A 72,089-nucleotide genomic window follows, 5' to 3' on the forward strand; every position below is an offset into this window, starting at 1 on the left:
CTGAGAAGGGAAACACTGAGATTAAAGAGGAGTAAGGTGATAGTTGCAAGTAAAAAGGTGGGCAGGTGGTAACTGATTGTGGGCAGGTTAAGGCTGGTGGGACAGTGCCCTATTCATACTAATAAACCAGCATCTATTGTCATAGCTGACACTTCACTCCATACCTGAGTTTCAGGGAGAGTAATGACCTGCTGCTAAAGCAAAGAAAGGCAAATGGAAAGGGCATTGGATTGGCTTGCCAGGGCCTGATTTCAGTTCTGAACATCAATTTATAGATTTTGAGGACCTAAATGAAATTTTCAATAGGAACCTATGAAGCTGTGTTAAATGCTAAATCAAATATGATTCATCTTGCTCAGAACTGTCTACAACAGTGTCCATTAAATTTAGGGTCCCAAGTGTTGTTGGATTGCAACCCGCATCATTCCCGACCAGCTACCAATGCTCATAGACTATAGGAGTTGTAGTCCATCAATATCTGGAGACCCAAAGTTGAACACTGGTTTACACTAACCGGCAGTGGCTCCCTATGGTTTCAGATAAGTGTATTTCCTAGCAATACCTGGAGATGTCAGGGGTTGAACCTGGAATCTTTTCCATATCACTGAGCTATGCCCTGCTCCTCATACCTGAACTCACTGTGATGTACAAAGACCAAATATCTTGCTCAGGGCTAGATGAGGTCCATTGTTTTCTAGCTCCTTCAATGTTGAACGCTACTTCTATTTCTGTTTGTAAAGGTCATCAGGACACAATGTCTCTCATTCAAAGCTTGTAGAAAATAATTGAAGCTTCTGGCTGTTATCAAAGGGCTTTGGAAGATTTTTAGCACAATGATCTGGTATGCTGTCCTTTGCTAAGAACAGAACCCTCATCAGTTTCTGATTGATCCACAGTGAGTCAGCAATCAATCATATTGGCTCAAGAAAACAACCACCTCTTTTTGTAAAAGCTGATTAGAAATAAGGTGTTTTTCACAAAAGCACTTCATTGAGTTGGAAATGCATCCATTGTAAATGGTGTTTACACAGGATAGAAATGCTGTTTTTAATTCACATGTGCATTCTCTTTCCAGGCACATATAAGGCACAAACTGATTTAAATATCTTTTGTAAAAGTAGGTTTAAGGCACAAGTTTGTAATCTGATGGAGACATTTTCCCCCAGTTTATTGTTATTGTTATTTTTTTGCAGTTCATACTGATACACACACACACACACACACACACACACACACACAATGTTGCCTGGCAACTGCTTTTAAATTTACCTTTTACCTCTCCTGGTTGGAAAATACTACAATGCTAAGTTACTGTAACAAAACAATCCTTCAAAGTAGGAAATACACATAAGCACTGGACAACATAGACATTTAAACCCATTTTAATAGGAATATATGATGCTTTGCTTCACCTATAAAGTGTGTGTGTGTGTGTGTGTGTGTGTGTCTTACATATATAGGGCCCTTGGGTCTTCATGGGAGCTGGAGCTTCTGAAGTCTCCAGCTGTTAGATGTCTTCCTCTTGCTGACCTTTTATCCTTGTCCCTGTAAATTTTGCACTTGCTTACATTCTCAAAGCATGGAAGAAACCACACAGAAAATGCATTGCAAAACCAGAGAAGCTGCCTGATTTGCTGCAAAAGCAAATAATTTGACAACTCCCACTCAAATGTCTCAGATCAGCGATGGCTCATTTTTCTTAATTTCCATCTGTAATGGCCACAGATGTCTCTGACTGACAGTGAAGGAGAAGGAGAAGGAGAAGGAGAATTCATCTAGATGATCTGCCACTGAGGTACCTCTTTGGCTCTCCCCAGGACAAGAAAAAGAGAAGAGTGAAAGAAATGTGTATAATGATTGTTTTGTTTTGTTTTGTCTTCTGTAACCTTTACATTGTCTTCTCTGAGCTGTGATACATACAGCCTGGCAGTGAGGAGGACTTCATCTCTATAAATCTGAACTGGGATTGAACCAGAGGTGTCTGGTGCCCATTGAGACTGATTGGGCAAGAGACAGGGACACCAACAGTGGGTGGAGACAGAGCCAATGACAGGTTGGATGTAAGAAGGCAGACAGGTGGTGACTGGCTGAGGGTAGACCAGTTGGTGGAGCAATGTCCCATTCCTCCTGATAGACTAGCCTTTGCTGGACTGAAATCTATTGATTATGCAACATGGAGGTGAAGATGGACAATGCATTGTGGAAGTCACTGGTAACGTTAAAAACAACAGACACATACACTAGTTAGCTGTTTCTGTGACAAGGCTCAATTTGAAGTTGAGTCTCCTGAAATTAGTTATTTTTTAAAAGAATGTATTTATTTGAAAAATATCAGGGGAAGAATGCTTCAATTCATTCATTAGCATAATAATAAAAAATAAACAATTCAGGAAAGAAAAATAAACATTCGTTATAAGTATTTCAGAAAGTGCTACAAATAGCATCATTTATGTAGGAACTGCTCTTTGAAAACCAGAGTAATGCCAGTTGTAATATTGTTGAAGTTTTCCATTCATTGTCCGGTTAAATTGCCTCCAAAACAACTTTGGTATTTCAATAGCATGTAATAGAAAATGAAATGGGTTGTCTTAGGGGCTAGGAGGTGCACACTAGATGTCTCCTGAAAGATTTCCCCAGGGCCATGACTTTCCATTAGAAGTGTGCTACCACAAAGTAAACAGGAGTGGGCAAATCAGTCCATTTCAATTTCCAGTTTTTTTCCTGTCTTAAGTTCAGTTCTTCAAATGTCTATATCAGTTTGAGAATTACTTTTTTTTTAAAAATGAAAATTCCTCCGTGTTTTAACATGACTAGCTGCTAATACACACATTTCTTCTATGCAGTTTCCACTAAAATACTGATTTTTTGTAATGCATTTTCCCCACAACATAAAGCATTTTGTATGGTGTTTTCTGTTTAGGCATAGTTGCCTTTAAATGCAAACTGAACTTAATGTCTTCCCCATTTTTGTTCTCAGGTGAGGAGGACCTCAGAGGAAGGCACCAGCAGCCCACAAGAAAAACTTTGGGTTCTTCTAACCCACAACAGAATGGCTCAACTGAACAATAATATGTAGAGATGCTGTGGCTCAGAAGTAGAGCATCTACTTTACATGCAGAAGGTCCTGGGTTTCTCCAGGAACTTCTGTGAGAGAGCCTCACCTGGAACTCAGAGGGACCAATGACTCAGTATAAGGCAGCTTCCTATGTTCAACGGAGGAATGTACAGAAACAAGCATTCCCAGAGCAAAGTAAATGGATATTTCTCTCTCTCTCTCTGTCAATGTTGTTAATATGTTGGAAGTTACCTACAGGCAGTGGGAGGAGCTGGAACCAGTAATGGGTGGCATGAAAGCATGGTACTTCTTTCTTACTACTGAGTGGACCAGCTGCCAGACTTAGAGGTTCAGGCCATGCAAATTCTAGCTGGACCACAGAATTCTGCATGAGCTGCAATGGCAGATGATAAATTAAGAGCATGTAAAGCATGTAGCAGGGGATACATTAAGAACAGACCTCCAATCCTCTTTCCAGTTGCTCTAGCAATGAAAGGAGATGGGCAAAGGCCAATTATTCCAGGAGAAGCTGAGCTTGAATGATGAACAGGAGAAAGGTGGGGGGGGGGGGGGAAATCAAAGCAAAGGAAGATGCAGGCTCAAATTAATACCTAATAGTGGTTGTTCTAATCTCTTGAAAGCTGTCACTGGAATGCTGCCGCCAAGCTAGATTTTAAATTAAACCTCTTTAAGTGGCTCACTCTCTTTGTCTAGTGAAACATTATTAGTTTCTGTCACCTGGTGACTCTAGTTCCTTCTTCGTGTAAAACTAGTGGGGGGTGTATGACCTTTTCAATTCAGCCCTGGCTGACTTCCTACTTACGCTGCAGTAATTTCTCAGCATCTCAATCAAACCAAGGTAGTTGTCTCTCCTTGCAAAATAGTTGCACGCAGCCTAGAAAGGGGAGGGGAGGGGGAAGCAGAGAAAGACATATAAAGTCATAGGGATGGAGGAGAAATTTGTTCAGTCTGCATTTTAAGGAGCACCAACCTAATTCACCAGTCCTGAACTTCTGTTCTGATTGGAATGTGGCAGTCAGTCAGACCACACAATTCCCCACATTTTGCATTGCAGTTTCAGTTCAAAAATGTGTATTTTATGGGGAAATGTGTACAATCAAGTGTATTTGGGGGGAGGGGTATATACAAAATGTGTGTGCGCGCGCACACAATTGTTGTACAATTTTTCTGTGGGGTTGGGGATTTTTGCTTTTGTTTAAATCTGCAAAAAGGTAAAGAATAAAGAATTGGATGGGGCAGATTGTGTGCATGTGAAACTGACACAGGAAACTGAGTTTGCTGGTATGAGTTGCATGTCTTGTTGTTCTTCAGGATTCAGGGTCTTTCTCATATTCAAAATTCAGCATCCTTCTCAAAGTCTCTAGAAATTAAATATTCCCAATGGGTAGAAAGGATACCTCATGTCTTTAGCATATATGCATATAAATACATACACATAATCACTGATCTAGAATAAACACATTTTAGTTTTTCCATTACTATGGTGTGTGTGTGTGTGTGTGTGTGTGTGTGTGTGTGTGTGTGTGTGTGATGACTGAGCTACACCGCTGGGTTCTTAACAGCAGTGTTAGTGCCACAGGGGCGGCTCCAGTTGCATTTATGCTTCAGCTGGGGGATGGGTGAATTAGGGAGCTGCCTTATACTGAGACAGACCATTGTTCCATCCAGCTGAGTCTTGTCTGCTCTCAATGGTAGCAGCTCTCTGGGGTTTCAGGCAGATGACATTCCTAGCTCTACCAAGAGATGTCAGGGATTGAACCTAGTGCCTTTTGCATGTGAATCAGATACCCTAGCATTGGAATGGGAGAGGTATACTCACCTCATCACCAATGCAGCAGCATCCTTGATAAGTCAGTGATCAGCTGGGCATAGCAGAGCTGCCTTGGCAAGGCCTGGTAGGTCCAAGGGTCACAGCAGCACAAAGCAGCAAAAGGAGAGTGAAGAGGTTGTAGCATACTTCAGTGACATCATCCTCTACACTTGTACAGGTCCAATGTGACTCCTCTCCTTGCTTGGGTTGTGGAGATTATTGAAAGGTGCTTGGAAACCTCTGGGGGTACAGGTACTGTTCTTGAGACAAGAACCAGCTTCCAAAACCCTGCTCTTCATCATTCACCACCTCTCCCCAACCACTGTCTTCACACATACACCCAAAGTGAGCTGATATGTAGGAACTGTTACTGGGTTTCCTTACCCAATTATTATTTATGATTCATTTACTTTATTTATTATATTCATATCCCACTGTTTCTCCCAAAGGATCCCAGGGTGGCAAACAGCAAGGAAATAATAATAATAATAATAATAATAATAATAATAATAATAATAATGCAGATGCAGATGGGTCGCTGGGTTAGGAAGAGATACAAAGATCACTGCAAGTTCTCACCTCTCCTTCCTTAATTCGTGTGAATTAAGGGGCAGCACCGAAAACCAGAGAATCACAGAATTAGGGATGAGGCAGAAATCCTAATTTGCATGTCTTGAAACAACTAGTGTAGCTACTCTTCAAAATCCACACTTCTCTGAATGGTGTGATGCAATTCTCTACATGTGTACAAAAATGCATAGATTATGAGGAAACTGTGCATCAAAGTGCATGCATTAGTGAACATAAAAATTACTTGCAGAAAAATGCATATTAAGCAAAACTGCATGAAAAAATGTGTATATCAGGAGAAATGTGCACCAAAATGCTGGTGAATGTTCAACACTTTCTGGTCAAACAAAATTATGACCGTAACAGCTGTTAGCCTCATCTAGAAAAATCACTGCTGCATTTTATTTTCTGTAACGGCTATCTCCTTATCTGCTTTATCTTGAATCTGATTGAATAAAGTCATCCAGATGAGAAGACTGGGAGGGTGACTAAGCATCTGACTTGCCCAGATCAGTTTTACTCACCACTTAAACCACTCACCTATGCTATGAGTTTTTACGGAGTGGCAGTGGGAGATATACCAATTTGGCTCCTCATCCAAGCATCCCAGAGACTTTGCTAAGAGTGCTTCCCTGCTCCCTGATTAATTTCTGTAGTGCTTGTCCCTCCTGCTTGGGGAGTAATGAATGAGGTGGTGGAAGCAGTGACTATTTTATTAAGCACACTTCCCCCACCCACCCACCCCCTGTAAGCATCTCTCAGTTTGTTACAGAAAACATGAAGGCATATTTAGTGATCTTGGGAATTTAAGCTATAACTGGGATAGTCTTAGGCATGCAAAATTGGTGTGGGAAGGGGGTCACCATCAACTATCAGCTTGGCCTCGATAGTCCAGGTGGTTAGTCCAGTTGGCTGATAATGCCAAGATTGCAGGTTTAAACCCCATATGGAATGGCTGCATATTCCTGCATTGCAGGGGGTTGGACTTGATGATCCTGAAGGTTCCTTCCAATTCTGCAAACCTATGAGTCAATGATGGTATAAAATAAGGGTGGTCCTCCATCTATTGCTTGACTTTGATTCCAATCACCTCTACCCAAAAAGATCTAAAGATGGATGTGTAGAGCCATTTCCACCAGCTCAGTTGGTACAGCAGTAGACTCATAATCTCAGAGTCGTGGGTTCAAGGCAAAATATTCTTGCATTGCAGGGGGTTGGGCTAAATGACCCTTGTGGCCCCTTCCATCTCTATGATTCTATTATTCTGTGATTCTGTTCTTATAAAATGCAATTCTTTAAATGCATTTTTAAAATTAAAACAGTCATTATATGAGGGGGATTTTTTTTGTCTCAGTGAGCCATTGTTCTAAGCAGGATGCAAGAGCCATTGGTTGCACCCTGGTGGTTATGGCACTGAAGCTTTGAGCTGAATATTCACTTTTTTCCTCCTGTTATAATCTTGTCCATCTACAGTAGCTAGCTGTCTGGGTAGGAGAGTGAGTGAGAAGTGCCTTGGAGGTGATAGTGTCATGATTTATGGAGTTGACAGATGGAAAAAGCAATACAGTTGGAGGGCGGGGGAATCAAATGCCTCATTTGCTAAACATTAGATTAGAGTCATCAGGAGTAATGGAGGTGAATGCAGTTTGGTCAAGGGCTTGCTCCTCACTGCATGATGAGTGTCTCTTGGAAATGGCTCTCATGCTATGTAGCATGACAGCATATTTTAGCCAGAGCACAATAAGGAAATGCTACAGACTTCAGGAACCACACGCAGCCAACTGTGTAAAGCTCATTTCTCAGCAGATGAAAACGGAACATTTGCCAACGATATGGAATGAATATCATATTGTGTGTTTGGACAGTCAACAAAATGATCATTTTAATATTTATAATAACTCAGAGCCTGCCTGAGCAGGAGCCAGAAAAGTAGCCACAGGCTGTTGGTATGAGCATGTAGATGTCAGATTCACATATTTAGAGCTGGCTTGACCTGGTGGACAGCTTGGAGCTTTGCCTTGGGCCACTTCTGTTGCTGCTGCTCTTCCACTCTGCAGTGAGGGAGGGGGTGCTTACAGAGTTGGAGGGGAGGAAAGATTTATCAGCAGAGCATTGTCTATGGCATTCCAAGGAAGCACTTGCATGTTTTCTTCATAATCTTCCTCTACACAGAATGTGTACATTTTCTTTGTGGAACAAAGTTTCTTTTCTGATATATTAAAGTCATCAGAATGTTTGTATGTCTGTGTGTGTGTGTGTAAGAGAGGGAGGGAGGGAGGGAGGGAGGGAGGGAGGGAGGGAGGGAGGGAGAGAGAGAACAAGCAAACAAATGGACAAACCACTTTCCAAAATATGTAGTAGATTCTCAACAGCATCTTTGGGATTAATTGGGATCTTGTATGCATAGCATCATTTTATCCACTGCACCTCCTGGTAGGACTAGGAGAGACTCCTACATGACACTCCGGAAACCGCTGCTACTCAGAGTAGACAATAACGAGAGAAATGGACCATGTCTGACTCAGTATGAGGCAATTGCCTAGGTTCCTGTCAGATGTGTTGGACTATGGCTCAGTGGCTAAGTGTCTGCTTTGCATGTGGATTCAGCCCCTAGGTTCAATCCCAAGCATCTTTAAGTAGGGCTGAGAGAGGCTTCCCATCTGAAACTCAGCCAGTGTAGTCATTACTGAGCTACATGGGTCAATGCTATTGACTATAAGACAGCTTCCTATGTTTTTATTAGTTTATTTTTGGCAACCTTACAACAGTGTCTCATGGATTATGCAGGTCAGATCCTTAATCCTCCCATGGCTGGACTGTGGATAGCAGTCTTTGACCAATCCCAGATCAGCCCAGGATACACAGCCCTATTTGTCCAGAAGGATCTAATCATCAGCTTGAGTGTATAGTATAGAGGCAGTCCAGGGCTTGGAAGTCTTTCACTGAGAAAATGTCACCTGCAGTTCACTACTTTGCCACATGGGGAAGCAGCACACAGGAACGCTGGGTGATTATCATATATCTGAGTTACAAATTCCTTTCAGAGCCATCCTTGCCTTATGTAATTTGTGGTGAGGTATTTTCATATCACAGCATATTTCCCTGCTAGATTTTCAGCAAAAACTTTGAACTGATTTGATTATATATATATATATATATATATATATATATATATATATATATATAAAATAATAGGGCAGAGTGCAATATATATATATATATATATATATATATATATATATATATATATTTGCTTTCGTAGATTTTCACGGGTACAGGAATGCAGGTTTTGGTGTCCTCGGGTATCTTCCCTCTCTCTTCCAACACATGAAAGAAACAGGACACGAAATTAATTTTGCAGATTCCAAATTGCTCTCTAACATGGAACATCACCACAAGAGAATAATCATGGAAGCCATCGAGATAGAGAAACACCCTCACAACATGAACAAGCGTGACGACACATCCCGCTTGCCAGACATCTGGAAATTAGCCCTCCCCACAAAAACTGACACCAGATCCAGAGGCACACAGAACGCCATCACCAATCAACCACACCAGACCCAAACCCAGACCCTCTCCACAGATAAATTACAGACACCATCCAGTAGCCAAACCATGGTGGCACCTCCGGATACTGCACCCCCCTGCAATCCCTACACAGATCTGGCTGGCACAGGCCACAAAACCACAGCTCGCCCCTATACACGAAGCCAAGCCAGAGCACAACTAAATGTAGTACACCCATCTTCTCAGAAAAACTCTTCACAAAGTTCAAGAGGTCAAGACACAAAGGCTTTAGCAACTAATCCACACCTAATGACCCACCTAAGTGGTACTCAGGATATCACTCAAGAAATCACTCAAGATATCCCTCAAGCAATTAAGGAACAAAAGAAGAAAAGGCACACTAGCCTGGGAACTTCCTCTCTGCCCAAAACATTGGAGGCCACACCTCCTCAACAGTATTTATAGGAACTCAAACACTGAGATCCTGCTCTGTTCCAGTAACAAGAAGCCGAAAGCACCAGCCTGAAGATGACGAGTGAGACCTCGTCGAAACGTCGCCTAGACACCCCAACTTTTACACGGGAAGATACCCGAGGACACCAAAACCTGCATATATATATATATATATATATATTGCACTCTGCCCTATTATTTATTCAGCAGAGTGAGTAAGGTACCTAAAGAAGTGGATTTTAGTTGCTGTGAAATGACACACGTGTGTGTGTTTCTACTGCCAAAGAGGAGGAAAGGTGCTTGTGGGATTTTTCATCTGAAGCATCGAAATAATTATTTGCTATGTATTTGAGTGTGTGCAAATGGAAACAGGTCACCATTTTCTGCTTCATCTCAGGCAGCAAAACATCTTGGGCTGGACCTGGACCTTTGGAGCTTTCACCAATCAGAAATGCTTGTAAGAGGCTAATTGAAAGCTCATTAAGCCTGGTGTGCTTTGAAACCTGTGCCCTTCTGCACTCTGTAAAGTTCAAGCATGCAAGTGAACTGGCAGGTAGGTAACTGCATGCCTTCTGCAGGACTGTGAGATTAGCCATCTGTCATTTCATGCTTGCCAAATGCCAGCTGCAGGAGCAGACTTGGGTTCAAAGCCCTTATCATTGCCCTGCTGTCATGAATGCTGCTGTTTCCACAGTTCAGGTCCAGTGTCAAGACCCCGGCATTAGCCATAAATGCAAGCAATAAACTCTAGGCCATTTCAGGAGAGATATTATTTCTGTTTGCTATGTTTTCAGTATACTTATGTTGGGTGCCCGGTAAGGTCAAGATTCTTTGTGCTTTTGCTCAGTTTCACATGCTTGAAATTGAGTCACTACTCTGCTTGTTATTTTCAATTCAAGAAAGAAACTCCCATGAAGACAGAGTTAATACAACATGGGTACTTTGAGGTACTGTGCATTGCTCCTGAGCATATAGGAGTCTCCATTTGCCCCAACAGACAAAGGGTGACACATATACTTATCCCTATCTATTTATATCAGTGGGTGGTATCCAACTTACTCATTCTGTCAGTGCAAGGATATATGTTTTCACAAAGCTACACCCCTCTGCTGTCGCTAAATCTATTATGGGGTTTCACCAATCCTCCAAAGCAGATTTGGTGATGGTGTGGGATGTGCAGGATTCAGTTGACAATTTAAATAATTCTTCAGTAGGCCTGCAGGACAGAAGTGATCCAATAAACATTTTGGATTGAGGTGCAGAGGTGGTGCCATTCTTGGAGAGCTTCAAACATTTGAGGCCCCCCCTCCCCCATTGTGATTGTGTTGCTCACAATGCCTTGTGCCTTCAAAGTGGTCTGCTCTGAGGCTTTTAGTGATGCGAGAAGCATTACACATTCCACTTGCAAAATGTTTTGTGCCAGTACAACATTGTTGTGCAAGAGAAAGAATAAGCAGATTTCTGGTAACTGTGTTACATAATAGATAATGTGAACTGTCATCTGGGCAACTGTTGCATAGGATTCCTCTGCTGCACAGTGTTAAAACTCACCCATCTGCTAGCACAAGAACCCTCGTGCTAGCAGACAGAGAACATGGGATGAAGCCAAAAATTTCTCCCCAGTTATCTCTTTGCACTTCAGAGAAAAGGAATGTATCTCAGTGGTAGACAATCTGCCTGAAGAAGGTCCCAGATTTCATTGCCCAGCATTTCCAGGTAGGGCTGGTAGAAACCCTTCTCTGAAACCCTTGAGAGCTTCTGCCAGTTAGTGTATGCAATACTGAGCTAGATTGACTGACGTTCTGACTTAGTTAGAAAGCAGCAATTCATGTTCCTTCCTGCAGCCTAGGTGACACACTTCAAGCCAGGACCTCAAAGGAAAAAAGCACTTGCAAAGGAAAGAGTATGCTGATGGCGTAGGAGGTAAAGTGGTGGATTGTGGTTGTTGGCAGCTTCAATTCAATACAGACACACATCCTGGTGCTTTATCCCCAATGAAATTAGATTGCTCCTTGATATATAGGGCAAGTGCTGTTATCTGTCTCGGTGGAGAATTCTTTTAGACCTCAAGAGAAGCAAAGATGAAAAAAGCAGCCCTCATATTGCAATTTATAAACTAATGACTTACAAGCAAGATTGTGACAAATCACTGGGATGACTCGCAGCCCCATAATTGTAGGAATGCCTCTCTCATTCCTTTCCCACTCACTCTAATGCCACTGCTTTGGAGCAAGTATTTCATAGCTTGCAGCAGTGACATTATTTGCTGAATTAGTGTGACACACTCCAAGTATGGAGGGTCTCTCCACCCAAGGATTGCCAACCTCTCATATTTAATAGAGTTCAGAAGATAAACCACTTCACCGTTTCTCTTTCTCTCTCTCTCTCTCTCTCTCTCATTGCAGGACCTTCGAAAAAGGTATTAGGTCAGAAAAGGTGCTTTGAGAAATGCCTGTCTAACAATTTCACAAGGAGCTCTCTTTATGCAATGGCTTTTAGTCTTATCACTGTTATAATTCTAGTATAAACTGTGGTGTGATAACAGAGACTGATCACATTGTCCACACACCCAGAAGGAAGACAGAAGAGACATTGCAGTATTCCATGGATATTCCATCAATGCAATGGTTTTTTGCTCGCACAACAGAACATTCTCCTTCCTGCACCCCCTAAAACTGTTTTAATTGTTCCCTGTACTCTCCAGAACATATGAGGGGCAAGCAGGCAGTGAGGGAGAGTTCTCTGTCACAAGCAGAAACCCTGGCACTAATGGAAAAGTGAATTGGATACCACCCAGAACTTTAATATTAGGCTTTATTTACACACATAGCATGTGGGAATCTACAGCAAACTATCTAAGGGAAGGCAGATGTAACCTATGTCTAGCGCCCTGGGCAAAACTATGGAGATCCATCAACATAAAGTGTGTGGCAAGAGGCAAATATTTCTATCTCCCCACACTGGAGAGCAAACAGTGCACAGGACCTGACTGACATATACCCACCCAACATAATACAAGGCCCCAAGAGGACCAGAACAAGCAGCCTTATGAGCTGATTCATAATGGAAGGTGATTGTCGAAATGCCTTTCAACGCAGGATACCTACTCACCTGCCTACGCTAAATGCCAATTTAAATGAACAATGAAAAAAGCCAAATGAGCAAGCCAAAATCTACCATAAGACAATCAGATAAGGGGCAGCATGGAGTAGGTGAAAAAGGTGCTCCAAGGGCCCAGTTCAGGAACACTCCCCCAAATCCTACTCAGTACTCCCCATCCAAAGCATGAATAACAAAGTCAACATTCTTGAATGGTGGATGGTAAGGATGCTGAACAAGAAAGAGGAAGTGATTGGAGGAGCATCACCCTTGCGTGGCGAGTCCCCCCCCCCCCGCAGTGGAAATAAAGACACATGACACAATTGTTTAAGGTTAATGGGCAAAATATGGCCACAACTTTATTGGTTACAGCTGATGAGCGGTATTGGCTCAGGCATTGGTCCTAACCGACTATCCAGCTTCAGCCTGTCCACTTGATGTCTGGGAAGGGTTAACCACCAGTAGGGGGAGTCCCGCTGATGCACATCAACTAGAAACTCCCCCGGGGTCACCGCTCGGGGGCGTGTCTTAGGCCCACACCTCCATAGGCTTCGGACAGGGTCATGCCCCCCAGAATCCTTTATCGGACTGCCCTTCAATATGCGGAGGAGGTGATGGTGCTTCCTTCCATCTACATAACAATACCAATACCAATGCCTAACCGCCAATACCAAGGAAGTTGTGATGATTTGCTACAAGGTAGGTGAAAAACCAAGTGGCTGGTGCCAATTTGCTAAGTGGAAAAAATTCCTACCAGGCCGCTTCAACAGGCAACCAACCAAGGTCCATAGCAAGGTCAAAGACGAAAACCTTAAAGGACAGGAGGGTGGGAAACCGGAGCAGCTGGAGGCGGCAAAAGAGGGAGATCCCTGGCTGTGCCAGCTGATTGGCTGTCCAGGGGATGACACGCCCGGGGATTCCCTCAATCGCACGGAGGCTGAGAGTCAGCCACCGCGCGCGTGGTGTGGGCGTGAAGCCTGCAACCCCACCTCCTTTGAAGGTGGAAGTGGTTTTATAAGGCAAGTACCAGTCTTGGTTTGGCTGGCTCTGATAAGCACCATTCTTCCTGTAAGGGAGGTGGAGAAAATTCACTCTGCTAAAGGGACAAGAATTACATTGATCTAACAAAACACGGAACAGTTGTGCAGCCTACTTTGCTTAGGATGGCTGGGTTGATTTTCTTTTCTTTCGTGGATAATTCATTCCTAAATAGCTGCTTTCTAAAACAATTCCAAAACTTTATCTCTTCTCCTCCCCTCTGTGATATTGGTGATCATGTCTTTTTTTATGTCTTTGATTTCCTGTTGAGTAGGAAGTATAATGTTCTCCTTTTCCTTTTCCTTTTTTTTTTTTTAAGAAAGACATAAGTGATATTTTGACAAATTTCAAGTAGCTCGGGAGACCCTGGAGGCGAAAAACAACAACAAAAAACCCAATAATGATGTAGGATCACAATTTGCTGGAAATGAAAATGCTCCTTGAATTGCTGGAAGGTTTGGTTGGACAAAAACCACTGTGAAAGTAAAAAGCACAGTGATAGACACAATCACATCATGAAGCTCTCTGAGAATGGCGCCATATCAGCACCGCAATCCAAAATGCCAATTAGATCACTTCTGTCCTGCTGATCTGTTGAAGAAATCTTCAACCATGTGGTGGACATGTAAAAGGGTAAAAGAATGTTGGGAAATAATCCATAATGAATTGAAAAAAATGTTTTCCAAAAAAAAAAGGCCTTTTTGTTGGGGATAATTCAGACAGAAATTCCCAGGTATCAGAAAAGATTATTGATGTATGCTACCACTGCAGCCCATGTTTTGCTAGCCCAAAAATGGAAAATGAGCGATGTCCCAACTAAAGAAGAATGGCAACTTAAACTGCTGGAATATGTGCAGCTTGTGGACCTAACATATAGAATAAGAGAACAAGAAGAACATACATTTAAAGAAGATTGGAAAATGTTTATTGAATATATGGGGGGGGGGACTGTGTACACCTGAAAATGTCCACAACATTAAGATAAATTCAGCAGTGTAAACAAGTTTTGTTGGATGTAATAATGGAATACTGAATGGTTTAGTTTATGTAAAATATGTAGGGATTTATGATATGCAAAATGAACCATGGAAAGAGAAGAAGGGAAGTCATTGGTATTTTAAGGTTGTTTAAACAAATATTCTAATGTGTAAAACAGAAAATATAATAAAAGTATACATATATATATATATATATATATGCTTTCGTAGATTTTCACGGGTACAGGAATGCAGGTTTTGGTGTCCTCGGGTGTCTTCCCGTGTAAAAGTTGGGGTGTCTAGGCGACGTTTCGACGAGGTCTCACTCGTCATCTTCAGGCTGGTGCTTTCGGCTTCTTGTTACTGGAACAGAGCAGGATCTCAGTGTTTGAGTTCCTATAAATACTGTTGAGGAGGTGTGGTGTATAGCCTCCAATGTTCTGGGCAGAGAGGAAGTTCCCAGGCTAGTGTGTCTTTTCTTCTTTTGTTCCTTAATTAATTGAGGGATATCTTGAGTGATTTCTTGAGTGATATCCTGAGTACCACTTAGGTGGGTCATTAGGTGTGGATTAGTTGCTAAAGCCTTTGTGTCTTGACCTCTTGAACTTTGTGGAGAGTTTTTCTGAGAAGATGGCTGTACTGCACTTAGTTGTGCTCTGGCTTGGCTTCGTGTATAGGGGCGAGCTGTGGTTTTGTGGCCTGTGCCAGCCAGATCTGTGTAGGGATTGCAGGGGGGTGCAGCATCCGGAGGTGCCACCATGGTTTGGCTACTGGATGGTATCTGTAATTCATCTGTGGAGAGGGTCTGGGTTTGGGTCTGGTGTGGTTGATTGGTGATGGCGTTCTGTGTGCCTCTGGATCTGGTGTCAGTTTTTGTGGGGAGGGCTAATTTCCAGATGTCTGGCAAGCGGGATGTGTCGTCACGCTTGTTCATGTTGTGAGGGTGTTTCTCTATCTCGATGGCTTCCATGATTATTCTCTTGTGGTGATGTTCCATGTTAAAGAGCAATTTGGAATCTGCAAAATTAATTTCGTGTCCTGTTTCTTTCATGTGTTGGAAAAGAGAGGAAGTTTTTTCTTCTTTTTTGACGGCATTCTTGTGTTCTGCGATACGTGCATTTATTCGTCTGTTTGTTTGTCCAATGTACGTGGCTGGGCAGACTTTGCAGGGTATTTCATAGACCCCTTGGTTTTCCAACTGGATTTTATCCTTGGGGTTTCTGAGGATATTGGCTATTTTTTGGTTGGTGCAAAAGGCTGTTTTGATATTGTGTTTATGGAGGATTTTGCTAATTTTATCTGTAGTGCCCTTGATATAAGGAAGGAGGGCCATGCCATTGTTTTCTTCTGTGTCTTGGTTTTGGGGGGGTGTTTCTTTTTGGATTAGCTTCGTAACCCTGTTTTGCTGGTATCCATTGGCAATTAACACATTTGAGAGATTCTGTAACTCAGTTGTCAAGTGGTCTTTGTCAGCCAGGCGTTTGGTTCTGGAGATGAGAGTCTTGGCTACGGAGTTTATTTGTGCAGGGTGGTGGTGTGATTGTGCATGTAAGTAGTGGTTGGTGTGTGTTTTTTTCCGGTAGATAGTGTGTCCTAGGGAGCCATCAGGTTTTTTGTAGATTAGGACGTCAAGGAAGGGAAGTTGGTTGTTGGCTTCTATTTCCATAGTGAATTGTATTTTGGGGTGTAGGCTGTTGAGATGTGTGAGGAAGCTATCCAGTTTTTCCTTCCCGTGTGGCCAAATTACAAAGGTGTCGTCAACATATCTGAGCCAAAGTTTGGGTTTGTGTTCTGACTTGTCTAAAGCATTGGTTTCAAAGTGTTCCATGTACAGGTTTGCGATGACCGGTGAGAGGGGTGATCCCATAGGTGCTCCTTCTATCTGTTTGTATCTTTGTCCATTGTGGATGAAGTACGTGTTGGTTAGGCAGTGCTTGGTCAGGTCCAAGATGTATTCGGGGGGATTGTATTTGTTTTGAATGGCTGTCAAGGCTTCATTAATGGGCACTTGTGTGAAGAGAGATACAACATCGAAGCTCACAAGTAGATCATTGGGATGTAGGTTTTGCTTCTTTATTGTTTCTATGAACTGGAAGGAGTTTGGAACGTGTGAAGAGATGGATTCTGCATAGGGCTGAAGTTGCTTGGCGAGAAATTTAGCGAGATTTTGTAGAGGTGAGCCTATGGAGCTGACTATTGGTCTGAGTGGTGTTCCTTCTTTGTGTATCTTGGGGAGGCCGTAGAGTTTGGGGCATCTGGATGATTTTTCTCTGGGGATGATTCTTAGCTGGATTTCTTCACTGATAGGAGAGGCTTTTATTTTGGATTTGGTGGTTTTTTCCACCTATTTTTCCAGATAGGTGGTGGGATCTGTTTTTATAGGTTGGTAGGTAGGGTCTTGGAGTAGATTTGATAGTTTTGCTTGGTAGTCCGATGTGTTCATCACAACAGTGGCACAACAGTGGCATATATATATGAGAGAGAGAGAGAAATCTTCAACCACTCAACTCCAAGGGACTGTTCAGACATGATTTTGAATGCACACAGAGCAGGTTCATGGGCATAGCTAGGATTTTTGTTAGGGATGGGGGACAGGCAAGGTTGCTGAGTCCCCAAAAGAGGACATTATGACCCCCCCCCTTCAGCTGGAGGGGAAGAACCATGAACTATTCAATTAACTATTGAATAGTTTTGATGCTTTTTTAAGGAACAGATGGAGAGGGCTGGGGACCACATTTGTCTCCTGTGTCCTACGTTTCTCAACTCTGCCTTATCAGCTCACTGGGCAAGGAAGAATAGCGAGGAGGATGAAATGAAAGGAAAAGGGAAGGCAGAGAGAGGGAAAGAAAATGGGGAACCATTTTGTCCTTGTCCCTGCACAATAGCATCTGGCCCTCAATGATTCATGCCCAAAGAAACAAGGCCCTCAGCAGAAACAAGAGTTCCCCTCCAAATCCGATTTAGGGCTTTATGGGTAAAAAAATCAGCATTTTGATTGCACTCAAAGGCCACGAGGGCTGACACAAGTTATATCATATTCATTCACATGCAAACTTTTTTTTTTAAGAAAAAAAAAGTATAGCGATAAAATTTAAAGCCCTTTGTCAGCTGGCACTTCCCAAGCTTCAGGACATGAGATGATTTCTTTAGAGCAACATAACTCAGAAGGTAAAAAAGGAGCAGTCGGCAATTTGACTGGCAATTGGCTGAGTTATGGGTGGCATTAGAGAAGGTAATGGAGATTTCTGGGTGGCTGCAGTGAGTTCCTGCGGGCTAATACATCCCATAAGAATACATTTCTTCTTAGGCATTCCAGAAAGAGTCTAGATGGTAATGACATGAGAAACAAATTCTGTCAATTTCACACCTGCTCCAGTTATGAGAGCCACCAGCTCCAGGGCTACATACAAGCTTCCCTTCATTCCGGGCTTAATCAAATCCATTTTCAAAGGTGTGGGATACAGTGGGTATGGAATGGTGCATGGCTTGTTTCCTAAAAAGCTGAGGTTTTGAATCACAGCAGCAAGTCAAAGAAGGAAGTCCCTCCACTTCAAATGTACATAATTGCACATTGCTGGGAATCACAAGTGGGGAGACTGCTGTCGCATTCATGTTTGCTTGCACCAGCCGCTATTGCCTCCAGGGATATCATGTGACTCAACAAGTGAGCAACCAATTTACAGGACCTTACAGGATGTAGTCAGGGGACTTCAGGAGACAATAGGTGGGCAATATTTGGGTATGGTCATAGAATCATAGAATTGTAGTTGGAAGGTATCTCAAGGGTCATCTAGTCCAAACCCCTGCAGTGCAGGAATCGCAACTTAAGCGACCATGATGGATGGCTATCCAACCTCTGCTTAAAAACCTCCAAGAAGATTTAAGCAGAAATAATGTTGGTATGAAAAATGGGTCTGAGGTCAGTGGGGAGTTCTGAGAAGGCTTGAAGGGTTCAGTCATTGCAGTTTTCTACACAAACTGTCCTGATCCACATTCACCATACTAAGAAGAGTAGAATTAAATTACCCACTTACTTTTGCAGCCCCCCATTTAGAAGTGCTTATGGGTTTTAGTTTCACATACACAGAGACACAAACAGAAAGAGTTGTACTTAGAGCAGACCTATTGAAATGAATACTTTAGAATTAGTCAGGTCTGTCAGTTTCTATGGGCTTACACTACACAGCACTAGCATTGGAAACAACCCAAATGATGCCAGAAATTGGACCAGAATTATTTATTTTACTTTATTCATTTAAACAATTTATATACCACTTAACTATGATAGTCTCTAAGCAGTTTACAAAGGTACAAATATATATATATATATATATATATAGAGAGAGAGAGAGAGAGAGAGAGAGAGAGAGAGAGAGAGAGAGAGAGAGAGAGAAGGGGTTAAAACAATGAAATCAGACATCATTTGAATTGCCTGATGAAATTAAAAAAGTATTCATTAGTTACCAGAAGTTCAGCAGGGTGAGGACCTGCCTGACCTCCACTGGAAGGCAATTCAACAAAGTTGGGCCCACAATACTAAATGCACAATTCCTGGTGGATATTGAGATGTGCATCTGATCTATGGGCAAACCACTAACAGTCACACCCTCAAAACCCACAATGAACAAGCAGGGATATAAGGGATATAAGCAGTTCCTGAGGTATCCTGGCCCCAATATGTTAAGGCCTTGTAAATTAATACAAGAATCTTGAACCTGGCCTGCTAGTGTTATGGGCAGCTAGTGCAGAATTTTGCTATCAGCTGGAGTTTTGTGCTGGTGATAGTCTGTCACCACCAACAATTTAACCACAGCATTTTGCACCAGCTGGAGCCTGCATTGCAGTAATTAAGTCAACTATTCCTGCCCAAAAAACTATTGTAGTCAAGTACCAGCTGCAGCTGATGAAAGGCACTCCTAGCCCCTGAGGCTACCAAGAGTACCTCCAAACTGCGAGCCTGTTCTTTCAGAGAAAATGCCACTCTAATAGTTGATCTCCTGGACATGGGAACTAACCAACCCATTGTATGTTTCTCTTTCCAGAGTTGAAGCTGAAACAGAATCCCCCAATGCTACTTTCTGGACATATTCCTCTAGGTAAAAGTGGAACCACTGTAAAACAGTGCCTCAGTACCCATCCAACAGAGTTGTTCCAGAAGGATACCATGGTCTACTGCAGTATTAAAATCTTCAGAAAGATGAAGAAGCAGGGGAAGAGTTGCACACAACTGTCCTGCTCTCAATATAGGCTAATTCAGTCTCAAAAATACATGTGTGGTCCCAGACTGAAACAGGTCCAGGTAATTCTTTTTCTCCATTTGGATGAAGATATGTGAATGTGACATGGACCATAAATAGACGGAGGCTGTAATCCTAGGCACACTTAATTCCATTATCCCCAGTGAACACAGCATGACATACCACACTGAATGATGATCTATCAGGTTGCATCTGCGATTTCCCCATTCCTAGTTCCAAATCTGATTGCTGGGAGGTGCCAGTTCAAGTAAAGAAGATCTCACCCTAAGATTCTTTGCTACATAGAGGATGTGAGACCAGTAAACCAGAGGGTCTCCAGGGCAAATTTCACAGCCTTCATAACATCAAGGCCAAACTATAATGTATTCTATATGAAGATTTCTCTCTCTCTCTGTGTGTGTGTGGTTTTTTCCCCCATAGCAAATGATTATGTATTCAGATAACAAAGACCAGGAGGTGATGGCAGTAGAGTAGATCAACAGTTATTTTTTCAAACTAGTGTTTGGAATCATTTTATACTTTGTTTTTGCAGCTCTGATATGTGAGACATCAGCTCCAATTTTATTTGTTCTTTTTAGTTCTGTGATTTTATTTATCATGAATTTACCTTTCAGTTGTTTGGTGTGATCTGGTATACTGTTTTCACTGTACAATGAATTTGATTGCCATATGAGACTTTTCTATTTTGTAAAAAAAGAGAAATAAACAGATTTTTTTAAATAAAAAACCCACATTCAAATAAAATATGCAACTGAGTTAAAGGTAAAAGGTAAATGACCCCTGGACGGTTAAGTCCAGTCAAAGGTGACTATGGGGTGTGGGGTTCATCTGGCTTCAGGCTGAGGGAGCTGGCGTTTGTCCACAGACAGCTTTCTGCAGCATGACTAAACTACTTCTGGTGTAACGGTGTTCTAGCCAGAGTGCACAGAAACACAATTTACCTTCCCACCACAAAGATACCTATTTATCTACTTGCACTGGTATGCTTTTGAACTGCTAGGTTGGCAGAAGTTGGGACACAGCAACAGGAGTTCACCCTGTCCCAGGGATTCAAACCGCTGACCTTCTGATCAGCAAGCCCAAGAGGCTCAGTGGTTTACACCACAGCGCCACCCATGTCCCTTGCAACTATGTTACTACATGTTGAAAGGTCAATCTGTGTTAGGAGCTTTGAAAAATGTTCTGCTGTTAGAGGGTTGAGATAATGATTCCTATGCTCATGATTTGCAATCCCCCCCACTGAAAGTGTTGTTCATGTCTTGTTAGCTGATTGCAAGACCAATATGCCCCAATTCAGTTCTTTAGTCTACTACATCATGCTATAATTATTAGGGCTGTTCATGGACCCCCAGTTCTGGGGCACTTGCCACCAGTGCTGCTTGCCTGCTTGCCTCCTTGCCATTCTGTTGTCATTCTGGTATTGATGTGGCCACCTATTGGCAGCCACACATACAGCAAAGTGATGACAACCATACAATTTTATGTATATAGAAAGATCTATCTTTACATAGTTATAATAGTATATAGCTATATTTATTTATATAGTTATAAAATTATGCTGCAGAAATATAGTTAACTTTGACTTGCTATACATATTATACATATAATATATGCAATTTAAATGTAAAATTTTACACAGAATTACTCAGCCTTAAAAAAGAAATCCTGGCAATCCACAAGCAGCATAGACACAAGTGGTCTCTCAATGCAAGAAGTGGTCAGAACCACCAAACTCTACATGTTGTTGTTGTTGTTTAGTTGTTTAGTCGTGTCCGACTCTTCGTGACCCCATGGACCAGAGCACGCCAGGCACCTCTGTCCTCCACTACTTCCCACAGTTTGGTCAAACTCATGCTGGTAACCTCGAAAACACTATCCAACCATCTCGTCCTCTGTCGCCCCCTTCTCCTTGTGCCCTCCATCTTTCCCAGCATCAGTGTCTTCTCCAGGGAGTCTTCTCTTCTCATGAGGTGGCCAAAGTACTGGAGCCTCAGCTTCACGATCTGTCCTTCCAGTGAGCACTCAGGGCTGATTTCCTTAAGAATGGATGCGTTTGATCTTCTTGCAGTCCATGGGACTCTCAAGAGTCTTCTCCAGCACCATAATTCAAAAGCATCAATTCTTCGGCGATCAGCCTTCTTTATGGTCCAGCTCTCACTTCCATACATCACTACTGGGAAAACCATGGCTTTAACTATACAGACCTTTGTTGGCAAGGTGACGTCTCTACTTCTCAAGATGCTGTCTAGGCCTGTCATTGCCCTTCTCCCAAGAAGGAGGCGTCTTTTAATTTCGTGGCTGCTGTCACCATCTGCAGTGATCATGGAGCCCAAGAAAGTAAAATCTCTCACTGCCTCCATTTCTTCCCCTTCTATTTGCCAGGAGGTGATGGGACCAGTGGCCATGATCTTCGTTTTTTTGATGTTGAGCTTCAGACCATATTTTGTGCTCTCCTCTTTCACCCTCATTAAAAGGTTCTTTAATTCCTCCTCACTTTCTGCCATCAAGGTTGTGTCATCTGCATATCTGAGGTTGTTGATATTTCTTCCGGCAATCTTAATTCCATCTTGGGATTCATCCAGCCCAGCCTTTCGCATGATGTATTCTGCATATAAATTAAATAAGCAGGGAGACAAAATACAGCCTTGTCGTACTCCTTTCCCAATTTTGAAGCAATCAGTTGTTCCATATCCAGTTCTAACTGTAGCTTCTTGTCCCACATAGAGATTTCTCAGGAGACAGATGAGGTGATCAGGCACTCCCATTTCTTTAAGAACTTGCCATAGTTTGCTGTGGTCGACACAGTCAAAGGCTTTTGCATAGTCAATGAAGCAGAAGTAGATGTCTTTCTGGAACTCTCTAGCTTTCTCCATAATCCAGCGCATGTTTGCAATTTGGTCTCTGGTTCCTCTGCCTCTTCTAAATCCAGCTTGCACTTCTGGGAGTTCTCGATCCACATACTGCTTAAGCCTTCCTTGTAGAATTTTAAGCATAACCTTGCTAGCGTGTGAAATGAGTGCAATTGTGCGGTAGTTGGAGCATTCTTTGGCACTACCCTTCTTTGGGATTGGGATGTAGACTGATCTTCTCCAATCTTCTGGCCACTGCTGAGTTTTCCAAATTTGCTGGCATATTGAGTGTAGCATCATCTTTTAAAATTTTAAATAGTTCAGCTGGAATACCATCACTTCCACTGGCCTTGTTATTTGCAGTGCTTTCTAAGGCCCATTTGACTTCACTCTCCAGGATGTCTGGCTCAAGGTCAGCAACCACACTACCTGGGGTGTACGAGACATCCATATCTTTCTGGTATAATTCCTCTGTGTATTCTTGCCACCTCTTCTTGATGTCTTCTGCTTCTGTTAGGTCCTTACCACTTTTGTCCTTTATTATGGTAATCTTTGTACAAAATGTTCCTTTCATATCTCCAATTTTCTTGAACAGATCTCTGGTTCTTCCCATTCTGTTGTTTTCCTCTATTTGTTTGCATTGCTCGTTTAAGAAGGCCTTCTTGTCTCTCCTTGCTATTCTTTGGAAATCTGCATTCAATTTCCTGTATCTTTCACTATCTCCCTCGCATTTTGCTTGCCTTCTCTCCTCCGCTATTTGTAAGGCCTCGTTGGACAACCACTTTGCTTTCTTGCATTTCCTTTTCATTGGGATGGTTTTCGTTGCTGCCTCCTGTACAATGTTGCGAGCCTCCATCCATAGTTCTTCAGGCACTCTGTCCACCAAATCTAAATCCTTAAACCTGTTTCTCACTTCCACTGTGTATTCATAAGGGATTTGACTTAGATTGTATCTTACCGGCCCAGTGGTTTTTCCTACTTTCTTCAGTTTAAGCTTGAATTTTGCTATAAGAAGCTGATGATCTGAGCCACAGTCAGCTCCAGGTCTTGTTTTTGCTGACTGTATAGAGCTTCTCCATCTTTGGCTGCAGAGAATATAATCAATCTGATTTCGATGCTGCCCATCTGGTGATGTCCACGTGTAGAGTCGTCTCTTGTGTTGTTGGAAAAGCGTGTTTGTGATGACCAGCTTGTTCTCTTGACAGAACTCTATTAGCCTTTGCCCTGCTTCGTTTTGATCTCCAAGGCCAAACTTGCCAGTTGTTCCTTTTATCTCTTGCCTCCCTACTTTAGCATTCCAATCCCCTATAATGAGAAGAACATCCTTCTTTGGTGTCACTTCTATAAGGTGTTGTAAGTCTTCATAGAATTGGTCAATTTCAGTTTCTTCAGCACCAGTAGTTGGTGCATAAACTTGGATTACTGTGATGTTAAAAGGTCTGCCTTGGATTCGTATCGAGATCATTCTATCATTTTTGAGATTGCATCCCAGTACAGCTTTCGCCACTCTTTTGTTGACTATGAGGGCCACTCCATTTCTTTTACGGGTTTCTTGCCCACAGTAGTAGATGTGATGGTCATCCGAACTGAATTCGCCCATTCCCGTCCATTTTAGTTCACTGATGCCCAGGATGTCAATATTTATTCTTGCCATCTCATTTTTGACCACCTCCAACTTACCAAGGTTCATGGTTCTTACATTCCAGGTTCCTATGCAATATTTTTCTTTACAGCATTGGACTTTCCTTTCGCTTCCAGGCATATCCGCAACTGAGCGTCCTTTCGGCTTTGGCCCAGCCGCTTCATCAGCTCTGGATCTACTTGTACTTGCCCTCCGCTCTTCCCCAGTAGCATGTTGGACGCCTTCCGACCTGAGGGGCTCATCTTCCAGCGTCATAACTTTTATATGCCTGTTGTCTTTGTCCATGGAGTTTTCTTGGCAAGGATACTGGAGTGGCTTGCCGGTTCCTCCTCCAGGTGGATCACGTTTGGTCCAAACTCTCCACTATGACCTGTTCATCTTGTGTGCCCTGCTCGGCGTAGTTCATAGCTTCTCTGAGTTCTTCAAGCCCCTTCGCCACGGCAAGGCAGTGATCCATGAAGGGGTACATATAAATCCATTAAAACTCTACATATAAATCCATTAAAAACAAATGCCTCCTTCATCAGATGACCCTCCTGGTCCCTTCCAACTCTACAAGTCTATGATTCTGTGATAAGTACTTTGCATCACACCTGTGAGAATTCCACCAAGATTTTACCTGCATTTTAACAATTTCCAAATGCAATTATACTGTTTTATTATTTGATGGATAACGGTATGGAAAATAGTGAGAGGCTTTGGCACTTTATTTGCTTGTAGCACTGGATAAATGACATTACATAGAGTCAAAGAAGAAGCATAATGCTGCTTTAGAATTACAAGTAGACACCTTTTTTATATATAAAAAAGAATTTCTGTGCACCCATAAATGCTTCACAAGTTACACAGCACTGTGTTTTAAGCAGCAAAGGGATTAAAAACTTTTTGGTATTGTGGTACAAAAAAAGGGGGGGAACCTCAGTAACTAGGTGGTGGGAATTATTTATTATACTGATTTGCAGAATGAAAGTGCCAGTGTTTGTAGCAAACGAACTCATAACTCTGCAGAAGAGCTGGCAATAAAACATCTGGAGTTATGGCCAAGGAGTCTAGATCCTCTTTGAAGATACAGAGATCCATCAAAGAGAAAATAAATGATTTAAGATCATTAGAAGTGCAGGCTGCTTCAGTGTTAATTTTATAAAAATAAAAAAACTCAAGATGCTATAATAAAATGTTGGATTTTTTTTTTAAAGGTTTCAATTTGTAGAACAATAACAGTACCTTTTCTGCTATTGCATCCAGACTCTTGATTTATCACTCCTAAGAGAATCTTGTTTTCACCAATGTATCATGGAGCTGGAAAACATAGATCCACACAGGAGCAAGTAAGCCTTGAAATCTTCTGAAGGTGAAGAAATAAGTGTAGAGGAGACCCATGATTCCCCCCCCCCTGAAATGTGTTCTTTAAAAACAACAGCAACAAATACCTATGCAGACAATACTCTGAGAGTTAGCTCACAAGATGTGCTTTTCTACCCTTGCACTTCCCTCTTCCATTCCTCTTGTGAATGAAAGCTTATGCCATTATAATTGTGTAGTTTCTAAGGCACTACAGTGACATATCACTTTAAACCATCATGGCTTCCTGCAAAGAATTCTGGGAGCTGCAGTTTGTTAAAGAGTTGTTAGGAGCCCCCATTCTGCTTTGCACAGCTACAAATCTCATAATTTTGATTAAAACATAGAAAAGCTCAATACAACTCCCAAAATACCAGAAAGTGTAGCATAATAACATAATGACCGTAATATTGCCTTGCGTCTTATATACCCAGCCAATACAGTTAATGTATTCTGCAAATGGTGTCCTCCAGAGACACCATCTCATTGGGAGATCCATTCAGTGCAATGTAGGAATTGGACTCTTAGTGTAGTGGCATCTATGCTTTGGAATTCCCTGCCCACAAATTCTAGAAAAGTACCATCTCTGTTTTCTTTTTGACACCTACAAAAGACCTTCCTCTTCCATCAAGTCTGTTAAGTTGTGGTCTTTCTCAGTCTGCATCTGTATTGCAATTGTTTTTCAGAGGTTTTAAAGATATTTAGATGTGGTTTCATTGTGTTATCACTTGTTTGTTGCCGCCCTGGGTTCCTTTGGCAGGGAAGATGGAATATATAATAAATAAATAATAAGAGTCTGGCTGAATAAGACCAAAGGCCTGTCTACAAGCACTGCATTTTCTTACTACGCTGGTCAACCACATGTCCATGGGAATCCCACAAGCGGGGCATGAAGAGTGCAATAGCCCTCTCTTGCATGTTACTACCAGCAGCTAATACTCTGAGATATTCTGTTTCTGATGAAGGAAGCAATATAGTTGCCATGATTAGCAGTCACTGATGACTCTGGATTCCATGAATTTGTCTAATCTCCTTTGAAAGCCACCAGGGATTTTTGGACATTGTGCTCTCTTGCACCCTCTCTCTGCTATATGTATCTGTAATTTGATTTCCCTATTGGTTTTATGGTTTTAATATTGTAAACAGCTCAGTGATTTTCACAAGAAGGTTGGTATACAAATGAACTGAAGTGTGTGTGTGTGTGTGGTTTATTGAGGGATTCCCCATAAGTAAAAAAAAAAAAGTACATTCAATGGCTGTTCTTAAATCACAGAATCCTTCATACAAGTCAATTGCAGTCAATTAGGAACCTTTTTGTTGTAGATAATGTGGGGCGGGGGGGGGGGAGAGAGAGAGAGCTGGAGGGGGGGGCATTGCTATATTTTAACCAGGTTTCAAGACAATTACTGGAGAGAGAGAGAGAGAAACAGAGAGAGAGATAGGCACTATCATTGGGTTCATGAAGACACAGAAGAGAAGTGGGGAGGGGGAAATGTGGAGAAAGTGGATCAGTTCTTTAAGTGAGCTTTAAGTTGTCACCCATGCCCTGGAGCTGGCATACAATAGTTTCTTTCCATCCAACTGATTCCAATGGGGCGGGGGGGAGGAGAGTGGGGACATTTGCCTAACATCTTCTGCCCTTCTGTCAAGAACTCAGCAGGGCATTGGATAAGGCAGTATATCTGCCTTCAGTTTCCCCTCCTGCCAACACCCCTTTTGGGCTGCTCTGCTGGTGTTTTAATATGCTATTTTGTTTCCACGTTAAACAAAATAATTGAAAGTGGAGTTTAGTTTGTACCTTTTCATCAGAGATTCCTGCAGCTTCTGCACAAATATTCATGTTCAGTTCCCCAAGACTGCCGAACCAACCTAGCTGCCCTGTGGATAAAAGAGCTTATCTTCAAAATGCAGAGGGAAATATTCCTCAAGCGAGCAAAGCTTTTGTAAGTGAACTCTACCTCTTGCAATTACATCTGAACTTTCAAATCTAGAGACCACACTTGGCATCCCCTTGACCTTCCGATTTCCTTGGTTTTCTTTAGTATTACAGAGGCAGAATGCAGAGAGAAGCTGTAGGTGGGTGGAGAACCAGCAGTCTCTTCTACTTGGGTTTAAATTTTGGCTTTCTTTATCTCTCATTTATTATCCACATGAAAAATGGGATTCAGTTAGATAACCCTTGTGCTCATGAAAAAAGTTTTTGATGCAGTGGACATCTCCACTAATGGAAGAGGAGGAGAGACAAAGTTTGCAGGTTTGCCTTTTCCTCAGCAGCCCTCATGCCACCCCAAATCTCTGAATCCATGATTGGGGTGTTGGGGACTGTGTGGACATTGTTAGGTTGTTGCTGAAGGGCAGGAAGGTGCAACTTCCAATATTTTGCTCATGTGCCTTGAATTTTCTGACCCTTTCATGCTCCTTTTAATACTCTAAAAAATGTAACTTTGGCACAGCACAGTGTGGGTGTTGTGTGGGTGTAATGAAAGCAACAAACAACACTTCATCCAAGTTTGCTCTGGATCCTGGCAGGATCCAGTTAAAACCATATATTTATTACAGTGCAGCATCTTTTTTTCTTTTTAATCAGAGGAACTGATGCAGCCGAAATGAAGAGTCAGGCAACACAGTGGCTACGTTGCAGAGAGCTCCTATTTGTTGGCCCCAGACTTTTTGTTCCATTTGACCTTGACAAAAGCCAAATCAATCATACCTTTCTCTTCTTTGGATGTGTGAATGTTCTCTGCTAAGGAATTGGTGAATTGGTTTATTTCAAGAACCTGTGCAAGGTTGTAAACAGTATGCTGAAATGGTACTTGTGAGACTCTCCAGGTTGTTTATCTTAGCTGTATCAGAAGCTGCCTTTGTCAGGGTCCCTTGTGATGAATTCTCTGGAGGTTTTGCTTTGTTTCCTTGAATGTAACTAAGACCTGTGATTTCAGTTTCTAGGTAACCAAGAAATATAATAAATAACTTTCCAAGTATCTCTACATGTTATTGTTTTTATTTGAGGCAGGAAATGTGGGTAATTTTGCCATGCACCCACAAATTGCCACACGAGGGAGTAAATTTCTACAGCAAAGGTAATTAGGATATTTCCCCCCCCCCCCCAATCCTTTGCTCAAGGAAGGCTACAGTGAAAAGTATGGGTTGAATGAAGAAATGAGCTAATGTAGAAGGATACTTGTAATATTTGTGTTAGTTTTGTTTGTTTGTTGTCTTACATTCATATCCCATCTTTACTCTATCCTGGAACTCAGGTGGCCATCTCAGGAGGCCATCCAGGGGAGAGGAACCTCAGGCCCACCTAGGGGTTCAATGTGACCCTCTCTGTTGGGCCCTTGGAACTCCCACTAGGTCACACTTCCCCTTCAGCCTTACTCTGCATCCTCTTTGAGTGTTTTTGCTGGGCTGGAATGTGGCCTTAAACTCTAATCATGTACATTACCCAACCAAGAGTTTACTATCATCTATACAGATGTCCCACCTTGCTGGGATCAATTGTTCATTTTTCTTTCATTCTTCACTTTTCAAACTGCATCAAGTTGTACATAATAAACAGTACATGCCTAGGCATGCCTACTCAGAAGTAATCTCATTGAGCTCAATGGGGCTGTAGAATTGGAGCATTGTTTTCAATTCACTGACTCAAGAGAGGGTGATGGTCACTGGCTTCAATGACATTAAAAGAGGATTAGACAAAAACATGGATAACACATCTATCAATATCTATTTGTCAGTGGTGATATGGAAGCTCCGTGTTCAGTGGTAGTATGCCAATAAATACTTGCAGTTGGATTCTGGCCTTACTGGAAGGGCTTCCTGGGGGCTACGGGGGCCTTGGGGACCTCAAACAGAATGCTTCTGATGATTGGTCTTTGGTTTCATCCAGCAGGGAACTTCTTATGTGTGGTTTTTTTCCATTCACCATCTCCTTAGAAAGGTACTATAGGTAGGGATAGATGGATCAGCCTGTTTCCATTTTGTGTCAGTTTTCCATGTGTTCAGTAATATCTCCCACCCCACCCCACCCAGCTTTCTGTAGAGGGGGGAAAACTGCATGGAAAATTCAGTTTTACATTGATATCCAACTTTAGTCCACTAATTTTGATAAGTTACAATGACAATGACTTAATCAGATATTATCCTCATGTTTGCATTTTTGTACCTACTTTCCTCTAAAAAAATACATATTTTGTTTGCAATTTGTTTCTAAAATGAACATTTTTTGGACATTTCTCCTTGTAAAAACACATTCCGTATACTTTCATTTGAACTGAAACGGCACTGCAACATGTGCATTCCTGTTGAGAGCTATGTCCAGAACTACTAATTACTACAACTTTGCTTTAGAATGCAGATTGAACAAGATGTTCTTTTGTCCTTAACCATGGGTCCTCAGCACCAAACTTTCAGCTTCCCATTTTGAGTTCATTTTCTGTGTCCCTGCTTTATGTCTGCTCAGTTTTTGAGTAGATATCTCAGATTTATAGCTCATGTTGGACTTCACAGATGCTTTGTAAGAACATTCTACAGATGAGAGGGCACTTTGTGGTACTTGATGCAATTGTCTTAATGCCATTCTCCACAAGGAGGCATAAACTGGGAAGCATAAGCTGTCATATGTAGAATCACAGCATCCAGGTGAAAAATCTGACTCCATTCAACTGCGCAGAGGCTTAGTTGGCCTTTAATTAATTTGATTATTTCTAACAAATTTTCCAATACCAAAAATTGGAGCTAGTGTTTGACTTAGAATTAACTCTGTCTTTAATGAATAAGGCAGAAGCAAGATGTGATTGCAGCTAATATAACTAACTGTGAATTAAACAGAATTCTGGTGCAATTATTAAAAGGTTCAAGAGTTCATAAATGAAATGAATGCTGAAAATGGATTCCACCCCCACCCTTCCTGGTGTGAGGAGAATATTCCTTTCAGCTCTAATAAAGTGCTATGAGAAAATAGGCCTGAATATAGTTCCTTTATGAGAGATAACCTTTTATGACTATCTCAAGATATATACATAATGTATGTCTATTTATTTGGCCGATGCCTTAGAGAAATTGTGTCAGCAGAACACCATAAAATAATACCACAGACTTTGCCAACATGGCAAATAAGTTTTGGACTAAAATTCCCGTCAACAGTGGGTGAAACTCATAGGTTGTCCAAAACATCTGGAGAGCACCAGGTTGGCGAGTGCTGGTATATGATCTCCTTCTTATTCTATACATATTTCCAGTGTCTACTCAAAATAAAATCAACTGAGTCCAGTGAACCTTACTCTGAAATAAGTATGTATAAGATTGTGCTATTATGATCATTTACCTGTTGATTGAAACAGCAGGTCACTAATGCATCAGGAAAGTCTGAGCAGCTAATTCCATCTGGATTTAGACATGCTGTCACTCAATCATAGGTCCCTTCCTTCCATTCTACCTGCTGGTATCCCAATGTTGTTGTTCTGTCTGCTTCATCACATTGTACATTATTTGCGCACAGCTTTTATATAAAGTATTTTTAAAATATGTAAAATAAGAATATTGTTATATAATATTATGTTATATAACATAAAAATGCACACTTTTCAGTGATGTGCAATTGTTTTGTAGGCATCTTTTATGCAAAATACATGTTTTTGTTCACTGAAAATTCACTGCAAAATCTGGAGAAGTGTGTAATCTTAGAAGGAGCTGCATTCTGATTCCGAGGCAAACTCATGAGCGTCAGGTACAATTTTTCAATCAAATCCTCTTCCCCCCTTATCCCAAATTAGAGCCACTTTTAAAACTAGTTCAAGAAATTTGGTACTTCAAAAACAGGAAAAAATGTGGATGAAAAGATTCTATTAAGCACTCCTACTTTTATGCTACCAAATATGTTTCAGTGAATGCCTGTTGCTTGCCATATATGTATTTTGGGTGCTTCTTGAGGCATCTAAAGAGGCCCTTAACACAATCCTGTTTGTATCACTGCAGTGGAAACTAATCCATAACACTCATTCAATCACTCATCTATCTTTCTTTTTTGCCCTTAAAATGTTGGTTTGTTGGCTGGATGATGAGCACATCCTTCATCTCTTTAGCAACTATTTTTTTAAAAAATAAAAAAAAAATGGTGGTGGGCACATCACTGCTTGACATATACAGATGTGCAGATTAAAGGCTTGTTAAAAACAGCCCTTGAGATGACACAACATTTCGGCTTTGAAAGAGGCATTGTGTTAACTTATAGTGGTGATGATGTGCATTTCATGCTAAATTGCCGAGAAGGTAATAACATACTATAAGGCATCGTAATGATTCTATTGAAGCACCATCACATCCTTCAAAGCCTTTGTGCTTTTGATGAAGGCTTCTTTCCCCCTCTGTTATTTTACATGAGCCCATTCTTTAAAGAAGGAGAAATAGTTAGTTCAGACAATGGGAGATTCAAAATCACTAGAATACTTTGAATTCAATGGGAAGAGGAAGTTTGATGCTCTTACTGCATATCATGCTCAGTTTGCTGTAATTGGTTGCTACTTCAGACAACTAGAAAAAAAATAGTATGGCTGCTATAAAATAGGCTAATTCTGGCCTGATTCCAAACCCAGTTTAAACCCACTAAACTTCAAATATATTATTTGGAGTTTGACTTCCTCCTACAAGAAGCAGCAATGATTACCAACTTGAAAAGCTTTAAAGTAGTATTAGACAAATCCACAAAGATAAAGCTATGAATATCTACAAGCCATAGTGTTCATCTTCTACCTCAAATTAGTTCCAATTGTCGGGAATAGCATAAAACAAGGGGAAAGTACTATTGCAATTAGGTTCTGGTTTTAGGCTTCTTATAGTTATTTGGTTGGCCACTGTGAGAAAAGATTGCTGGACTAGATAGGTCTTTGGCCAGCAAGAATTTTGGTTTTTTGGGGTTTTTTTATTAAGAATTTTCTTGATTTACAAAAGTGTGTGCAATGTCTCTCGTATTTTTCCCCCATGTAAAATTTTTACAAATCAGTTTCATTTGTTGAGACATTAGGAAGGAAAGGGGGAAAGGGGGGAGAGATGGGGGGGGGTGGGGTCGGGTGGCAATGTTTCTATTTTACTTACTATATGTAGGGTTTTGTGTCAGCATTGCTTGTGCAGGTTCTCTGCTGTTCACTTGTGTTCCTTTGGTGGTGAGAGAGGTTGGGGTTAGCCTAGGGTGTGGTTATTCATTTGTGGTTGGCTGTGGTGGTCTTTGTTTTCATGTGTGAGTGGGGTGGGTGGGTGTTTTGTATCAGGTTAGCCATATTGATTTGTATACTGTTGGTGGATTTTTGTCATTGTCTTGTTGGGCTGTGTATGTGATAAAGGGGAGCTGGGCTGTTTCCCATACTATTTGGTATCATTAGTCCATGCTTACTCCTGACAGGTCTCTCCAGTGTCTGGCTATGGTGCTTCTGGCTGCTGAAAGTAGCAAGAATTTTGTTGCGTTATTTTCTTAACACAGTTATTCCTACTTTTAAAAATGTTGAAAGAAAGAAAGAAAGAAAGAAAGAAAGAAAGAAAGAAAGAAAGAAAGAAAGAATACAATGGCTCCATCCCTGTTTTGTTATTAAGATGCGTGAAATTTGGTTGTGGTTCCCAAAAATGGTAAGAAAAAACACTCTGCTTTATTACTGATATATGCTACCTTACTTTGTTATATTACTGATTTATTACGCTGAGCCCTTCTTAGAATTGGGGTGAATGTAGGTAACTCAGATCTATTCATCACCCTCCAGCCAAACATTGACAAATTGTGAGTATTTACAGATGGGGCCAAGAAGGAGGAGGTACATGGTTTGAGTAGGAAAGTGAGGAGGCCAAGGTTCCAGTGATAACTACCAGCATTTAATTGTCCCAGCTTGCAATTTATGGGGTCTTTTCTACCCCACCTTTTGCCCTCCTAGTGATGAGCTTTTGGCTAGTATAAAATCAACCAAGTAATAAGAAGCAAAATAATTGACAAGATAATCAGAAATTTGGTTTTGACGGTATCCTGGGAAAAATTAAAAATAGTTCTCCAAGGCAACAGCACAGTGCATTCAAGCCAACGATTGCTTGACCATACATAGGAGCATAAGAATAGCCTGTGGGACCCGGCCAATGGCCCATCTAGTCCTGCTCTCACAATGGCCAGCCAAATCCTGATGGGAAGACCACAACCAGGACCCAAGCACAAGAACATTCTCACCTCCTGCAGTTGCCAGCAACTGGTATTCAGGAGTTTAGTACCTTCGACCATGGATGCAAAATATCCCCTATCTTGCATGAATTTTTCTAAACCTCTTTTAAAGTCATCCAAGTTGGTGGCCTTCACTGCTTTCTGTAGGAACATGTTTCACTGTGCTGTGTAGTTTTTATCTGTCTTGGTCTTCCAGGATTCCACTTCATTGGCCTATGTTGCATTATGAGGTTACCTGACTCATAGGAAATGCATAGAACCTGACAAAATAGGATTTTAAAAAATGATATTCTTTTAATTTAAAAAAAATCCCATTTTGTCAGGTTCTATGGATGACTGTCCTCATTTAAAAAAAATACCACTTGTCCATCTGATCAAAGCTCATTTCCATGAGCTGCCCATTATAAAATCCAAAAAAGACATTAAGCATGTGTATACGCATGCAGTATCTATTTACCTCTTTAGTTATCATCCTACCTTTGTAGAAAACCCACCAATTTTGTAGCATTATGCAGTAATTTTCCTTTCTGCTTTATGAGAGAGAGAAATGCTCAGAGTAGTAGACAAATGTTTCTGGCAGATCTAGCTTTGATTTGGTCTATATTTGGCCTGATTTGGCTTGATCCAGATTCTAGGGGTGGGGTGATTTGTGAGTTGCTTTACTCACAAATGTGACAGAAAGCAACTTTCAACACAGTCTAAACCATTAAAACAAACAAACCAATAAAAACTTTTTTAAAAAATAAATCCTCATCCATACAAGTAAAAGACATGCCTTACAGAAAGTGATCCACTAAAAGAGGTCACAAGTACTTGTAACCATTCAAATGAAGGTCAAAAAGCCCAGGTACCTCCTAAAAATAAATAAAGATGGCTGCAGGCAAGCCTCCCTGCGGAGAGCATAAGTATGGAGCCACCACTGAAATGGCCCCTTCTCATGTTGCAACCCTCTGGATTTTTCATGGAACACAGGGGAAAGGGCCTCAAAGTGTGAATTTGGCCCTCAGATTGAATTTGCTCAAATTCTTTAAGCCTTTAGAGTGTCAGTGTGGTCTACTTTACAGGAAAAAGGTAAACAGCATTTCCATGCATTCTGGTTTCCATCATGGTGTCCCATTGCACCAGAAGCAGTTTAGCCATGCTGGCCACATGACCCAGAAAACTGTCTGCAGATAAACACTGGCTCCCTTGGCCTTAAAGTGGAGATGAGTGCCACACCCCATAATCAAATTCGACTGGTCTTAACCGTCCAGGAGTCATTTACCTTTTACCTTTACTTTACAGAGGATGATCCTATGTTCAGAAAAGGGAGAGCTGAAGTAGTCTTGAAGTTGCCCATCAAAGCAGTTTAGCAGCTGGACAAAATACCGAGGCCACCTGGTCACAGACTTCCCAACAATGGTGAGATGTGGTGTGTGTGTCTGTAGCAACTATTCATATAAATTAGAAAATAAAATTGCATACATATCTTCATCCTTTTTGTCATGTATCTTAGTAATTTCCTTTTTGGGAGGGCATGGGTATGCATAACTAGCCACCCAACTTACCTTAGTCCTGTTAACCATGGATAAAATAAACTATTCATACACACACACATACACACCACTTACGTTGATGTTTGCTCTTCTGTCCTTGGCTTAAGAAGAATGGTATTGAATTCTTGGATTTATTTAAGCAATTAAACGGGATTCATTTGTCCACATTTCTATCTTTGACAAACTGATCACGAGAGCTCTACCTGACTTTAACCTAAGTTTGTTCAACTTTGATAGGAAACCAAATTTCCAGGAAGCAACCCAATGCCCAAATTCCTAATTTCCGATTGAAAGAAAGCTTTATGGTCACTTAAATCTGTGTTAAAGAAACCTCTGCATGATGTCATGGTCAATATGGAGGGGAAGTTTACTAAAATTAGCTAATACCCTTGGTGCATGCATCGGCGATTGCTGTTCCACCGAAAAAGGAATTCAAATACAATGCAAGAAAAACATGTCCCTAGGAGATAAAATAAATCCAATCGACTCGTGAAGCCCTTGCTAAGACAGGGCTCTCATCCAGCATTTTTCAATGATAGCCTAACCTCAGAAGAGCTGGCCCCTCCCCATCTTATTCTGTTAGACCTTTTGCTCAAAATACGATGGAGAGTGATGGTAGATAATAGACAGTGCTAAGTAATGAATATTAGAGGAAGGAAAGAGAAATTAAGAGCTGAAGACACAGGAGAAAGGATGTGTTTGGAAATGGGATGGGGAATCAATGAGGTGGAAAGTTATAAGGATGAAGTTTCAGATGTTGAGATACTGGCCTCAGACTTTTCACACCTGAAGCAGAAATTCTCTCTCACATACACACATACACAGGCACACAGAGATTCCCACTCTTGAACGGAGCTCCTTTGGTTTTAACAGCAAGTCAAGTTGCTGAGTGTTAGAGGGGGAAAAGGGCTGCTCTTGCATTTTTCCATTTAAGGTTTTGGTAGAAAAAGAAATTCAAAGGCTCAGGAGATTTTTGAAGACCTGGGAAAATTGTTTTGTAATAAGGTGAGGAAGGTTTTATACAAACTTAAGCTGTGGCGCCAACTTGGGCCCGAGGCTGTGGCTGCTGAGTGTGTGTGTGCTCCAGGGCCTGAGCATCCTCCACGGGTCCTCTGTTGAGGCCCACCGTGGCTGCAGATGCACCCCAGAAGCATGTCTGTGGCCACGGCAGGACCCAACAGGAGCCCCACAGTGGAGGCGCAGACCACGGCCCAGTTGCTGCCATAGCACCATAGTGCCAGTGGTAAGGTGGTGGGATGTGGTGGTAGGCTGCAGTGGTGGCAGCGGGGGACAAAGGACGGGGCATCCTGAGCAAATATTTTGTGGGTGCCTGGGCCCCCGGACTCCCTGGATCTGGCACCAGTAGTGATGATGGTGATGATGGTTATTTATACCCCGCCCATCTGGCTGGGTTGCCCCGGCCACTCTGGGTGGCTTCCAACACTTATAAACACATAAGAAAGCATCAAACATTAATAACAGCAACCTGATCCAATACTAAAAAGTCACAATAACTTTATTTTTTTAATTTTAATTTTTCATTTTCTCATTTTACATGTGTTTTGACAAAGAAATATCAATCTTAACATAATTAATCCAAATTTTATTCGACTTCCCTCCCCTCCTTTCTGCGATTACTTATTTTACATCTTTTTGTTACTGCATATCCAAGTTATACCTAGTTATTAACTCCCCATTATATTCCCTTTTAGTTCCCTTTTAATTATCTCTTACTATATCAGTTTATATGAACCCTGCTTACATTTTAAGTTCTTTACAGTGTGTCTTCAAATAATCAATAAATTTTCTATTCTTTACATATCTCTCCTCCAATTATTCCTAAGAGAAAAGCTTCTGGCTTTTTGTTTTTAAAACACACACACACAGAAGTTAACCTTAGCATCCCCCCCCCCAATTCATTATATATCATTTCCCAGAAAGCTTTAACCACCTTACATGACCAATACATATGAAAAATGTTACCTTCTTTCTCTTTGTATTTCCAACAGGTATCTGATTTCAACTTAAACATTTTTGTTTGCCATTCTAACAGCATTTTAGACATTTTAGACATTATTTTTTTGTTATTCTCTAGCAGGTCTTTCCCAAATTGTGAGATTTGGTTAGCAAAAATATAAGTTACAATAACTTTAAAATAAACATATAAACAAAAAAAGCAATATTCAATAATCTATTAGAATATAATAGTAAACAGTAAAATTAAGTATCAGCAAATAATAAACAGTTTACACTTATCAGTTACAATAAAGAATTACTAAACTATAATCAATAAAAATTATGGCAAGACACAGTGCATAAAATACCACAAAACATACAAAACCATGTAAAAATGTAAAAGGATTGAACTGAGGAACAAAGACACACAACTTATAAAATTAATTTTTAAGAAATATCCCTAAACTCCTCTTCTCTCTTCCCAGCTGCTTCTGCTGTTCTTAAAGTCATGGTCTGGGAAAGGGCTGGAGGGTGGGGCAAGGCAGGTGGAAAAGGCATTGGCTGATTGCCATCAGAACGTCTCTCTCCCTAATAGTACTGCGACAGAATCACTATAGTTCCCATTTCTTTTCTCTCTCCTCCCCCCGCCCCGTGACTTGTTTATCTCTTTTCAATTATGGTCCTCATCGTGTACATTCACCACCAAAGTAGAGTATAATGTTGTTGACCTTTCCAGGCCTTCAAGTTAATGTTCCCAATAATGGGCTGGTTGATATAATCAAGTTCTTTATAAGCTAATATGAGCTTTATTCGCTTTTGTTTATTATGTGGGAAACTTACTTAACAATTTTCTTCATAAGTATTGTAATTAAAGAAGATGTGACACTTGTCAATGATGGCATAACTCATTCAGGAGAGGGCACCAAGTGTGCACATCTGTATATTTGCATGAGAAAAATATCTAAAAATAATTTCACAAAAGAGAAAAGGTTATTCAGTGTACATAACCCATGCCAGCTCCAATTATATGTTTCGGCTTTGACTATTTAGATCTTGATTGGAGCAACATAGATGTGATGAGCTAATTGCAGAGCAGACAGTGCCCTGCTCTGAACTTATGGACAGTAGCGTAAATTAGGAACAAACGCTGATGAATTTCAATGGGTGAGAGACAATTCTTGGATGGCGCAGCATAATTTTGTACCACTTATCAAATTTCTTCTGAAATATATCGATCAGAATTCATACCAAATTTGGAAAGTGAGCATTATTCCTGGAACTTGGTCAGTGTCACCCTTAATGTATGTTCTCACCTTTTGCAAACACAAAGGTATTGTAAGAGTCCAGGGCCATCACCTTCACATACAGCTGGCTTTTCACTTCTTATTTAGTAGTCCCTGGTCTAGCAGATCACCATTACAGGTCTTGCTTGGGAAGTTCACTCACTTTCTTTGGCTGCGGGCTGGCATTCCCCTGTGTGCCCGGATCTGACGTGCAAAGTCCCAGGCAGCAAATGAAGCCTCTGAGCCAAGCTTGCTGCCTGGCTAATTGGTCCTGCCTACTCACCTAATCAGTGAATTGCAAGTGGGCATGGACCACCATGGATTGGGCTTAGTCTGCCCCTCCAGTTTATTGAATAGGCATGTAGTTTGCTCTGCAGTCACTTTTCATTGGATCTCCCACCCGCTTTTATAGAATCATAGAATGGTAGAGTTTTAAGGGACCCCAAAAGTCATCTAGTTCAACACCTGCAATGCAGGAATCTCAGCTAAAGCATCCATGACAAGTCTGATTCAAAGTCTCCAAGGAAGGAGAGTCCACAACCTTATAAGGAAGACTGCTCCACTGTTGAACAGATCTTAGAAAGTTTTTTTCCGTATGTTTAGTCGAAATCTCCTTTCTTGAAGAACCCAGTTCCTTCAAGCGCTCCTTGTAAGCGTTGGTCTCCAGACCCTTGATCATCTTGGTTGCCCACGTTCTATCCATATGTCATCTTTTTCATGGGTAGACTCGTCATAGTTAAAAGTAGAAGGCAGCAAAAGTGTGCCCTCTTTTTTGCTCTTCAAAATATGGCAATCTCCTTCTTAAATTGTGGTGCCCAGAATTGGACATAGTATTCTAGGTATGGTCTGACCAAGGCGGAATAGAGTGGTACTATTACTTTTACATGCTGCTGTTTCATGGTTATTTCATGGTTATGGCATGGTTATGGCATGGCCAGGTTGGAATTTTCTCAGTTGGCAAATTGACATTCGTCTTCTGCTTTTTGCCATCCTTGTGGCAATTGTCACAACTTTGGTGGTTTAGCCATTGGCTAAATATAGTCTTGGTCACATGGGGAGGTTGACGTCTCTGCATGGTTCCTCCAAAATGGGGTATTCCATTAAAGGGATCTAGGGGAGATACTTCTGTCCAGAAGCCCAAGTGAGAATGAGAGGCCACAGCACTCCCCAGATGCAGTCTAGTAGGGGAGTTACCCTTTGATATAGGTCTGGGACTCCCTCATTTCCAGTTAACCCCAAAACTCAAGTTCTTTCAGCTGGCAGGCTGGAAGGGTGGTGGGGTCTACCCAATGCCTATGCCAAGCCTACAATCAATAAAGTTGTGGTCTGATTTCACCCAAATAGTGTTTGTCACGTCTCTTATTCTTGGTATTGGGGAGGACCAAAGAGTTGGGGGGATGCCTTGCCATGCAAGAACAGTGCTTTTTCTTCTTCAGGGGGGTACTCAAGGGTACGCAGTACTGGCATCTCCCCCTCTTTTTTGCACTTACTGTAACAACTTCATAGTGCATACTGGCATCTACTTTTCTAGGGGGGAAAGCACTGCACAAGAGTGTCAGAGTATTGTGGGGAAGGTCAAGGTTTTCAGCAAAAATTTAAGGCCTGTTTTCAAATTTATTGATTAATATAGATCTGCACATTTAAAATCATGCATAAAGAAAAAGTGACTTGCCAGAAGTGTAAACAATTCTGGGGGAAAATATGCTAATGGTCTGAAACTATGGTGATGCCCTTCCTTGACTGAAACAATTGTTAAATGCAGAATGTTGAAAACTTGGAGCATCATCTCAATTCAATGAGAATGTCGCCAGATTTTGTACCTCAGTTCCTTCTATAAACCTGCTAACAAATTCCCTGGTTCTTCTGGATCACACACCTACATTCTTATCACTGCATTTATGTCTCTACACATGTCAACTAGCATGGTATTTGAACCCTGTGGTGCTTTGATCCTAATGTGTCACACATTTGATTATTGAGCACAAAAGGTTGGGAGTGAAGGTTTTATCGGATTCTAGCTCTTACATGTTCAGTAATGTTGGCCTTGAAATGTAGCAAGAGAAGAGGTAGGGAACCCTTTTAGGTAGAGAGCCACGTTGCCTCCTGGGAAACCTTCCAGAGGCCAATGCCAGTTTTAGGCAGGGTAAGAGACAAAAGCAGGTAAAGCAACAAATTCAAGTTTTACCATTGTACAGTAGGCTAGTTGCTATACACTCACACTCAACCCTCTCTTATCTTCTATCTAGGAAAATGTATCAGAGTTCTGAGGAAACATTATTGCAAAGCAAAAGCATTCAATGTGGCTTGGAAGCAGGGCCAGTTAGGGGTGTGGCTGGACTAGGTGGGCCAGGGAGGGTCCTGGTGGTCAGCTAAAGGGGCAGAAGACCCCAGACCCCAGGTGTAATAGCTAAGAGTGATATTTATGAGCTGAAAAGTGATAATGTCCAATGCTCACTGGATAGATGGGTGGATATTCAATCATCCTCCACTGCCAAATCCAAAATCTGGACCCAGTCATATTTCCCAAGTGCTTACTTAGGAGCCCCCATGGCCTGATTGCTGCTTTCAGTGCCTGGGACACCCCTGATGCAACTTTTAAGCCATCAGGAAGGGAGAGGGTGTGTTATTTAAATACCAAGCTGGATAAATAGTTTTATGGGAAATGCCACTTATTTCATAAGGCAGCCAGGTATTACAAAAGGAACAATCTTGTATTTTGAGTCAGTTTAATGTAGGCTTAGTAAAAGCATTACAATCACCTTTCCCTGCCAATCACACCACTGGCAAGCTATCACACAAAGGGTACAGGAAGATGTTAATAGTGCTTGAACCAAACTCTGACATTTCCTTACCCACTAAAACTCCCATTCAGGCCAAGGAGAAATCTGCAAATAAAGAGATCCCAGAGCTCAAAGGTGATTAAGTATTTGGTATAATTGTGGCACTATGTCAAACCCCTCATGAAAACCAATACCAGATGAATAACACTGAAGGTGTTCTTTGTCTAAATGGAATCAATAACAGGATGGAGCATGGAAATAAACTTTGTGACTAGCAGAGTAGGAGCAGCATAATCCATTTTGCTCTGCTGGTTCTAGATTTTAAATATCCTCCACAATTATTTAGGTTTTCTCATATGTTCTCTAAAATAAATGTTGTTGGTGCTGGTACAGTGGTACCTCGCAAGACGAATGCCTCGCAAGACGAAAAACGCAAGACGAAAGGGTTTTTGGTTTTTTGAGTTGCTTCGCAAGACAAATTTCCCTATGGGCTTGCTTCGCAAGACAAAAACGTCTTGCAAGTTTGTTTCCTTTTTCTTAAAACCGTTAATACAGTTGTGACTTGACTTCGAGGAGCAACTCATAGCACGCGGTGTGGTAGCCTTTTTTGAGGTTTTTGAAGACTTTGGTGATTTTTGAAGCTTTTCCAAAACTTTTCCGAAACCGTGCTTCGCAAGACGAAAAATTTGCAAGACGAAAAAACTCGCGGAACGAATTAATTTCGTCTTGCGAGGCACCACTGTATGCTTGGGGGCAGGAGAGGGAATCTACCTTATATCTTATACATTGCTAAGTGGCATTTAGCTGCTAGACCAGCATTTCCTAAAATAGTGTGGCAAGGCATTACCTCCTACCGCTTGGTCCTCCGCAAGAATAAGAGGCACGACAGCCATTATTTGGGTGAAATCAGACCACAACTTTAGTGACTGTAGATGTAAGAGGTGTGGCATAGGTGTTGTGTAGACTCAAATCAAGCACTTAGCACTCCCCAAGCGCAATCAAGTTGGGGAGTTACTCCTTGATGTAGGTCAGGAACTCCCTCATTTCTAGTTGACCCCAAAATGTAAGTTCTTCTGGCAGGCAGGCCAGCTGAAAGCATCTCCCCTGGATCCCTCTAATGGGATGCCCCATTTTGGAGGTGTCAGGCACAGACTACAACCTCCCCTCTAACCAAGATTATGCCTATACAATGCCTAAACCACCACTCAAGCTCACCACCAAACCACTCATATCTGAAGCCAAAACCTTAAGCATCCCACCAGATCAGACAACCAAATATCATTACCCATGTCAGTCAGATGCACTCCATCACGTCTGAATATGGCCCCATTTTTCAAGGTAATATTAGGGTGCCGAATTGCCATACCACCCAGGAACTGCACCTTGCGCTTTATTCTACGATTTAAACTCTTCCTGGCTCGATTCATGACAGATCCCTGGAGGATGCAACCCCCCTGGCCAAACCAAAACTGCCTCTCCAGTAGATAAGACCAGCAAAGGATGATCTGTGGGTAGTGAGCATGTAAGGTCTCCAAGTGCTTAGCAATGACCCTGGTGAGGTCAATGGCTCTCCATTCACCCAGCTCATTCTCACCCACCTGGAAGACAATGAAATCAGGTGGACCCAACAAGGAGATTTGATTTGTCAGAAGTGGCAGCACGTGATGCCATCTCATTCCCCTCTGAGTGATCCAGGATATCTGTATGTAGGAAGGAAAACCCAGGTTCTCTTCCCAGATGGATTCTGTTGCACGAGCGTGGGCCCAATGCACAATACTGTGCCCGCAAATCCAGACCTTCTTAGGTGATAATCCTGCAAACCAAAGAACAAGATAATGTGAGATCAGGTGCACTGGGACACATAACTCTTGTATGACTCAGAGCACCATCCCCTGAGGAATTTAATTCTAGCCACTGGAAGGCCAAATCTGGGGAAGGGTGCGGGCTGCAAATGGTGGTAGCTTTTTTCAAAACCCTGGAGCCCCTGGAAAACTGATATTTGGCCAGGTAAGGCCATGGATGAGCAATGGTCTTGGGCCAGGTGGCCTTCTCCGGAGGAACCTGGAGGTGTCACAGAGGGGGGAGGGGCCCTCCTGAGAGGACACTGCCATGTTTAGCATGGCACCTCTGCCCAGCCAATCAATCTTTGAGCAGCAAATCGTAATGGTACCTGAGTCCAAACTCAGGGAAATGTCCTCCAAGAGATGGCTCCTTAGATTGCCTTGAATTGCCACCCACAGTGATACATTCACTAATATGTAGAGCTCTGAAGATGGCCAAGGAAAATGTCACCCTGAAGAGATGGTGTTCGTACCTTGACCAGCAGACAGATAAAATGATTTATCCTCTACAATTATTTCAGTTCTGTCATGTGCTTTCTGAAATAACTATTGTTAGTGCTGGTATGCTTGGGGGACAGGAAACAGAATGTACCTTATACCTTACACATTGCTAAGTGGCATATATGCCCACTTAGCTGCTACACCTGCATTTCCTGAAATTCTGGTGGTTGGGATAACCTCTTCCTAACACTGTTCTTTGGTGTTTCAGGTCAGCACTAGAAGGGTGCATCCCTGTCTCCCCCACTCAAGCTGCGCACAAGCTGGAGAAGTCTCTGCCTGTGTGTAACCTACTTCTGCTCCTCTCTTTTCAATCCTCTTCTGTTCCTGGGAGACAGTGGACAGGAGAGGTTGAGGCAGGAGAAGGAGGTGTAGAAACCCCTGACTCTACACCAGCCTGACCCACCCCTCTTTCCTACTGTTTCCCCCTCTCCAATTCTGCAGCTTCTCTTGCCTCTGCCTCACATCTCCCAGCTGTTACAGGCTCCTCCAGATCAGTGATTCTTTCTTCCAAGTCAGTCTATAACCCCCGTTTTTCCCAGTGCCCACTCACCAGAATCCAACCACCATTCCTCAGTGTTCAGTCAGTCCCTGGCAGGCCACATATCCTCTCAAGCCACACCCCTCATCAACACTGCTTTGCATCTTCATTGGGTGTTTTTGCCTGACTTGAATATGTCTTCAAACTTTGTGAGAATCGTATTTATTGTTCTGCCTTTTGGCTTTATTCCCAATAAAGGAATATAGTCCGCAGAAGGGAATTTGGCCCTTTGGTTGAAAAGAGTTCCTTACCCCACATGAGAAAATGCTTTGTTCTGCCCCAACTTTCTTTCCCGGAAGATTAAATACAGGCGTTCTTTATTTTCTTATTTGTGTGCTGCTAATTATAGTACAGCATTTCAGCAGCCGTGCAAACCTGCTTAAATAGAAAGCTTGGAAAACAGTACATTGAAGGGTGTGTGTGTGGGATTTTGGGAAGCTACTTTCAAATAGAACAAATCTATAGAACTGTTACCATTAACAGAATTGAGGGGGTTGCACCAAGATATATAAACCTCAATTCAGATACATACCAACACATCAACAAATGCACATGCATGTATGTGTGCCCCCCCAAAAAAAAAAGTTATGCAAGATGCAGCACAAGTTACTTCTATATGGATTGTATTTCATGATGATATTATTGTGAGGAAGCTGGTGAAATGTGTTTTGAACGAGGTAACTGTTTGTTGGATTTGTACCTGGTTGACTGACCAAACCCAGACAGTGCTCATTAATGGTTCTGAGTCATCCTGGAAGAAAGTGACAAGTAAGGTGCACAGTTGTTCAACGTCTTTATAAATAACTTGGGACTCAGCTACATTGGCAAAGAAATAGCACTTTATATGTGTTGTTTATGCATTCTGACACTGTGACACTAGATGGTGATGTGGAGTTCCGCACAATATAAAAACACAATGAAACACCAAACATTAAAGCCTCCTCTATACAGATGTCTTAATTACTTGACATCTATCAGGACAGGAAGATGTTCCAAAGGGCAGACACCACTACCATGAACCCTTTGCCTGGTTCCTTGTAACTCCATTACTTGCAATGAGGGAACCATCAGAAGGCCCTTGGAGCTGACAATGGGGGTGGAGACACTTCGTCAGGCATATAGGGCCAGAGCCATTAGTATACATGTCCAAGTATTTCTTATTATTTCTTTTCTTAAAAACAACAACAACAAAACCAAGCAATGAATTCTGAAACCCTATTGAGCATGAAAAGTGTTAGAACACAGCCCTTCACATTGCATTTTCGTTCAAGCAGTTGAAAGCTCAACCATGTTTGGGTTAAGAAGGGTTTTTGTTTTTGTTTTTGTAAAGGAGCTGAACAGACATGAAAAATAGTGATCAGATTAGATATTGGATTACATATCTTAAATCTCATTTGAATGAGATAGCAGAACCAGCACAAAACTGTTGACACATGAGATTACAGGTGTTGCAGACATTGATTGGATTAAAGAATTGTTACATAGTTCCCTGCTTCTATTAGATAGGTGTAAACAGTGCAAAAAAGCAGTCTATATAAGGCCAAATAGAACTATTTAAATAAGTTGAATGAACTAATGCAATGGTTCTTAAAGTGGAGCAGTGACATGCGGTCAGTGGACTAGGAAGACCAGGTTCTATTAAATGTTCCTAGTAAATTAGAATAATAAATTATTAAAGCCTGGTGCCTCTTTCCCGAAGCCCAAGAAGCTTCTATCCAACTTAGGATGGGAGGCACGATGCTACAACTGGGACCTGCCCAGCTTTGGGAAGGAGACAGTAGGGCTCCAACATCCTTTCAGAGGCCTACGTCCTCCTTCCCAAAGCCCATGAAGCTTCTGCCCAATTTAGGGAGATGTGATGCTCATGCTTGCAATATCACACACACACACACCAGCCTTGCAAGCTGGCACCTCTGGCACTAACTGTTTTCCTACAAAAAAGTCCACTGCACACCACTGGAGTGGAGTTAATGGCTCCCCTTGCATACTTTCATGTCATTTCTGAAACCACAGGGGGGGGGTTAAAGAGCCAAGGGTTTCTTGAAAGTTTATAGGCCAAAAAGGCAAGCCACTTTTCAGAGTAATCCCACCCCAAGTTAAAGTGAAAAATGACTTGCCTTTTCAGCATTGCAAGTATCTAATGCTGGAATATCATAGGAAGGAAGTACAGTATTAATGGAGAGAAGTAAAATTACTAAGGTTCAGAACTGGGAAGCCATTGGGCATGGAACCTTTGAAATGCTCCAAATGAAGAGGAATTGTAAGATTTACCTAAATACATTTAAAATGTACCATAGAGATTTTTCTTTCATGCTATGTATTTATATTATAAGATGGAATTGTCAAATGTACTTAAAGGTACTTAAAAACTGTAATAATAAAAAATGTTAGCGGGTGTTAGTGTAGAATTACACTCCTGAAAACAGAAGATTAATTAACATTAATTTTGAATTATGACAAACTGGGTTAAGATAATTACTTGTGTAGTGTAATTATTTCATTATAAGGCAACTTGCATCCAAGTCTTCAGCTAAGAAAGAAATTGGTTGTGACATTTGTTCCTGTGTTTTGCCATTCTTACCCAACAATTTGGACTTCAAAGATATTTCAATTGTTGCCAGATGGAGATGAAAAGATGAGAGATCCCCTCTTCCTCCCCCCGCCCTCGCTCCTTATCAAAGCCTTCACTGTGAAGAACTGAAGCTAATTGGATCAAGTAACAAAGAAACTATTGAAATTACAACCCGAGAACAAACAGACAGTATAACAAAGAAAAAGAAAAACCCTAATATGGGTGAGCACTATCATACAATTTTATTAAAATGAACCCTGTATTATTTTATTATTATTATTGTACCAAAGGTGGAATGAAACAGAAACAAAATTTCTTGCAATAAGACATTCTCCTTTGAGATCAGTCTATATAAAGACAAAAGAGAGGGAATCCAAAGTAATATTTTAAAGGTAATTATTATGTTACTCACCTTCTGCCTGCATCATGTGGGTGGTGATAAGTGTTTTTCACCTTTAATGGAATGTCAAATCTAAGGGCAAGCCAGAACACATAATTAAATAGTCAGACTGTGATCACTTATAAAAGGATGCTGTGATTACTAAGACCCAGAATGGGTTTCTCAAAAAACAAGTCATACCAGATTAATCTCGTTTCTTTTTTTCTCTTTTGATAGGATGACAAGCTTGGTGGATCAGGGGAATGCTGTGGAAGTAGTGTATCTTGATTTCAGTAAACCTTTGACAAAGATCCTCATTATCCTCTTGCAGAGAACCTGGTAAAATGTGGGCTTGACGAGGAACCTGTTAGGTTGATTTTTTGCTGGTTGACAGGCCAAACCCAAAGAATGCTCACTAATGGTTCCTCATCATTCTGGAAAAAAGTGGCAAGTCGGGTGCTGTAGGGTTCTGTCTGGGCCAGTTGTTATAAATTGCTTCGATGAAGCTGAGGGGATTGCTCATAAAATTTGCAGATAACACCAAACTGGAAGGGGTAGCTAACACTGTAGAAGACAGAATTGGGATTCAATATGACTGTAACAGGTTGGAGAACTGGGCCCAAACAAACAAAATTAATTTCAATAGGGACAATTGGTAGGTCCAGCTGCACTAATATAAAATGGGGGTTACCTGGCTTACCAGTGGAATGTGTGAAAAGGATATCAGGGTCTTAATATATCACAAGCTTAACATAAGGCAACAGTATTATGTAGCAAAAAAAAGCAGGGGAGGGGCCCTCTGATAAATTCATCAAAATCTTTCTCCCTGTGAGTATGCCGGTGAGCATTGTTGCAACATTAGGGGAAGGCATTTGAGCTGAGCCCTAGTGTGGAGTTTGGGACTCCGCACTAGAGACGGTAAAAGAACTCTTAAGTCCCATTAGCTGCCTTTATCTCCAAATGGATTTTGCATCCTTAAGCACACTTCTCTTCTTCATCTGACTTTGTCCAGGTTCCCTGACCAAAATACTTTCACCTCAGAGCAAGAGTGTTCCAGACTCCTGAGCAGATGCTGGTCTTGCATGCATCATTTAGATCTTTTCACAAACAATTAGGAATTTAATTGGGAGGTTTGCTGTCAGAGTTGGACTTCCCTGCTGATGTGTTCCCCATTCCAAAATCATGAGCACTTACTCCATGACCTCTGGAGAGTTAATCATATCCATAAATAACTTGCTGGTATGACCAATCTTCCCTCAAACAAGAAAAAGAGTGCAATCCTATTCATAGTTATTCACTTATGTTAAGAAATTTATAGACCCCTCATATGATAATATTTATCAGGACAATGTAGAGAAAACCACAAAATAGAGTATAAAACATATACAATGACTAACACAGTTAAAGTCTAACAGTATAAAATGACCAGGGGACAATAATTACAAATTTCTTTTGGGGTAAATAGCTTGAGTAAATAAAAACAGTCTTCCATATGAATCCTAAACATAGATTGTTAGTGCTTGTCTTCCATGAAAGACATTGAGATCTTAAATTTCTGCGGCACCCTGTGTAACATTAACATTTGGAACAGCCCCGCCTCTTGCCTTCCATTCTACATTACAGTTGTAGAGTTCCCTGTGGCACCCCCGAGGCTCTGTGCCCAATGTGACTGAACGGTCACACTCCTCTAAATCACTTGTGATGCCTTATATACAATGGGTTCTACTGGTTATTGACCAAAATTATATATATAATGGGTCCACAACAATGAAAACCATATTACTAGGAGGTTCTCAGTCTGGAAGCATAGTGACAGAGAGAAGTGTAAAGAGAGAGGTGGTCACTCATGTAGCCTGGCCCATCAGCATATAAGCAAGAAGCAACATCTTCAACCTTGTCTGGTAGCAGATGGGCAACTATTGTAGCTGCTTCAAAAATGTACAATAAGTTGTGGTCACACTAACTTCAGTTTCTGGACCAATTTCAAGAGCAGCCCCACATAGAGTGCATTGCAGTAATCAAATTTTGTGGTTACAAATGCATGGCCTTACTCGAGAATAAGTTCCACACAATCTACTGTTAATTTCTCTTTCTTTCTTTCTACTCAGAAGCAAATTAAATTCAATGGAATAGAAATGCATATTCACTGGGACTCACTTCTAAGTAAACCTGAATTGCAGTTTCTGTGGAAAATATGAATTCTGTATTATGGATCATTAGGAGAGTGGCTTAAAAAAAACTTAGTATGAAAATGTACTTATAGAAATATGGTTTCTGCACCTCAAAAAAAAATAGTATAGAGCTGGAAAAGTTTCAGAAAATGGCAAGCAAAATGACTGAGGGGTTGGGGCAACCCCCCCCCCCCCCCCGCATGTGTCTTTGTGTTATGATAAGGCCTCTGAATAAAAACCTCTGGCATTTGCATGAATTGAATTAAGAATGCGTCAATTTGGGTTCTCTTGGTTTCTCATTTTCCCAGTCTTAAATTCAGTATGCCACATTTCGGCAGCGCTTTTTCTTTTTTAAAAATAAAAATTCTCATGAAAATTCTTCAGCATTTAGTGCAAATTTCTCCAAATCAACACATTTCTGTATGCTGTTTTGTTGACTTCACATGCATTTTTCAAGCAATTTATCTTAATATTATGCCTTTTGTATGTTATTTCCAGTAATATATTCATTTTATGTATTCCCCTCTCTAATATGTTCATTTTTATAAACTTTCGATGGTTAAAGAACTGCAACGCAAAATGCAGGTAAGTGCAATTTTTGAAAAATGGCTATGTGCTCAGATAGATGGTTCCATGATGGTTCTCATGCTGTTGGCTTTAAATATAAACTGCGGCCTTTTGGCTAAGATCAAGTGTAAATATAAACTGAATTGAATTTCTTCCCCATCCTTAAGTGGAATGTAGTCTATTGTACAATATTATCTTTTGCTCCCTCCCCAAACTTTTGCCTCTGGCGCCGCCCACCACAGGTATGTGGCCTCTGAAATATTGCCATTTGGAAATACTGGAAAGGGTTCCTCATCTCTGCTGTAGGGAATGCAAAAGGTAGTTGTGGAAACAATTGCTAAGGGGGGAAACCTATAGTAAGTCCCCCTAGATAAACAGGTTAGGATTTAGTGGATCTCCAGCTCAGATGGTTGATTCCCAGCTCAGTCAGGCTCAGCCAAATATACAGTGAGGTAACTTGTGCTTCCCAGGTCAGAAAGTTCCTCAGAAGGAGTGTTCTGGGTGTGTAGGGGGTGTGTAGGGAATGGCTGGATCTCAAGCCTATGCAGCTCAGTCGCATGATCTTGTTTATTATTATTTATTATACTGTTTGTTTGTTTGTTTGTTTTTGTTTGTTGCATTTGTATACTGCCCTTTATCCAAAGATCTCTGGGTGGTTCACAGCATAAAAATACAAAATAAAAACACAATACAGTGGTACCTCAGGTTAAGTATTTGATTCATTCCGGAGGTCCATACTTAACCTGAAACTGTTCTTAACCTGAAGCACCACTTTAGCTAATGGGGCCTCCTGCTGCTGCCGTGCCACCGGAGCCCGATTTCTGTTCTCATCCTGAAGCAAAGTTCTTAACCTGAAGCACTATTTCTGGGTTAGTGGAGTCTGTAACCTGAAGCGTATGCAACCTGAAGCGTGTGTAACCTGAGGTACCACTGTACGTAATTAAAAACAAGAACAAGGACATAAAATGTTAATCAGCCAAAGTCTGGTTGAAGAGGAACATTTTCACCTGGCGCCTAAAGATGGATAATGAAGGCTCCAGGTGAGCCTCCCTGGAAAGAGCTTTCTACAAAAGGGAAGCCACTGCAGAAAAGGCCTGTTCTCATCGCCCATAGAGACACAGCTAGGATTTGGCTATGTCCAGCTGGGAAACCAGCCAAAGTTGATGGAAGGCACTTCATGCTACCAAGGCCACATGAGCCTCAAATGACCCCCAAGATGAATAACCACTCATTCAGAGGAAGTGTAACTACATCAAGAGCAGGCAACATCCTATCCATCCAGTTTAAGGAACCATTCAGTGACAGTCTTACCTCAAATGAGCTTCAGCTTGTTGGCTCTCAGCTAGTCTGTTACTGAGACAAGACAATGGTCCAGCCCATCCAATGCCTCACCTGCAGCTGTAAAGAAATAGAGTTGTCTGTCATCAGCATATTGTTAACAATGTACTCCAAAACTCTGGATTACCCCACTCAGTGGTTTCATGTAGATGTTAAACAGCATGGGGGATAAAACTGAAAACCGAGCATTACCCTTTGGAAACAATAGTCCAAGTAGGACCAGAACAACTGCAAATCAGTGCCACCCACCCATAACATGAACGGCTACTCCAGGAGGATACCATGGTCAATGGTACAGAAAGCCACTGAGAGGTCAAGAATTAACAATGACACATTTCCCGTGTCTCTCTCAACAGAAGTCATCATACAGAGTGACCAAAACAGATTCTCCGCCAAAATCAGGAAAATGATCCAGAACAACAGTTTCCTCCAAGCAGTGGTAGAGGAAGGGGGGGTACGGACCACCCTCGGTGTCATCACTGAGGGGGAGGGTGACAAAATGACAAAAATATGAGTTGTTGTTTGTTTGTTTGTTTTTTAAAAAAACAGCTCCCGAAACGTTTTAGTTCGGTCCACAAATGTAAGGAAATGCAGCTGGCACTGGGTGCGACACCGCGGGGGCCAGCACTTAGTGCGGGGCCTGCAGTGTGCCCGAGCCAATGGCAGTGTGGGACTTGTTTCTGCCCTCCACTTCTCCCTCAGCCACCCTACAGTTGAGGGGGAGGCAGTGGAGAGGCTCCACACAGTGCGCCCCGCCCCCATGGGCGGCAGGACGCACTCGCCGCACCAGGCCTCCAAGAGCGCCTGGATCTGGCCTGTGACCACCTACTCAATAACCTTGCCCAAGAAGGGGTGATTAGCAAATGGCCAGTAGTTACTTATATTTTCTGTGTCCAGGGAGGGTTTATTGAGGAGTGCTTTTACTACTGCCTTCTTCAAGCAGGCAGGGACTGTCCTCTCTTGCAAGGAGGCATTGACTACCTCCCTGGCCCAGCCAGCTGTCCCTTCCCTGCTAGTTTATATCCGCCAAGATGGGCAAGGGTCCAGAGTGCAAGTGGTCACCTTGTCCACATTCTTAAATCTTACTAACTGAAACCCCTCCAACACAACAGGACTAGACGGTGCTCTGCACACACCTCTTTGCCATGCTTCGGCAGAGCAGCAGCAGCAGTCCCACTGCTGAATGAGGCTTGTATCTGGCACAATTTTATGCCAGCTTAATTTACACCAGTTTGCTTTATACCAGCTTCTAGTGAATATGATTGGCCCCTTAGTCTCTTTTTCTATGGGGTCATCTCAGTGGCACATTGTATTTACTTCCTTCTATTAGCACATTGCCCTCAACAGATTTCTGCTTCCTTGATCAGTCTTTACTTTGGCAGTTTCCTTCATTTTTCTCCCTCTAATTACTAACTTTTAAAATTTGTACTATTACTGCAGTGCTGCACTTTGGGGGAAAGAACGTGTGCTTGTGCTTACTGAAGGTATTCCAAAATTGTCATTCTGTCTCAAAAGAGAAATGATCAACCAGCTAAACCAATAAAAAGGAAAATCTTTTAACAAATATGAAAGCATGTTCAATTTGTGAGTGTAACCCCTTGGTGATCCTGGTATGAGCAAAATGCAATCCTGTATAAGAGATGATTCATATTTCAAAATAGAATATTGTAATATTGGCTAGAGGGTTGGGGAAAACATAGCAATAAAAACAGTAAGGTGGAGATCGGAATGTCAAAGAACGTAGCTGGATATTCCCCAACCAAATTTCTTTATCTTTTTTTAAACTGAAACACGGTGCTTTTAAGGCAATGGAGCAAGGATGGAGAACTTTCAGATGTGGTTGGATGACTTCCAAATCTCTTCTGGAAAAGTAATCTACAGCATTTGTCCAGTGGCACCAAATGCCTAGCTTCTAGTTGAAGTCAGCTGAACTTCTGAGACACATAAGACAACTAACAACACTGCTCTGGATGATCTCAGTGATCAAGCTGGGATAAGAGGGCCTAGGTGACCATTCAGGGGTCCAGGAACTTGAATCTGACCAAGCAGCATATGGGCAACCAGTGAAAATGTTTTAGCGGTTAAACAAGGGTGTCAGGGAAGAAGGGGAAAAAGCATATCCCGTGGTGCATGCATCCAAACTATTCTGATTATTTCAATTCATGGTGTATAGGATACATGGTGTGTCCTAAGATTGCAGTTATACTGATTCACTTGTGAGACATTTGTCCTACATCTTCATATTAACCATTCATCTAACCCACATTTTTCAATACATTTCTCCATCACTTTCCTAACTGCAGAAAGTTTTTTTTTTATTTTTTAAAACCATATATCTGTTTAAATATGGCTCAACTACCAGTTTTGAAAACTCCCAATCCCCCCCCCCCCAAGCTGTATTTCTTTTTACCTGGATGGTCTGACTACCATTTGACTATGTACGCAAGTGGGATTGTAGAGTATTGTAATATTTAAGACTCATTTTGACCTAATTATTAACTGCGTGGAAAAGATTTATGAATCTGAAATTAATTTTAATGGATTGTTAAGGACGGAAGACGAGAATTAAGGCTTCTAGCCAAAGTACGGGCTTACAGTGATCCATGCGACGGTCATCTCCAGGCTTGACTACTGTAATTCGCTCTACGCAGGGCTGCCCTTGAAGCTGTCCCAGAAACTCCAGCGGGTGCAGAATGCTGCAGCGAGGCTCCTCACGGGGTCTCTGCCATGGGAGCATATTCACCCAGTGCTTTTCCAGCTGCACTGGCTCCCGGTGGAGTACAGGGTCAGATTTAAGGTGCTGCTTTTGACCTTTAAAGCCCTTCATGGCCTAGGACCCTCGTACCTACGGGACCGCCTCTCCGGTATGCCCCATGGAGAGCCTCAAGGTCCATAAATAACAACACCCTAGTGGTCCCAGGCCCTAAGGAAGTTAGATTGGCTTCAACCAGAGCCAGGGCCTTTTCAACACTGGCTCCGGCCTGGTGGAACGCTCTGTCTCATGAGACCAGGGCCCTGCAGGATCTGATTTCTTTCCGCAGGGCCTGTAAGACAGAGTTGTTCCGCCTGGCCTTTGGCTTGGAGCCAATTTGATTCCCTCCCTCCCTCTCTTTCTTTTTTCCTTTCCTTCTCTTCCTGCGATGAGGCTACAGTTTAATATTTTAACGTTTCCATATTTTAATGTTGTATTTTAATTTTGTTTTTAAGTTGTAATCATTCAACTTGTTTTTATTATTGCTTGTAAGCCACTCTGAGCCCGGCCTTGGCTGGGGAGGGCGGGGTATAAATAAAAATTATTATTATTATTATTATTATTATTATTATTATTATTATTTGTTCTGGATTGAGATAAAATGAAGAGGTTTGGACATGTGCCTGGTACAATTGGCAGAAAGCAATATTTCCTCCATTCTGGGATGTATCGCAATGGATAATAACAGGCACGAAGAAGGGAAAGCGAAAGACATGGAAGAAAATAAACACCCATACAGAAACATGTTGTTTGATTTCACTCACTTGCTAGATGAACTCAGAGGCTGTTAAAAATGAATGAAGGATTAACATTGGACTGATTTATGGGAATTACCTGGACTAATTAAGAGAAGCAGCACAAATGTCAGATGATTGCCATTCCCTGACCTCGGAGCATGGGAAGTCAACCAAAGATTTATAATTTGGCATAATATTTGGACTGTTTGATTATTTTATAATGTTTTTAATGTGGCTTTTGTTGGATTGTTAAATTGGAAAATTTAATAAATATTTTTTTTAAAAAAAAAATAAGATCAATTAAAAAAAATAAAAAGAGCAAACTTCCTTAAAATGCCTGCTGAAATAGAAAGGTCATAGTCAAGCACTTGACATAGTCAACCAAGAAAAAAGCATGTCTAAATTCGAGAGCCGGCGTGGTGTAGTGGTTAAGAGCGGTGGACTTGTAATCTGGTGAACCGGGTTCGCTTCCCCGCTCCTCCACATGCAGCTGCTGGGTGACCTTGGGCTAGTCACACTTCTCTGAAGTCTCTCAGCCCCACTCACCTCACAGAGTGTTTGTTGTGGGGGAGGAAGGGAAAGGAGAATGTGAGCCGCTTTGAGATTCCTTAAGGGGAGTGAAAGGCGGGATATCAAGTCCAAACTCCTCCTCTTCTTCTTCTTCTTCCGCTGGCAGAAGGAGAATGTGGCCATCAGCACTGAATGCACAGCTGCTGGGAGGAGGCGTCCTTAACAGAAACTCCTCCCAAGACCAAGGTGATGGCACAGGGAAACAATACTTTTAAAAGTGGATGTGTTGTGCTAAGGCAACAAAGAGTTTTAATCCACTCTCATTTTGCATTCCTAAATTAACAGTATGCACTGGAATCCCTCCAACGAAACAGTGGCAGTCTGGAGCAACCCAAAAATATTTTGAAAGTGCTCATGATGTTTCACAGCTCATTGCATTAGTTAGACTCAGATGGTGATGTGTGCTTCAGAACATCATATTGCATTTTGAAAAGTGACATTAGCAACTTGTGTAGTAGTAGGAGAGCAGAGATGGATAGTCTGCTCATGGGCCCACATAGCATATAGCTTCTGCTTCTGTTTCTTTTTGTAAAGCTGGCTCATGAGAACAGAAGGAAGGAAGGAAGGAAGGAAGGAAGGAAGGAAGGAAGGAAGGAAGGGGAAAGAGGTTGGCAGCAAGCAGCAGGAGGGAGTCTGGCAGGTGAAGGAGAGGTGGTGGCTGTGTGAGTCAGCATTTTAGTGCAAATTTCTCCCAAAACACAATTTTGATTTATTTCCAGCATAAGCCTCCTTCAGGCGCATGCTTTGAATAGTGATTTTCATTAGCTCTATAAAGTGTAGAGTTACTGTAGCAACATACTCTGCAGCCTCAGATGAAAACAGGGACTTTTCTCACTCCCCCCCACCTGACCCCCCTCCATTTTTTGTCCTCCTCCCACCCACAGATAATTTCCACCATTAGTACACCAAAGGGACAGAACATACACACACCCTCCACCTGAGGAAAAACCCTTAATCCAGATTTTATTTTATTTCATACTTTGATAGATTTACGAAAAGAAAAACACATACCAATGAATAAATTTTAGAAAGGGGCAAAATTAGCTGCAGATACACAAAGCATTTTTTAAAATGAAGACTCCTTGCACTTTGCTCCGCTTCCCCTTTCTTCCCACCCAAGGTGGCCCAGCCCTCTGCTTGCATCTCAGAGCTGGTGCGTCATGCAAGGTTGGGCTTTGGTGGCAGCAGCCTCACCTCCTCCTCACCTGCTTTCCAGCAGCCACTGTAAGTTGCCCAAGAGAGGTGGCTGTCAGCGGCAGTCATGGAGAGGCCATGGAGAGACAAAAGAGAGTGCCACCATCACTCAAGACAAGCGCCAGATAATCCTCCTCCCCAAGCTCAGCAGTGGGGCACTGGCAGGGGCACTGACAGACATTCTGAGATCAAATCAGAAGCAGGGATGGCTTCTGTTATTCCAGGACTGTCCCTGAAATATCAGGACACTTGGAGGGTATGGCAGCCCAACAAATGTGGTGCTATCACTGAGAAGGCCTTGCTATGGCTAAATAACCAACAGGCAGCACCCAATGGACTTGTTGCGCACTCAGTGACAGCCAGGTACTTTACTGTAAGCAGTACTTTACTGTATTAGCACATGTTTGAAATGCATGTAACACTAGCTTTTCCTATGTGACCCCAGATTCCAATTATTCCTGAAAGGCTGGAGTGGGGTACCTTAGGCATGGGGATCAAATGTTGCCTTCCAGGACATCCTGTCTGGCTCTCAGAACTCTTCTCTGACCACACCTTCTCATGCTCCGACTTGTGTTTTTGCCTGGCTGAAATGTGTCCTTGAGCTATGGAATAGCATTCCCGTCTAGACACAACATGTGCCCACTATCTGCATGTTCCAGAAACAGTTATGGAATCATAGAACTGTAGAGTTGAAAGGGACCCCAAGGGCCATCCAATCCAACCCCATGCAAATGCAGGAATCTCAACTAGATAATACATTCTCAACTAGATCGCCATTCAACCTCTGCTTAAGAACCTCCAAGGAAGTCCACCACTGCCCAAGGGAGTCCATCCCACTGTCTCAACATCCCTTATTATCAGAAAGTTCTTCCTGATTTATAGTTGGAATCTCCTTTCTTGTAATTTGAATCCATTGGTTTGGGTCCTACCCTCCAGAGCAGGAGAAAACAAGTTTGCTCCATCCTCCATGTGATAGTCCTTTAGATATTTGAAGATGGTCCCCCTCATCCACTTAAAAATTGGACCTCACCTGTCGTCCAGAAATTCTCAAAGGCCAGAAATTCTCGAAGGCCTTCTTGTTCCAACAGGCTTCCCCAGCTAAAATTTCAGCTATGTTTTGTGTGTTTTCGTTGTTTTTGTGTTTTAAAACTGCTGCTAGTTAACTTGTGTGTAAAATGTTTTGACATGTTTGTTTGGAAGGCAATTAACTGTAACAACAACAACAGCTCTGATAATGCCCTTTGCTTACTTAAACGGAGTACAAAGGGGTGTGTGGGTCTGGGTATAAACTAGTATAACACTTACATCCATTGCTCTGGCAACTTTTGCCACTGGCTCTACCCACATGGTGCTCAGAAAGTTGCCTGGAAAAGGATGAGGTCTCTGTGCTGGAAAAAAGATTTTTCACCTTTGCTAAAGCTTATGGGAAGTAGCCTTTTAAAAATATTTTTGATTACCATATAATATGGGTACCATGCAATTCCTTTCCACTCATGTGATGTTGTGTATCCATATTTTTCTTTAGGGTATTTTTTTTGGATGTATTAGAAAATATTTTTAACAGATCCTTAAGAAAGTACTAATCACATTTTACAGTAACTGAATACACTATTAGCATTTATTTAAGTGGAGATGATTGTCAGCATTCCTTTGAATCTACACATGTGAAAAATAATGCTTCTGAGCCATGTAGATAGATAGATGTAACCTAATTAAAGAAAAAGAAAAGAAAAAAGTATGGGAAGAGCCAGTGATTCACTCAGTCCTTAGCTGCTGAAGGATAGTGTTGGTCATGCTCCAAAGGCTGGGCTAATTTCTGCTATTAAAAACCTATACAAGTTAAGGATTTAAAGAGGTGACCAAGTTGCATTGCTTGTTATAATTACAATGAGAACTGGGGAGGGTGGGGTATTGTCCTGTTTATTGCAGGTTGCATAAAGATTCTGAGTGCCCACTAAGTTCTCTTCAATGAGAACAATTTGTACCAGATATTTTGGCTTCAGTGGCAAATGAAGACCATCTAAAGGCTTTTTTGAGTGAATTATCGGAATGGTGACCCACAAGAGCTCTGTTGATGTTGTCCTTTGTAAACAGTGCCTTGCAGAGACATTAGCTGTGATAAAAGCATTTCTCTAAAGAGTCAACAACAAACTGATTATTCCATGGGTCCATGTGATTCACCCTTCCATGCAACCCATTCTTTTTACATGTTCTGTGATGTCGGTTTCCTTTAAAGAAATCCAAGGACAAACCTGAGTGAGAAGCAGGTCTGAAGAAAAAAAGAAAATGCAAAATACCAACATGGTATGTGCCTGCACATTCTATTGTGGTTTTTCCTTGCTAAACTTTGGAAACCAGAGGAACAAAAGGCTGGTGATTCTAGGTGGGAAAGCGTGTGATGTTATGGAACAATTAGGCATGTGTGTGCTTTCCCAAAAGACTACAAAAGAAGATGAGCTATTCAAAGAGCACTCACAGGGCTGATGATCATCCTATTTTGTTTGCCGTCAACATGTGGCGTTCAAAGGTATTCTGCTCCTGACGTTGGAGGTCCCCCAATCAGCAAATAGTCATTGATCAACCAACCTATCCTACTATGGCACCAGGAATAATAATAATAATAATAATAATCATCATCATCATCATCATCATCATCATCATCATCAATAGATTTATTGCGTTAGCCGTGTGGCCATAGCATGATATACATAGAAATAACAACATAAAATGGGGGTGGGGAGATAAAGGTAGATATCGTCCTGGGCGAGTACTTAAAGAAAGGGGGGGAGGGGATAACAAAAGTGACAGGGGATAATAATAATAATAATACTAATAATAATAATAATAATAATAATAATAATAATATATTATTTATACCCCCCCCCCACCTGGCTGAGTTTTCCCAGCCACTCTGGGCGGCTCCCAATGAAATGTTAAAAACAGTACAGCATTAAATATTAAAAACTTCCCTAAACAGGGCTGCCTTCAGATGTCTTTTAAAGATAGGATAGCTGCTTATTTCCTTCACATCTGAAGGGAGGGTGTTCCACAGGATGGGCGCCACTACCGAGAAGGCCCTCTGTCTGGTTCCCTGTAACCTCACTTCTCACAATGAGAGAACCGCCAGAAGGCCCTCAGCGCTGGATCTCAGTGTCCAGGCTGAACGATGGGGGTGGAGACACTCCTTCAGGTATATAGGACCAAGGCCATTTAGGGCTTTAAAAGTCAGCACCAACACTTTGAATTGTGCTCGGAAACGTACTGGGAGCCAATGCAGATTCCTCAGGACCAGTGTTATGTGGTCCCGGCGACCAGTCCAGTCACCAGTCTAGCTGCCGCATTCTGGATTAATTGCAGTTTCCGGGTCACCTTCAAAGGTAGCCCCACATAGAGCGCGGTGCAGTAGTCCAAGCGTGAGATAACTAGTGCATGCACCACTCTGGTGAGACAGTCTGAGGGCAGGTAGGGTCTTAGCCTGCGTACCAGGTGGAGCTGGTAGACAGCCGCCCTGGACACAGAATTAACCTGTGCCTCCATGGACAGGTGTGAGTCCAAAATGACTCCCAGGCTGCGCACCTGGTCCTTCAGGAAAAGTTTTCAAGAAATACCCTCTCAGTTTTTAAGAAACTGTTTCCTCTTCTTGCTCAGTTCCTGTTTGCACAGGCTCTGCCACTCCCATGATAGCAGTTGTGTCACATGCCACATCCCCACTACAAGCCATTTTGGAATTGGCACCCACTATGCTTTCTCAAAATTCCAAATGTGTCCACTGCCCTTCCCCCAGGAGTTGGCAGCCACTGGCCTGATCTCCTTCTCTTTTTCATATGCTAGTGTGCTAGGAAAGTATCTCCCCATTTCCCCCACCCCAGTGAGTTTTTAAGAAAACTGAGCCCCATTGTGAAACAGAGTACAGAAAACTGAGCAGGTTGCTGCTCAGCCCAGCGAGACGCACAAGCTCCGTATTGATAATATTATTTGATTATTCTCTGACATGGGTTATGAAGTGCGTATTGAGCAGCAATACAGCTTAGGAGTGTTTCCCAGCAAATTCATTGTCAGCGACACTCCCTTGCTGTACCAAACTGATAAGCTGTGGTTACTCATGCACTGAAGTCAAAGGAGTCACTTCGCTAATTGTGCAAGTCCAAAAGCTGAAGCTGCATTTTCTCTGCTAGCAGCTGATGTTAGCAAAAATAGATACATGGGTCAAATAATCTTGTTAAAGATGGTGTGTGTGTGTCTCTCTCTCTGTGTGTAGAATAACAGTATTATGTATGTGTGTATACAGTGGTGCCCCGCAAGACGAATGCCTCGCAAGACGAAAAACTCGCTAGACGAAAGGGTTTTCCGTTTTTTTAGTCGTTCCGCAAGACGAATTTCCCTATGGGCTTGCTTCGCAAGACGAAATGTCTTGCGAGTTCTTGCGAGTTTGTTTCCTTTTTCTTAAAGCTGCTAAGCCGTTAATAGCCGCTAAGCCGTTAATAGCCGCTAAGCCGCTAATAGCCGTGCTTCGCAAGATGAAAAAACCGCAAGATGAAGAGACTCGCGGAACGGATTAATTTCATCTTGCGAGGCACCACTGTATACATATTCCATTTTAAGCCTCACACCAGATTTTAACTCGAAAAGGAGGTCTCTATTTGCAAACATCTATATCAGGGACCAGACGTTATTGTGTGGGGTTGGTCATGGAAAAACAGTTCAATAGTGCCCCCTCTGGTTGTACATGACCACCCAGTTGCAACAGAGGTCATTGTCTAGTTTCACAGCTGGCCCTAAAATGCCTTGAATATCTGCAAACAGTTTGGCCACAGATCTCACTAGTCCACTGGAATTCAGAACTGGTCAGTTATGTGAGAGGACCTTAGACCCTGAGCCCTGGGCAGCACCAGGAGGTTTTGAGTTAGCTCCCTTAAGATTTGGGGTCTCAATAGTAGTTGCCACATCAGTGCAGGAGCATTGAAGTGGCATCCAATCACCCTCTTCCTAAATCAGAACAAACAGCAATCCACAGAAAACCCAAACTGCCCGTTAGCTCTGATTGAGTAGTAAGGAAAAGTTTTCCCTGGAGGGAAGCAGCAGGACAAGAGGAATTGTGCATAAGCCCAAAGTGGTTCTTGTTTGTCATAATGACAATGAGAGGAAGGGGAGGTGGGGAGGAGATTTTGGGGGTATCCGTGGCAGCTGTTCACTGTTTTGCATTCTTCTCAGTGACCAGGATCTAGCATTCAAATGTTTCCCAAACAGTAGCAAATCCTTCTGAACATCTTCTGCTATGTTATTGAGAGGTATTTCTTTTCCCAGAGACAGAATACTTCTAGTTTAATATGATGCAATGCCTTTGTAGCTCATTATGCAAGTGCAATTATGCATATCCTGTGGTCATTAATTCCAATATGTATGAATATTTCTGCTAGTTGCTGGAAAGAGCTATTCCATCACACCTTTGTTACCAGCTTCTCTTGCTCTTCTTCCTAGCACTGAGATAATTTAGAATTCTACCTGTATCATAAGAAGATGAAGGGTTCAAGGAACAAGTCATGCTTGTGTCCCAATAAAGAAACAAATGATATGTTTGAGCCCAGATATCATTTCTTATAATTACAAAATTAAAATGAAATCAGCTTGATGAATGCACAAGGGTTTATTCTGCCTTCCTTTCAATACTTTCTCATTTATTTTATTACCTCCTTGCAGAAATGCCTCAAAGCCACAAATACAGAGCACCAAATATATTATTTAGATATATGTTTGTTTGAAAACTGCACTATTGATTTTGTGGTACGAAGAGCCGAGGAGCATTTTAGTTCACCACCATATCTGGGATATAATTTTACAGGGGGAGCTGAATCATCTCAAATGTCTTGTGATTAGCTGCTTTTCTTGCAATGGCTCATTATTGTTACAGTCATACCTCGAGTTGTATGTGCTTCGGGTTGAGTGCCTTCAAGTTGCTCTCCGCAGCAACCCGGAAATAAAGGAGTGCGTTACTTCCGGGTTTCGCCGCATGCACAGGCGCTCAAAATGACGTCACGCGCATGCACAGAAGCGGTGAAACACGACCCGCGCACGCGCAGACACGCCGTCGCATCTTACATTCCGTTCGGGATGCGAAAAGGGGTCCGGAATGGATCCCGTTCACATCCCGAGGTACCACTGCATCATTATTTAAGTGATATGGGGCTGCCACCCCTGCTCACCCCACTTGCCAACCCCACCTACCAACCAACTACTTTATCAATGCCCCCTTTCCCCATTCCTGGCCAGCTCCTCCCCCCATTACTCCAGACCAATGCTCTCCTTTTAATCCTTACGCATTCCCTTGCTTTTCCCCTCATAGCTGACCAAGCCCTCTCCCTCTGTTAAACCTCACTGCAGCTTTGTTTATCCGGGGGCAGGTGTGAATTGCTTCACAGAGTGGTTTATGAAGAAATCATCATCATCATCATCATCATCATCATCATCATCATCATCTTTATTTATAATTTTTATTTATACCCCGCCCTCCCCCAGCCAAGACCGGGCTCAGGGCGGCTAACACCAGGTATAAAAACAATTGATTGAAATACAACTTAAAAACAAGATTAAAATATAACATTAAAATGCATCCTTATTCCAGTAGGAACTAAAATCAAAAACTTTTTTGGGGATGAAAACGTCAAGTCTTCACCAAGGCCAACTATCCAGACTGGTCCTACGTGGGCCAGAAAAAAAGCCAAGGAAGTCCCCAAACAGTAGTTCCATCACAGAAGGAGAAAGGAAAAAAAGAAAGAGGGGGAGGGGATCAAGTTGATTCCAAGCCAAATGCCAGGCGGAACAACTCTGTCTTACAGGCCCTGCGGAAAGAAATCAGATCCTGCAGGGCCCTGGTCTCATGAGACAGAGCGTTCCACCAGGCCGGGGCCAGTGTTGAAAAGGCCCTGGCTCTGGTTGAAGCTAATCTAACTTCCTTAGGGCCCGGGACCTGTAGGGTGTTGCTATTTATGGACCCTGAGGCTCTCCATGGGGCATACCGGGAGAGGCGGTCTCGTAGGTATGAAGGTCCTAGGCTGTGAAGGGCTTTAAAGGTCAAAAGCAGCACCTTAAATCTGACCCTGTACTCTACCGGGAGCCAGTGCAGTTTGAAAAGCACTGGGTGAATATGTTCCTATGGCAGAGACCCCGTGAGGAGCCTCGCTGCAGCATTCTGCACCCTCTGGAGTTTCTGGGACAGCTTCAAGGGCAGCCCCGCGTAGAGCGAATTACAGTAGTCAAGCCTGGAGGTGACCGTCGCATGGATCACTGTGGCCAGGTTGGGACAGGAAATGTAAGGGACCAACTGCTTGATGCGGCGAAGGTGGAAAAATGTCGTCTTGGCTGTTGCTGTAACCTGCGCCTCCATGATGAAGCCCCTCTCCCCCTCCATTAAACAGCTTGCTTGGGCTGCCTGCCCACCCTCTTATCATGTTGGAGTGACCACCAAACTGCAGTTTGATGACAGGCCCTACATACATTTTTATGTATATAGCGAGATATACTACTTAGGCCTCATTGGCATATACATATAAAGCACTATCATACCACTAAGGAATCCTGTGAAATGTAATGTGTTATGGGTGTTGAGAATTGTTAGGAGATTCCTTTTCCCCCTCACAGACCTGCAATTTCCAGAGTGGTTTAACCAGCAATAATGAGCAGAATAGTTTTTTGCGGTTTACCTGTAATGTTATAAACAAGCAAAATCACTTAGTAATGGGCTATGTGGTTCCAATAAGTCAAATAAAAACCAAGGCTTTGTGTTTGTTCACTGGGGGACAGTCAATTGCGTCTGTGTCTTTGTGTGCATGGGGGTATATAAACATGTGCGCCCAAGAAAAGTATAATTCAGTTGCAACTCCACATCTGGGGGGGGGGGGAGAGACTTTGGGAAGCTTTAATAAGGATGTTGTTGCAAGCAAGCATTTTCACCAGCATGATTACTGGGTACAGTTCGACAGCAATACAAACCATTCCACAAATACTAATTGGTTGTTTTTGCCAAATTAGATCTCTAATTTCCTGTTGAGGATTAGAGTAGTTAGCACAGCCCTGAAGAATATTTTAAATGCCTTGTGTAATGAAGAAAGTGGATCTCCTCTACCAATGAAAGAAGATTGATTGGATGAGAAAATGCCTTGGACACTGTGTACCAATAAACACTCCATGCTGATTAGTGAACTCTTGAAATATACAAATGAATGGGTGGCAAGCAAACCCAGATGGTGATAGTGTTAGCTCAAGAGGAGCAAATGGACCAGACTTCATCAACATACTACCTACATGCTGTGGTGATAGGGGCCCGAGTAATTTCACCCAATCTCTAATCAAGTTAATGGGCTGATTAGTCATCTTTAGTTGATTAGTCAGGAGTTGTGCAATTTGAATTGCCAAGGACAAATTTTCTACGGTGGTGGTGCCTATTAACTTGAAAGAGGCTGTGATATGACCAGTTCTGGAGGGGAGAATCCCTTGCTGGACCCAGGGGTTTATTACAGCTCCTCCTCACTTTATCATCCTTATTTATTTATTTATTTATTTATTTATTTGTGAGGGTGGGGGAGGTCAGATTACCAAAGTGAGTCCCATGTACCATAGTGAGGAGTGGGATTCCACTAGCCTTGGAGGAGGCAGTGGTGGGTCCTTTCCTCAAGGGCAACTCCCAGGTTCCAGAGTTGTTAATCTACTTCTACACAGTCACAAATATCCCCTTCTGAGGCAAGGTGCTTGAGAGGGGGGGGGCAGCTTCAGCTGTGCTTGGATGAAATGACCATTTAAACCCAGAATCATGCCTGCTTTTAGGACTGAAAGAACTATGGACATGCAGTTGGTTACTTTGTTGTGAGAGGAACTGAGATAGAGTGACCCTGCTGATTCTCTCACCAGTGGCTTTTGAGACCAGGGGTGGGGGACATTTGGCCCATGGACTGAAACTGACCCAACAGACCTACCCAATTTGGCCCGTGAAGCCAGTTCCCCCAGATGATGCGCACTAGCTGCACATCTGATGATGTCAGGTGTGGGGCATGTAGACACACGTGCCTGGATTCCAAGGCTGGAAAGCAGAATTGAACTCCCCATGCTGAAAGTAGGACTGAACTCCCTATGGATTCACAGATTCTCAGGGAGTTCAGTCCTCTTTAGTCACTATCAGTGGCATCGCAATGGGAGGGCAGGGGGGCGGTTTGCCATGGGCGCCATGTCTGGGGGGGGGTGACAAGAAGGCACCTTGCAGCGGCTCATGGTGGCGCATGCAGCCATTGCACCACCGCAGCAGCATGTGGAGGATCCTCAGTTCACGGCTGCAGCCACAAGGAGAGGATCCTGGCCCCGGCAGCAAACCACTATGTACAGCGCATGTGCAGCATCGCACACATGTACTGTATGTAACGCCGCTGCACATAAGCTGTACATAGCGGTTTGCCGGTGGCGCCGCTCCAGCGCCGTACGGACAGTGGTGGGATCCCACCATCACCGCTACAGCCGCAAACAGAGGATCCTGGCACAATCCGTATAGTGCTGGAGTGGTGCCGCCGGCAAACTGCTATGTACAGTGCATGTGCAGTGTTGTACACAGTGATGCCGCACATGTGCCCTACGTAGCAACACCCCACCCCGGGTGTCACGACACCTTCGTTTGCCCCTGGTCATTATCCACACTAGTCAACTTTAATATTCCATAACTGATAGGTAGGAGGTTCTATCAAAGCTGTCAAAGATGGCCCAAAGATCTGGCCATCAAACCAAAAAGGTTTCTCAACCTTTAACCATGGTGTCCACTTGGACCTTTTGAAGGAGTTAGGAACTGGGTCATGACTGATTCCTTAGACTTCGCTCCAACAACAACAACAACAAATTATTTGTACCCCGCCCATCTGGCTGGATTTCCCCAGCCACTCTGGGCGGCTTCCAACAAAGATTAAAAATACATCAAAATGTCACACATAAAAACTTCCCTGAACATGGCTGCCTTCACCATGTTACATACTTGCCTGACTGTTGCTGTCTCTTCTCCTCACTCTGAGCACTTACAATGTGGAGCTACACCCCTCCCCTCTGCCACAGCCAGCATCAGCCTGGGAAATATTACACCACCATGGAAATTATATTGCTAATTCTGAAATGAGGATTAGCCATGTTCCAGTGTGTTGTCCCTTATTGTGAACACTTGCATTTACAATGCTGGAAGTGGTGTGTGCATGGTTGGGGTGGGAGCGGGGGCTTGTGAACAATAACACAACAGCTTTTTTAGGGAAAGCTCTAATTAAAGCTGACCTGCAAGCTTTCAAACCAACATGGCCATGCTTCAGTGAGCATTTGAAACTCTCTGAAGAGTGTACTGCTACAACCAACAAGAAGGAATCTTCTTTGCATTGTGTCCCGACAAAGAGATTTCTAGGTTGCCAAATGACAAGTTCTGCATCACTAGGCTTGGGAAGATTAGCTTCCCAAAAGGAGGGGACAATAAGAAGTTGTCAAAACTCTGAGAAGAAATATTTATCTACACACACACACACACACACACACACACTGCTTGGAATCCAAAACCCACCAAGTGCCACATCTCTGGAGCACAGATCTAGAGAATATACAGTATGTTCTAGTTCTGAACTTTAGCACTAAAGTGCAAAAGTCTTCTCCAAAGTGGCCATGACTTGGCATGGGTGTACTACTATTACTAATAAATTTATTTTTTTATATCATGCCCATCTAGAAGCGTTGATGATACAGAAAACCGATTTATGCAGAGACGCTGCTGAAACTACCTTTAATAAGAAGAACCTACTGAATAAAGCCAATAAATACAGAAGAACCTACTGAATAAAGCCTGTTCTCACAGAGCCCAACCAGATGCTCCAGTGAAGCCTAAAAGCAGGACCTGAGCACAGCACCAGCAGCATCTATTTATATGCCTCATTTCCACGACCCTACCATGTGCAAGGCAGCTTACAACATCAAAATATGTGCATAATCACATATAACAAAGTTTAAGTGGCCACGAACAAGAAATGAGACCGTATCAGTAAGTACACAATAAAATTAAAGACCCCCAAACAATGCCTAATGAAGTCTTGCAAAAAGACACAAAACATTATATCATGAGCAGCAAATAAATAAAGAAGTAAAGGTAAGCACCTCCAGAATTAAATCTTTACCCCAACAAAAACTCCCAAACAATACCCCACCCCAATAACCTCTAGGCATCCTGAGCAGCAGGTCTTGCAGGACTTACCGGTAAGATGGTCTTGGCTCAAGAAGAAGCAGATTTTAAAATGGGAGACAATCAAGATCTGTCCTTGCAGGCCAGTAGTAACTTCTGTTCAGTAGTAACTTCTACTGAATTCTACGAGGCTTTGTCCCAGCTAATTGGGGTTGGAATCGAAGCCGTAATCTCTGACGACTCCAGTGTAAAAAAACAGTAGCAAGCTGGTAATTTAGAAAGAAATGTTTTCTTGATACCACTCCAAGTCAGAAGAAGCTCCTCAGCCCTGTCCTTACCCAAGCTTCAGTGGTGTACAGCCCTATTTTTCCTCAACCTTAATTGTCTTTACAGCTGGAATGTGTCCTTGAACTCTGATAATGTCTCTTGTCTGCCTGGAGAGAAAACAGGGTGTGCAGAAAACAGCCTGTTGAAAGTGGGGGGGGGGGGGGTCATGTGCTAATCTGTACACTTTTGCCTCTTGTCCAACCCACCACTGTGGCCCTCAGGTACAAAATAAAAAGAAATTCCCATTTGTGGTACACATGGATCATATAGTGTGGTAATTTAAACAGTTATTTTCTTATGGCTCACAAATCAAAACCAAGTCACCAGGTCCATGTGGCTCAGCAGCAAAGCAGCACAGCCATAGCATGAGCCATATATTATTGGCAATTAAGAGTCCCAGAAAATAGCACCCAGGAGTTGAAAAGAATGGTGAGAACAGGAACGCAGGAACAAATGAATGCCAAGTTTAAAACCTGGATGGAATAAGGGCTTTATTTGGTGCCAAAGAGGCATTTATATAAATTCCAGGCCAACCTATATAGTGATAGTGCTCGGTAAATATGGGGCCACCACCAAAAAGTCCTCATTCTCACCCTGCATCCTTCAGAATGAGGTGTCACTCAGAGAAAGCTGATCTTAGGGCACAGATAGGGATAGACCTTATCTTAACTATTTTAAAATTGCCCAAAGCCTTCAAATTAAACTCTCTTTGCACATCAAAGTGTTTTATTTTGGAAATAGGACTATAGAGTTAACAGATGCTAACCAGTAGGCCTACATTAAACTCCAAGGACTTATTTTATATCCACTGCTAAAAGAATCAATGTTTTGAATGGGGTGGCCATTTACAATCCCAGTAAACCATGTGTGTATCCAGTGTAAACAAGATACTGCAGATGATTAGCTGCTTGCTGGGCTGTTGTACATGTTGAGTTGCATGTCCCCAGAGTGTTTGATGGCTGTAAGGGATCAGGGCATCAGGGAGGAAGAAGAGGCAGGCATTGAGTAGGGAAACTGTACGAAAGAGCCCTGGCCATCACGAGAAGATGGGAACCTGCAACCTGACTCCCCTTCCTGGTTGGCACAGGGTTCTCCTTTGCAAGAGAGCATGACCACTACAGAGGCACAGATCTTACTTGTTGCATGGCACTGCTTTGCAAGCGACTTCCCTGCAGAGACGTTGCTTGCAAAGGGAGCACCCTGAAGAATTAAAACCCGTGTTCTTTCCCTGCCTCCCACCTGTGTTTCAATTAGTGTGCAGGTTTTGGTTTTCCAAAACCCAATTAAACATAAACCCCACCTCTCTGAACTACTTCAGAACTGGATCCTTGGTAGGGTAGTTGGCCCCCATGTTAGCCCAGGATTTAGCCCAGGGTGGGTTGCCCTGATTCAGGACCCCTGGATTGAGATCAAAGGGCAAGGCAAAAGCTATGCACCCTCTATTATGCCTCAGTTGAGCCTACTTCTCAGTTGTTGCCAGGATAAAATGAATCTCACAATATATGGCAACTCCGCACTTTAAAGTATTCATGGAGCTGAAATGTACGGAATTATAAGTAAAGTCATTTTTAAATACATTTTTTTTTAAAATGAAAAAAATGAAAGTGAAAGCCTCTTGTAGGTACTCAAAGACCTGATTGCTGTGGTTAGAGCTTCTTTAAACTACACACATACTTGTTCATGCCTCTCTTGAAGAGTAATCAAATCATGCTGTATAGCACTCACTCATTTGTAAATTCAAACTAGAGAGAATATGAGGCAATGCCTTGCCCAATCTATAGCAGAAATGATTTGCAAACAAAGGACATTTCTAAGCATTTAAAAAGCTTTTTGCTTCTTTTGAGTGTTAAAAGCCATCTATTCTGTGATCATCTCTGCATCTTGTGGGAACAAATTCCATAGAATGCCTTGAGATGAATCAAGAGTAGGCTTGCATTTTTATGTGCACCTACTTGTTGTTTTTTCAGACATCTTTATTGAAAGTTTAAAAGTACATAATTATATGTCCACTAAACATGGTGAGACTTCAGTAAAAGAGAGAGAAATAAAAAGAGAAACAGCACCCGTGTAGAACGGAAAGTAAAGGGAGGGAGGGGGGAACACCCCAAACTGTATGTTTTACAACATGGGTAGGCAACCTAAGGCCTGGGGGCCAGATCCTGTCCAATTGCCTTCTAAATCTGGCTTGCGGACGGTCCGGGAATCAGCGTGTTTTTACATGAGTAGAATGTGTCCTTTTATTTAAAATGCATCTCTGGGTTATTTGTGGGGCATAGGAATTCATTCACCCCCCCCAAAAAAATATAGTCTGACCCCCCACAAGGTCTGAGGGACAGTGGACCGGCCCCCTGCTGGAAAAGTTTGCTGACCCCTGCTTTACAATGTTGTTATTGTACTTCACCAGAACTGAACCTATTACAGTATTTGTAAGAATAGATTCCAAATATCATTGAATTTATCCATGGCAAGCCTGCATTTATATCCAAGTTGTTCATATGTTGCAAATTTGTATAAGTCTTCAATCCAATCGTAGAAGGGAGCCACATTTTTATTTTTCCAATTCATCAGTATCAGTCTTTTTGCTGTGGTAAGGGCATGAAGAGTCCACTCAAATTGTCCTTTTGTAAGATCCCATGTGCTGAGCATATAATTCAAAAGGATATTTTGCTCCGTAAATGTAAGGCTGTTCCGTACAGTTCTGCTGATAGTTTCAGTTACCTTCTGCCAAAAATCTTGCAAAAAGGACAATAAAAAACATATGTTTTAGAGAAGCATCATCCCTATTGCATCTCCAACAGTTCGATACCTTAGATCGCCCTTTTTAAAACAAATGTAATGGGGTCCAGTATATTCTAAATATTATTTTTGGTTGTATGAGCCTCAATTTAAGGTCCAGAGATGCCACCTTTGTTATAGCACTTTAAACAGTTTGCCACTGTGTGGTCAAAACTGAGATCTCTAGATTTTTATTCCATTCCTCCCTCAATACCTGTATATCAAATTGGTTTGTTAGTAATAACTGCTTCAATATCTCTGGGGTCTCTGAGGCTTTAAATGCTACTGGTCCATAGATGGTGGTTAGCAAGTGTTTTATCTGGAGATATTGCCATTGAGCATTTGTAGGTAATCTGTATTTGTCTCTTAAAACAGAATATGCATAAAATTCATCCTCTTTGTTTATCAGCTGGTCTAACATTAATATACACAAATTCACCCACCTCTTCAATACGACCATTTCTTTTCCAATTTTAAAAGATGGGTTTCTCCACAAAGTCATTTTGTCGTGGCAGAAAAGGTCAAATTTATATTTTTTGGACATGTGGTGCCAATAACTGATGTTATTGTTTAAATAGCATCTTGAGTATTAATGTATTTAGACCCAAGTGCTGCCCATCTTTCTAAAGGTGCTACATAGGAATATTCCAAAGTAGCCCAATTTGGACAGTTGTTTTCAGTTATGGGTCTCCAGAATTGTGTATCTGACAGTAAATACACTTGATGATACAATTCTAAGTCTCGAATCCTCCTCCTTTTATTGGTCTTTGCATTTTTTTGCATAGATATTCTTGGAACTGAAAACCCCCCAAACATTTTCTAAACAAAGATTTAATTTTGTGAAAGTATTTGCTTGCTATGTGAATTGGAATACCTCTTAAGATTAGGTATTATGATCACTTTGAGCATTGACTTTCCCCCACAGGGTCAGGTTCAATGACTCCCATCTGTCAATATCTATTGATACCTCATGATATATTTTGCTGATGTTTAATAATGCTAATTTAGATGGTATATAGTAGTTTTAATATGCCTAGACATTTAATGTTGTCTATGCAAATATGAGATTGGTATTGCTTAAACGGTTGAACCAAAAAGTTGTTTCCTCTTAACATCAACTCTGTTTTGGACCAGTTTGGTGGTGCTGTGGGTTAAACCATAGAGCCTAGGACTTGCCGATCAGAAGGTCAGCGGTTCGAATCCCCGTGACAGGGTGAGCTCCTGTTGCTCGGTCCCTGCTCCTGCCAACCTAGCAGTTTGAAAGCATGTCAAAGTGCAAGTAG

The 72,089-nt window shown here is 42.1% G+C and overlaps 1 long non-coding RNA gene across 1 annotated transcript; it reads right to left on the minus strand.

Moving 5' to 3' along the window:
• Window positions 1-47,231: 47,231 nt before the first annotated feature.
• LOC114589319 (uncharacterized) lies at window positions 47,232-51,425 on the minus strand. Its single transcript, XR_013391368.1, has 2 exons — window positions 51,249-51,425; window positions 47,232-47,292 (listed from the first exon to the last, which is right to left on the minus strand). It is a non-coding gene; the product is annotated as an uncharacterized LOC114589319 (long non-coding RNA).
• Between the last annotated feature and the right edge of the window lie 20,664 nt (window positions 51,426-72,089).

Source organism: Podarcis muralis, chromosome Z, assembly GCF_964188315.1.
Source record: "Podarcis muralis chromosome Z, rPodMur119.hap1.1, whole genome shotgun sequence".
NCBI lineage: Eukaryota > Metazoa > Chordata > Lepidosauria > Squamata > Lacertidae > Podarcis > Podarcis muralis.